Source organism: Hyaena hyaena, unplaced genomic scaffold (genome assembly GCF_003009895.1).
Source record: "Hyaena hyaena isolate Hyena2069 unplaced genomic scaffold, ASM300989v1 scaffold_381, whole genome shotgun sequence".
Taxonomy (NCBI): Eukaryota; Metazoa; Chordata; class Mammalia; order Carnivora; family Hyaenidae; genus Hyaena; species Hyaena hyaena.
The window spans coordinates 1,344,122-1,416,210 of record NW_024081012.1 but is presented as its reverse complement, the minus strand read 5'-3'; the positions used below and the strand labels follow the sequence as shown (position 1 = coordinate 1,416,210).

Genomic DNA, 72,089 nt, shown 5'->3' with positions numbered 1-72,089 from the left:
TGAAAACAACCCTTTTTGTGATAGGCATACTAAATTTAGTGAAGGCCAGTTGTATAGGTGGGAGGGATATATGAGGATGTGAAAAGGCAGGGCCTAGAACACCTCTTGGCCTTACTTTTCTTATTACTGCAAAGTATCATGGTCTTTTTATTTGATGAAAGAAAGCTTCATCTTTCTTTCATAAGGTTTTGATAAAAACCCTCATTTTATCCAGGATGAAATAGAGAACTAGAAGAGATATATCAGTTTTCTATGATCACAAAATTAGTGACAGACCTAGAACAAAATCACACATTTCCTGGTTTGGTCCTGTGAGCTTCCCTGTGTAACACACCATCAGTTCTTATTTGTCTGACTTTTGTTACTGCATAATTTATCCTAAGGGAAACCAGTAATTGTGCTGTCACTGAATTCTATCTATTCATTTTAGCTGCTCTCCACATTGAGAATCCTATCTTCTCCAAGTGGAATTCTCCAAGTTATTATGTCTAAGACTTCCTGACATCTAGTTATAGAAATATAATATAGAAACATGATGTAAGCTAATGAAGTTTCAATAAGTGTTAGACCTAATTCATACACTTTTGCTGAGATTAATGAGATATTTGGACTTCCTATGATTTCAGATTGCATTTATGATTTCTATTTACCATCTTTCACTTTGTAATTTTTCTCCTGTTCCTATTTAGATTTCTTACATTCCCCCTTTATTGTTATTATATGGGAATCATATTTTCTATTTCTATTTTTCAACTTTTTTTAACAAGCACACTTGACATATTTAATTTCTAATCCCTACACTCTTCTACCATATATATATGTAATACATATATATATATATAATTTCACTTCTTCTTTGTTTTGTCTCCTAAACTAAGTTATTATATTTTTACTACAATATGTATTTAGATTTACCCATATATTTACTAAATTATTTGATTCATATCTCTCCTGTCTTTTGGTTCAATGTTCTTCTTACTGTAGTACATCCTTTAGTGGTTCTTTCGGTAAGGAATCTGGGAAAGGTCAACTCTATCAGTTTCTACTCAAAACTCTATCTTATTCTTTCCCTCTAATTATAATTGATTTGAGTATAAAATTTTAAATTGACTGTTTTTTCCCATAGCACTCTTGAGTATATCCTTCCATTTTCTGCTGGTTCTATTATTATTGATGAAAAGTCTGCTTCAGCCTAATTGTTCTTTAGTTAGAGTTTTCTTTCCAGTTGCTTTTAATATATATGCATTTTTAGGTTTAGCATTATTTATTTCTATTATGTTGTATCTAGATACCCATTTGTTTTTATTTATTTCATTCCTTTATAATTCATTTTTTATGTCTATTTATTTATTTTAAGTGAGAGACAGAGACAGAGTAAGTGAGTGGGGTAGGGACAGAGAGAGGGAGAGAGAGAATCTCAGACAGGCTCCACACTGTCAATGGAAAGCCTGACTCCAGGCTTAAACCCACACACCATGAGATAATGACCTGAGCCAAAACCAAGAGTCAGACACTTAAATGACTGAGCCATCCAGGTGCCCCCTTCTGTAATTCTTATTAGATATATGTTTGACTATCTCATTCTTTCCTTCCTGTCTTTTAGCAATTAAAAAATTGCATTTGATCTCCTTTCTTCTGTACTAATTAGAGATAATTTCCTGAGACATGACTTCCACTTTAGCCAATAGGTCCTTAGCCACTGAGCAGCTTCCATTGAGGATTTTCATTTTAATGAACAGATTTCTCATCTCTTAAAGTTTTATTTGCTTATTTTTCAAGTTTGCCTTTCCTTTTTTTAAATCATATTTTGTTCTTTCATTTTCATAGCTATGCCTTCTTTACTTTATCATTCTAAACATACTATTTTGTAGATTATTGCTGATTACTTTATTACATTAAGGAAATAAGGGTCCTAGACTTTCTGTTGTGTCTCCTGATTCTCCTTTTCAGAAATGTGTTTCCTTGTGTGGCTTGTCATTTTAGTATTGTGGGTTTTTCTTCAGCTCTCAGAGTCTTAAAAACCCAGGCTGTGTCAGTGTCCTTACACCTAGGTTCAGGATTCGGTTTTGTCAGGTTCAATGTTTTTTTCTGTACCTTATATTCTTGAGATTTTCAAATAACTCTATGAAGGGACACTTGCATAAGTGTCATCTTTGGGGTTTAATATTTGCTGAGAATTTATTTCTTCCCCTGTAGCAAGCAGAAGCAAATATCCCTGTTGCTTACCTAAACCAGTTTCTTCCACAGTGATTGTGGTGTCAGATTTGTGCTTACCACTCTGACCACGAATTTCATCTTTATTTTTGAAACAATTTCATTTTTCGTTCAAATTTCACAATGCATTATGTGTTTTTGTTGTATTGTATCCAGCACCCCCTCTAGTTAGGAGAGACTTATTTGTGTTACTTCAGCTTGTCATGTTGCTAAAAACAAAAATCCTGTTATTATTATTATTATTATTATATGATTATGAATGCATTTTATTAAAACACTGTCAAAAGGCTACTACCCTTCTCACTGTTCTTGCCATTTCTATATCATTTTAAGAACAGAATCATATGGCTGCTAGAATCAAATCCTCAACTGAGTTGCAACTTTTTCATATTGTTTTTACAGACCTGATTTCCATATTTTAGATTATGCTTATGGCATAGAGATAGAATGAAATAATTTGTATAGATTTATAGCAGTCACATACTATTTCCAATTCCTTTAGGCAGAGTAATATCAGAATTTTATCCATAGAGTTCTTTTTTTTTTCATAAAGAAATTGATGTCACTTCTTTAATGTTTTATTTATTTCTGAGAGAGAGAGAGAGAGAGACAGCATTAGCAGGGGATGGTCAGAGAGAGAGGGAGATACAGAATCCAAAGCAGGCTCCAGGCGCTGAGCCAGCTGTTAGTACAGAGCCCGACACGGGGCTCAAACCCATGAACCGTGAGATCATGACCTGAGCTGAAGTTGGACACTTAACCCACTGAGCCACCCAGGTGCCCCCATAGAGTTCTTAAACATTATTTTTTTCTCCATTCCTCTGAGATCCCCACTTTAACAACTTCCTCCCTTCCCCACTCTCGTTGTAACTCTCAAAGGGGGAAAAACGAGAGGAGGATACCGAAAGAATTTGTGAGAAATAACAAAAAGAACAATGATTATGTAATAAATTGGCAGAAGGAGAGAAGGAAATGAAAAAGATCAAAGAGCAAATTTTTAGGAGTGGAGAAAACAAGACAAAAATGAATAAGGAGGGTCTGGACAAAGGAAAAGAGAAAGAAGGTAGGGCGTGGGGATGGAGAAGGTATAAAGTATGGTGGGTGGTAAGAAGAGGAAAACCACACACATCCTTTATGCCTCTTGTGTGCTCTACAGAGTATTGGGCACTTTTTATATCTCGTGTAGCACCACCAGATGTGTGAACTATGAGTGCTTATGATATTTCATTTGGTAGATCAGTTCAGTCAGTGAAAGTAAATAACTCATCCAGGATCTGAAGGGTTAGTAAAACCCAGAGCCAATTCAAGCCCAAATCTGTGTTTTCACCAAAAACCAGGGCAGGATTGGAAAGGTCCCTCTTCACCCTCTGTGTGGAACCCAGGACAGATGCTCCTGTTCTTTTCTTTGCTAGTTAATTACATCTCTGATTAGTATAGGACAAAGGAAAACACACAGAAGAGAAGCCTGACAGGGTGAGAAGGAAATGGCTGGGAGAAAGGAAGATGATTCATTTATAAGCTCTTTGTCCCCTAGGCACGTAATAGGCCTCCTAGGAGGAGACCTTCAGTGTCTGTAGGACAGCTTGAGCGCTGAAGAAAGCGTTAACCCAGAGGTGAATGGGAACCGAAGTGCTTAAGCATTTTCAGAATTCCCTACTTCAGCAAGCCACAAAAAAAAAAGTCATAAAAGGGCTTCAACTCCTTCCTGCTCTCCACTCACACTATTATATACTGGCCTGTCCAATATTGCCCTTTAAAACCAAGCCTCCTTAGAGAGCAGTGAATTCTCCAGCTGGCATTTCTTCAGCATCAGTACAGTGCATAGGATTCCGTGTCATTCTTGCAATACGACTTAAATAGGGTTCGCTGCATTATTAGCCAACCCCCTCACCTCCAGAAACTCCAAAAGCAGTACTACACAGCAGTTTAAAAACTAAACAAATATTATATTCCCACCGATGATGCTATATATCTTGTCTCCGTGTTGCTGGGAGTGGAAGTCATGTTAGACACACGGTAAGGTACACTCACCTTATCATTAAAGTTAAAAAAAAATCAGAAGTCCCTTCCTTTTAACAAAAGAAAATTTTTAAAAAATGCTTGCTCATTTTTATCATTGTTTTCGTTGTGTGATTATTTCCAGAAATGGAAATAAAGTCATTTTTAATCCCCAAATTCTAGTTTAGTGTTATCTCACATCATCTCTTGATAAACCCATCATTTAATGTGGTCTATTCTAATTAGAGACAAGTTTGGAGTTTTCTGTCAAGAATGAGTGTTTCTTCGGGCTCTTTCTTAGGTGTGGGAGAGTCTGCTAAGTATTTCAGAAGCAGATGGACTTCCCTCTACAGATCTTGAATTGCCCATGCTTTTGAACTCCTTTTCTCTTTTAAAGCTACCTAGGTTAAAAATTAAGCCCCCACAGTGAAGGGCACCTGTATTTGCTACTCCTATTATGCAGCTATCCTGAAATGCTTTACAGCTGTCTAAATTAGCATAATTAAATCCACATCAATTAAAAACCTCAATCACCTCTCTCCCCTTCACATGTAGATGGTGACATTTGTCTAAGGTGGGAAATAACAAAGGAACTTTTTAACAGTTGAAGATCTGGCTGAAAAGGAGGGTAATAGGATTGGTCCATTGTCCCGGGTTCACCTTAAGACTGGGAAGCAGTGGTCAATGAGAGCTGTTTGGCCAAAGTAGGATGCAGTTTGCATTTCAATGCTGCTGGCACCCGGGCGGCCATCAGAGATGTGCATTTTACAACAGGCCTTTCCTTCTATTGCTCTTTATCCACCAGTAATGAGGGTAAACAAAGCCTCATTATGACTCTGGGGATGGTGGTTGTTTTTAAGCTGGGGAAGCCGGGTGACCTCAGGATAGTGACACGACTACACCGTGTGGTGCTGGCAAAGAAAATTCCTGGAGATGAAAACTGACGTAGGGTCCAGGGGTTAATTTCTGGAACAGACAAATTTGCATACAAATGAAAAATGATGGGCTTTCCGTTCTTCTAAATTTTCAATGTCATCAGCATCAAACAGCAGCCTGTGCTCCCTTGCCGTTTGAAGAATATTCACTACTTGAGAAGAAGGGGCACCTTGTTTGGTGTTCAACTCCATGCAGGTCAATGACTTCATTTGTGAAACTTCATCTGGAGGGTGTTTCTGTTGCATTTTTGTAATTCTTCCAAATATGGCTTAAATGATATTTATTTTGATAATCGTAATTTTTCCTGAAAATACATTGAGTGCCATGTGGTTGACTACATGGAGCATTTGCCTTTTTCACCTTCATGAGCTATTTAAGCACATTTAGCCGACCTTTCCTGTTACAGTATTGAAGAAGATACTTGGTGTAGGTTTACTTATTGGATACAAGAGACAGGCCAGGCCAGTACTTAGAAATTTCTCTAAAGCACGTCATACTTGGTCATTCTTATTCTGACTTTTAGTTGTTTTTGAAATAGACTCTAGTTTTTTAGAGTAGTTTTAGGTTCTCAGCAAAATTGACAGGAAGATACCAAGAGTTCCCCTAATACCCTACCCCCCCACCCCCATGGACAGCTTCACCCAATGTCAACATCCCAGATATGCACCAGGGTGTCCCCTTGTGACAACTGATGAACATACACTGACACATCATAGTCACCCAAAGTGCATAGTTTACTTTAGGGTTCACTTTTGGTGTTGTACATTCTATGGGTTCGGACAGATTTATAATGACATATGCATTATTATAGTGTCACACATCATTATAGTATTGTATAGTATTAAATAGTTTCACTGCTCTAACTATCCTCTGCTCTCTGCTTATTCATCCCCCTCTCTCTTAATCCCTGGCAACTGCCGACTTTTAGTCTCTATTTTTGCCTTTCCTAGGAAATAGTTGGAATCATACAACATGTAGCCCTTTCAGACAGGTTTCTTTTCCTTAGTAATCTGCACAGAAGTGTCCTTTATGTTTTTTCGTGGCTTGACCGCTTGCTTGTTTTTAGCCCCAAATAATGCCACAGTTCATCCAATCCCTTACTGGAGGACACCTTGGTTGTTTCTTATGAGCTTTTTTTGATGGCATAGTTCAACTCTACTCATGTTTATTATGTTAGAAAAATATAAATATGCAGAAAGAAAAAATCAGAGTTCCAGGTCCCTAGATGACTGGCAGTTACTATTTTAGTGTAGGCCCTTCCTCACCCCCCTTTACCATGCTCTATGACTTAGAGCCCATTGAACGTTCAGCCCATTGAAGGCAAGGATGCTACCTGGCTCCTGTGGCAGAGCTGGCCCTTCCTTGTTAGCTAAGCCTGCCGTCAAGGAAATCCTCTAGTGGCTCCTTCTTATGAGCCCAAATCTCTCTCTCTTTCTACTGCACCACGAGTGTTCCAGAAGACCCAAACTTCCTGAAATCACTCAGTCTTTCCTTTTCTACCATAAAGATTGCTCTAGATGCTGCCGTAAATTAATGACTGTTAAAGTGCATCAAAATTCTTTTTTAAAAAAATTTTTTTAATGTTTTATTTATTTCTAGGAGAGAGAGAGAGACAGCGTGAGCAGGGAAGGGTCAGAGAGAGAGGGAGTCACAGACTGAAACAGGCTCCAGGCTCCGAGCTGGCAGTCAGCACAGAGCCCGACGCGGGGCTCGAACCCACGATCCGCGAGATCATGACCTAAGCGAAAGTCAGACGCTTAACCGACTAAGTCACCCAGGCGCCCCAAAGTGCATAAAAATTCTTATTTAAAGTTTGGGGTAATATTGAAATGGTTACATTTGTGTAATAAAACAAAAATATTTCCCTCAGTTCCTTAGCTCTTCAAAACTGCAGGATGCCTTGGTGGCCATGCCTGACTCTCCAGACCCCTCCAGTTTGCTAGCATTTCCTGTGGGGAATAGTTAGTGATACTTTTTATTGAGTCATTGAATGCTTTTCAACACTTTCCTTCTCTTTAGTGGGTGAGGTGACTTCTTGGCAGTTTATTGTTGTTGTTTTTCTCTCTATATTAATAAGAAAGAAAAGAATCATGCGTAACCTTTAGATATTTTATAAAAGAGGAAGCTCTCCTTTTAGGATAAAAAATGATTAAGAAATCCCTTATAGACATAGCATTAAGGCAGCTGAATTACTGCAATATACAATAAAAAGCAGTATATACAGAAAAGCAATATGATAACATGCACGGGGATAAAATGTATCTGCTTTACTCTGGAATTTCACATGCATGTAATATAATCTGATCATACAAAATCTCTGGTATAATAAGTACCTTTAACATACGTTAATCGATCTGAACTATCTTTAAGGTTTTCATCAAGTTATTTTTATTGCAATTATGACTTCCCAAAGGAATTTTGAAGTGATAAACGAACTGTCTCAAAGTGTACATGTCCTGTTTAGACAAGGAGTTTTAGATCAATTCTAGTCTGCTTTTGCCTAGCCTCATGTAGCAAATATCACAAAGACGTAATTAGAAAATTTGGTACAATATTTAGCCCTGGTCGCTGTGTGGTGGAATTGTTTGACTGCTGAGTAACTGAAGCTTGTTTGCATCCCAGTGTGTCGTGAAAGGCAAACTTCAAAGAAAATATTATATCTCCCAACTCCAGCTCCTGAGTGTCTTGGAAGTATAATACAGCAAGGCTTAAAACTCCCTGCTGTGGAAAGGGCAATTTGACACTGAATCTACTGTTAAATCACTATTGAAACACTGGTTTGCAAAAGAGTTCTTATTAGATAAATATAGTTAAAGCCTTAAAAGGCAGGAGGAAAATACACCCAAGTCATAGGGAAAAAAATGGGGGAGAAAAAGTCTTTAAAGTTGGACAGTATGTGTTGACAAAATTTGGAGATTTTTAAACATGTATCTACACATTTATTTTATAAATTGTACATAAGACTGGCTCCTTTTCCAGTGCAAAATCAAATATTTAGATTTGCAAAAACCTATGGAAGCCAGATTTTAGACAAAAAGGGATTTTTTTTGTCAGACTGTCAGTCTCTGAATTTCATCACAATCTGTTCAGCTGTTTTGGTTGCAGGCAGGCGTAAACCGTACTGGGTAAGTGTGTGTTTGTATTTATTATTAAAATGGGGATGCTAAATCCTGCTTTCTAACAGTCTTCACCTTCTTTAAGGCTGTGTTGGTCACAGAGAAGCAGACTCAAGAAGTACAATATGAGAGTCATGTGGGCAGGGGGAGAGAGAGAGGACCCAATGGCAAATGCCATTGACTAGCACCTCTTTGCAAAACAGGACTTGGAGCTTTTTACCAAAAACGACCCTGGCATTCTGCCTCATAACTTTCCCGTCACCTGTGTATACTGACTCTTGCCTCGAAGAGGGATGGGGAAATGATCCGTTGGTGGCAGATTGAAATGGTTTATTTAATTGTCATGATTCCCTTATATTTATTTATCTTATGCACTAATTTAAAAATAATAAGCTGGGTTGACACTTTCAACATCTTTTAACATACATGTATGCTTAGATGTGAAGATTGCCTGGGAGAATATCACAACTAGAACCTGCACCTCCGGAAGGTGGGACATTATATTAAAGAACAAGCAAATAAACAACCTTAAATAATTGCATGTCTGTGGAGTGCATTCTCCTGCCAGCCAGGACTTTCTGATACATGGCTCATGATACACAGAGTCATATGTAGAAAAAGTGAGACTTAAGATGACAGTATCCAGGGGGAGAAGAAGGGGGGAAATGGTGGCGGAAAGGGAGAGAGGCAAACCATGAGAGACTCTTAAATGCTGGGAACAAACTGAGGACTGATGGGTGTGGGGGGGAGAGGGGAGATGGGCATGGAAGGGGGCACTTTTGGGGATGAGCACTGGGTGTTATATGGAAAACAACTTGACAACAAATTATTTGTAAAAAGAATAAATAAAAGAAAAATATAATACAATGGAGAGCAGTAAAAAAAAAAAAAAAAAAAAAAAAGATGACACTATCCATCAGAAGTAAAGCTCTTTACCAAAGGGTGATAATTCAGTTGTGCCTAATCACAATGGACTATGACAGAGTAAACATTTGAGGTCTATTTTACTATTTTAAAGATGTATAAAACTTCTACTTTTAATTGAGTATCTTACTCTGTTCAGGCTGCCATAACAAAATACCACAGACTGAGTGGCTTAAACAATAGAAATGTATTGTCTTACAGTTTTGGAGGTCCAAAGGCCAAGATCAAGAGGCCAGTAGGGTTGGTTTCTGGTGAAACCTTTCTCCCTGCCTTGCAGACAACACCTTCTTGCTGTGTTATCACATGGACTTTCTTGTGTGTGGATGCAGAGAGATCACTGGTGTCTTCTCCTCTTATAAGAACACCAGTCTTGCTGGATTAGGGCATACTTTCAGGTCATCGCTTAACCTTAATGACCTCCTTAAAGGCCTTATCTCTAAATATAGTCACATTGGGTGTTAGAGCTTCAACATATGATTTTGGGGAAGGACACAGCTTAGTTCATAACTCTAAGATAATGCAAAAGCTCACTGAAACTCCAGGTTTCTCTGGTATCTGGCTGGCTTTTTATATCAGTTCAGTGTCAGACAAGTCTCCACATTCTGCTCAGAACTTCTGATTTGCAGCTGTATCTATTTCTGATTAGTAACACATGGTATAAATGAATGCTGCTGCTCCATAAATGTGGTTTGGTAGACAAATTATTTCTAAACATAAGGTCTTTGTAGAAAAATAATTGAAGGTATTCTTGGTGATTAAGAAAAGTTGAGCGCACTTTGAGAGAATATCACCTGCCCGAGTAGGTGAACTCAACTAAGAAAACTCTTGAGATCACTTCCAGTTTTCAGATCTAAGAATCTATGAATTCAGCCATATTCATAATACAATTTTATTCCCACAAATGAAGAATTGTATGGCATAAAGAACCCAGTAAAATATAGTAAAATAACCTTCCCTCCAAAATTTTTTTAAATTATATTTTAGGGAGAGAGAGTGTGAGCAGAGGAGAAGGGCAAAGGGAGAGAGAGAGAAAGAGAGAGAGAATCTTACACAGCTTCCATGTTCGATGCAGAGCTAGACATGGGGCTCTATCCCACGATTCTGGGAATATAAACTGAACCAAAATCAAGAGTCAGATGATCACAACCAACTGAGCCATTCTGGCACTCCTTCCCTCCAAATTTTCAAATAAGAGTATTGCCGCTAGATTTGCAAAGAATAATAAAACTCCTAGCCTGGTTGAGTACCTGTGGCAGAGACGGCCTGCCTGGATGCTCACCAATCCCATTTCCTCTCTCTGGGCACACAAGGAGACTCCAATTCCCAGCTTCCTTTGGGTTTGGCCATGAGATTAGGTCTGAGCCATTCAGATGTGGACGGAAGTGAGTTACGGCCCTTCCAGAACTGTCTAGCAAACCATCTCTGTGATCTTTCATGATTTCACCTCTCTTTTGGAAGTAACAATGGAGGTCATGCGTTGAAGTCACATGATAACACAGAGTCTGGATACGATAGTCCCCACTTGAAAGAGGCACCCAGGAAAACCCTCTGATATTTTTGACAACAAGAAATGCATTTTATTGTGTTAATCCACGAGATTTGGGCGTTGTTTGTTACAGCAGCTAGCATTAGGTGTCCTTACTAATGTAATATCAAGTACGTTTAAACAATTTGGGGACAGCAGACTATGTTTTATCTATTTATTGAAATATATGTACTATTGAAGATATGCTGGACAAAAATTACAGATTTCTAATTGTTTGAAGAAATCAAATGGATGTAGTTTCTATTCTGGTAATATTTCCATTACCAGCAAGGTTCTGACTAGAATCTTTCTGAATCAATTATTTATTATTTTCCACTGGGTACATCCACAAACTGCAATAGGGCTTTAGGCTTCCATCTGTTCACATCTTTGATACTATTGAACATTGGGGAGCACTTTTATTTATTTCTTTTTAGGTTTATTTATTTTTGAGGGAGAGCATGTACATGATGGTGTGGGGGAGGGGCAGAAGGGAGGGGTTCAGAGGCTCTGCGACAGGCTCTTCCCTGACAGCAGATAGCCCGATACAGGGCTTGAAATCACAAACCATGAGATCATGAACTGAGCAAAAGTTTAGTCTGTTCCTTCCCCACTTGCACCCTGTCTCTCTCAAAATAAATAAATAAGCTTTAAATAGAAAGGAAATTTTAAATGGCAGGGGGGGCGTGAAGGAAGATCTTATTGAGAAGGTAAAGTGTGAGAAAAACCAGAAGGAGTTATGGAAGTGAGCAACATGATGATCTGGAGAAAGATCGGAAGATGCAAAGGTCTGAGGTGGGATTGTGCCCTGGGTCTTCAAGGAATGTGAATGGAGCAGAGGGAATGAGAGAGAGGATGGTAGGAGGTGAGGTCAGAGTGGTCTGGGGGCTGGGGGCAGATCACCTAGGGACTCCGTGGTCAAGAGAAAAGATGTTGGCTTTGACTCAGAGTGAAATGGAGCCATTGAACAGTTTAGGTAGGAGAGGGATATTACTGGACCTGTTTAAATATCATCTATTTGGGGGCACTTGGGTGGCTCAGTAGGTCAGTTTGAGCCCCATGTCGGGCTCTGGGCTGACAGCTCAGAGCCTGGAGCCTGCCTCAGATTCTGTGTGTGTCTCTCTCTCTCTCTGCCCCTCACCTGCTCATGCTCTTTCTCTCAAAAATGAATAAATATTAAAATATAAATAAATATCATCTATTTGTTTATTAGGTTGGAAATTGCCTGAAGAAGGAAAAGGCAGAAACCCAGGACTAGTTAATTAGGAGGTTCCTGAATTCATCCAGGTGAGGAATGATGGTGGCTTGAAAGAAGATGTAGACCTTGAGGTGATGAGAAACCATGGGATTCTAGAAATATTCTGCTGTTCAGCTTTTTCTTTGATTCTATGAGTGACTCTATATCCCTTCAATAAATTATTTTTCTCTCTAAAGTTAGACATTTTAGATGTTTATTCTTGCAATCCAAGAACTCTAACAGATTCAGAATGTCCATAAATAATAAGAAAAATAATAATCTTTTACTAACACTGTGATCTTGAGTAAATTAACCTATTTGCACCTGATTTCTTCATCTAATATAGTGAAGTAATATATTACACCTAATATAGTGATGTAATGCCACGTTGAACCATGAACTGTCATTTTTGTAGGTCAAAAATGGCCCAATACTGACATGTTTATTTGGCTTACCTCTAGAACCCACTTTGTTGGTTGTTGTGAGAATTAAATGAGCTAATATATATAAAACACTTAGGATAAGGCCTAGAACCTTGTAAGAACAAACTGTTAGCAATGATCATTCTTATTATCTATGTTTTACGTTTGCAACATTTTTTCACAGTTTTCTGTGATAGCCTCTGGGGATAGGCCGGACAAGCCACATCACCCACATGTTTGAAAGAGCTTCTGCTGCACGTTAAAAGGTCTTTGTTCACACATCGTGCCATTTGATTCTCAAAACAATCCAATGTGGTATGGAGCACATGTTTTCAAGCCTGTGTTGCTTATTTAAAGTAACTAGTAGAATGAATGAGTAATTTGTACACGTTTGATATTTTCCCTCAATGGACAGAGGTAAAATCATGGTGTGTTATCCTGATACAGACATCTTAACTGATGAGATGTACAGAAGCAACGTCTGGAGCTCTTGGTCTTTAGGATGCAGTTCAATGATCAGGTCCTTCTCGAGAAATCCTATGATTCCTGGGCCTGTTGTGCTGCTCTCTCCTCCAGGCTGCAGAGCCCTTTGCTCGTATCTGTTAGCAAAGAGATGTTTTGTGAACAGTACATGTAGTATTGCCATCATCCTGTGTATGTGTCTTCTCTCCTCTGCTTTGATTACTTTTTTACCTCTGATTTCTCTACATCTAGCACAGTATCAGGCACAAAATGGCTGCCATGTAAATGGTTAAAAAATTAACAACGAACTAAGTGAACAAACGCCTTAATGATTATCCTCTCTGTTTTATTCAAACAGAGAGAATAATCTCTGTTTGAATAAACACTACCAAAACCCTATAGTGAGGTAGATTGCCCAATTTCACACAACTACCAAATGAATAAGCTAGGAGTCAAGCCCAGGTTGCACAAAACCATGTCCAAAATGCCATCAAATGTGGCATATAGCCTCACACCCAAACGAAACGGTGGTGTGCTCAGCCTTGAATGTGCCTACGAGACGAAAACTTACCCCAGATGGCATATCCAATTTAATCAACATCACCTGTGAGCCAAACTGAACAGTAAATGTTAAGACAGGATCACTAATAATGGGGACCTGGAATGAAGCCAGAATTAAAACAATGATCTGCTTAACAATCCCTCTGGGCTGGGTGCATGTGGAGAACGGATAAATGCTGGATATCGAAACAGCTGTTCTATGGCAAACTGAAATGGGGCAATCATAGATAGCAAAGGGAGAAGAAACACTTGAAAGTTGTCTTAAGTAAAGGAGTGCCTCAAATAGTGTGTGACCTGGCTGTGGCCTCTTGAGATAAAACCAAGGAAGGCATACAAACCACCCTGGCATGCATCTCTAGAGAACGAGGTAGCTTTTGGTGAGCAAAGATTATGGGATCATAAGAGGCAATGACAACTGGTACCCATCAGTTCCCACTATGCATGGGCCATATTTGTCCAAACATCACCCTGGGACATGAAGACCAGTGCTGCAAATGAAGATTCCAGATGGCACCACCTCCACTACTTTGCCTCCTAAACATGACCATTTTCCACAAACTCCTTATAAGCATTGGCTAAACTACCCTATTTTTCACATACTGCTTATTGCTTCATTATTTTAAGATTATAATTACATGGTGTCTTCTCAATATAGTCACAAATTGCCTTAGACCAGAAACCAAAGTCGATGCTAATACTTAACAACCAGACACAGGCATAGAGTAACGAGAATGCTGGCCTGATACCGTTTCGGCTTGCTCAAGTTATTGTGCTCATTCTTTTGGGTTGGTGACTACGTGAAGAAGTGGCATAGGACTGCATACATAGTGTTCTTGGAAAGGACTTCTTGATTGATTGACTCCCCAAGTTCACTTTTATACTTGTCTGTCCTTTGAGGAAATCCCATATCCGTGTGTTCCTTTATCATCCGTATAACTGTTTGAAAATAAGCATGTCAATTACAGACTTAGGTCTAAAAATAAGAGGACAACCAAGTTCAGAAATCAGTTGTTCAAAAAAAATTCATGTATGCAACAGTCATTTTAAAATACATACAGCACATCACTGTGCTGATATTTGGGAATGTAGAGATAAAAAGAGCTGTACTTACTTTCCAGGAGCATATAGGTTAGAAGAAATACAAATCTTACCACTGTTACCGCCAACTATAACATGACCAAATGTTTTAAGAATCAGCTCCGTACAATCATTATAACAGCTATAAGATCTCTCTAGGGTTGGTAGGTGCAGTTGAATTTCATATATAAACATTGGATCATCTCATCCAAACTTCTCAGTATGGGAATTCTGATCACAGCTTTCCCGAGAGGTGGCTAGCAGTTTTGTTGGATCACTTACAGTACTGGGGAGAGAGGCCATTGTCTTTTGAGAGAAGCTACATATTTTTAAAAGAATGAATTTTAACAAGCACTTTGCAAGATATGCTACAAATGTGGATTTTCCCACATGACCTTCTCTAAATTACTCATTAAGAATTTAGGTAGAGGCAGCTGGGTGGCTCAGTCAGTTAAGTGTCCGACTTTTGGTTTCGGCTCCGGTCATGATCTCATGGTTTGTGAGTTCGAGCCCCACGTTGGGCTCCATGCTGGCAGTCCCGATCCTGCTTGGGAGTCTCTCACTCCTAAAATAAACTTATGAAAATTAAAAAAAAAAAAAAAGAATTTAGGTAAACTTGATCTTAAGATCAAAGTGATTTTTAAACTCATAACCAAAATATCTTCTGATTTTCACCCTTGGATATAAAAGGGTAATGAGTGTAACTTTGACTAAATCTGAAGAGCACTATGAAAACATGTGATGAAAGGTATTAATGTAGTAGGGAAACTTCAGGAGAGTAAGGGACATTTTCATCCATTGTCCCTTGTCCTTATTTAGTTGGGTTATCTGATCTTAGTTGGTAAGTTGCTCACCAACCAGTTTATTTAGGTTTAACAAAAACTGTTAGCTCTTCTGAACCATTTTGGTGTGGGCAAACCTTTACTGCATATCTACTAAATTCTGGTACTCTGGTAAGACAGATACAGGACTACACAGATATTATCTCAACTCTTGAGGAGCTAGCGTCGGATCAAGAGAGGCAGGCCTCCAAGTAAACAAGAGCAACATAAGGTTATCAGCATTTGTGAGAATGTATGAGCAGGAATCAATGGGTGTGGCAAAGAAAAGGGTGGTCAGTTCTCTTTTCCGTATCGGCTGGCCTTCACCAACATAACCACGTTCCAAAGAGAGAAGAGAATACATTTTCTTTTTTCTCCAATGAGATCCCTTTCTGGGACATATCTAACCGCCACTCCTTGTATGTAAATGGTTAACTAGTATGTTCGTCTGTAGCTTTCTGACGGCTATTGTAGGATTCGTATGGATGGTTTGAATATGTTCCTGAAGAACTATATCTAATGGGTTTCTGACAGTTAATAAGGTCTTGACGGGTAAACTACTGGAAAGCACCTAAAACAGTGTAACACAATACTTTAGATATGTCATTCGGACTATTTCTGGTATATCTATATCACCTATCTATGCAGAGGCACAAATGCACTTATCTATGAGAGTGATCACAAATGCTTCCTGTCTCCACCACGTTCCAGGTTATTTGTTTTGAGTCTGCTCTCTGAGATACCTTTCAGGTTGACCGAAGTAATTCTATTGTCTCTCTGACACTATTTGGTGTTGCTACCAATTAAACTCCAGCTGTAAAACAGCTTTATAAGAGCACTGCGGTGTCACATTACAGAGAACAGATGTCAAAATAAAGGTTCACTAACTTGAAGCAACTAACATAAATAGAACATTCAGGTGTGTCTGTGACCACAAGGGGAGAAGGAGAAATCGTATTTTGTGCAGTTGAACGGTATCAAGGACAGGCTCTTTCCTTGAGATGCCAACAGAGGAATTTCGTTAGCAGTGTTCTGTGAACAAAACACTTAAGAGAATGTATGTATACAATAGCTTAAAAAAAAAGGGTTACTGACACAGATGCCAATTTGGTGGGGCATATGGAACATTTACACTTGCCTTTTTCTTTCTTTCTTGCTACAGCTGGTGCTGATTTAGTATGTGAAATTTTACTAGCAGGAGTGCTAATCAAGACCGAGATTCTGTAAGGATTTAGTCATTTATGTAGGGGAAACTACGGGTATCATTAAAAAGTAGAAGATCATCTTATGGAAAAGCATTATCGTTATCAACCTCATTTTTAAACTAAACAGACACAATGGTACTGTAAGTATCACTTTAGCAGCCGAAAAAGTCAGAATGTGTTCCGGATAATGTTCACAGAGGATTGCACTCACGGTTTCAACTTTGGTGGTGTCAGGGTGCTGCAGAAGGGCGAGCAGTTTAACCGTTAGCTGCGTCACTTTGCTGTGGAGTGGTTCAGCACAACTGCCTCTGGAACCATTCGATTTTTGAGGAAAGAAACAGAACTGTAATGCTCTAGAAGGTGAAAGAGTTTTCCTGAACCATTTGGGGGACGTCCCCGGGGGAGGGGAGAGGCGGGGGTGGGGGGGAGGCTTTGGTTTCTCCCTTCTGGTTTTGAACACAAAGCTTTGCAAGAGGAGGCCGAATTTCATATTATCATCCCACTGATCGTACAGGGGCTGAGAGAAAAGTTAAATAAAAAAAAAAAATCTTTCCCAAGCGGCCACAAAAGCATTGCCGGTGCATTAAATATGTGGTACAGGTGGCTCGGCAGAGCTGGAGACCTGCGCAGCGGCTCCAAGACATCTGCTGCCTGAGGAAACTCGCAATGTGGTGCAGGGGGGTTTGTGGCTCCCCGTGGAAGGGCGCCAGCTGCCCAGGGCTCCGCCGCCGCAGATGAACCGACAGTCGTCCTGGGGCCTCAGATGACGCAGGGCGTCCTTCCCGGCCTCCTCTCGATGACAGGTTAGAGGACAAGGAGGGCCCGCCGCGACAACCCGGCGAGATGGCTTCGGGCGAGTTGTGGGCCCTTTTAGAAATGTTTTCCAAGGGCTTTGTCCCTTGGTGTGACGGCCAGCGCGAGCCCCCAGTCGCACCGGTTTTGTTTTCTCTTGGTGTTCCATTTCTGCGACTCGCTGCGAGTTATTTTTTGTTTTCCTGATTCGTGCCTTCAGTGTCCCCAGAAGAGATCTTTGAGAGGTGGCGTTTCTTAAGATGTAAGCAACCGAATATTTTATCGTAAAACAATTACTGGTTATATGGTGTAGACGTCGGTTTAATTGTTTTAGAATATTTTGACATAAGCATGGCACTTTTTGAAGCAGAGTACATATTATGACTTATAAATAACTGTTATAACCAACTAATTAAAATTCATTTATTGAGTATTACGACGTACCAAAAACTATGTTAAAAACAGAAGGGACAACGATTGTATGACACAGTCTATAGCCCCTGTGCAGAATCTAGAATATTTTAAAAATTAATTAGTAAATCTCTTAATTAGTCTGTTTATTCCGGCTTTAATAACATTTTTACTATGAGCCTGACCATCTGGGCTATCTGCTTAAAATTGGAAAAGTTGAAGACCCATCCGTAAGTCCGCGGAGGGGAAAGGGTGAGTAGCTTGGCACCGAAGTGTCAAATTCTAAAACAGCTCCCGCGGACCGCTTTGTCCTTTCCCTTCCATCAGAACTCCCTTCCAGCAATAATGGTGCCTGAGAAATGAAGTTTCAAGAAGCAAAAGAAAGGGCAGCTAGTTAATGGGATTTAAACACACGAGAGGGTGATAAACTTCTTTTCCAAAAAGGCAAAAATTGGGATTAAAAACTGAATGCGTCCTTGCAGCGATTTATTTACAGGCATACAATTTCAACTGTAGTGATTTCTAAGCACCAAGAAATTCCCTTTAAAAATGCTGTTAGGTGATGTTGAAGGACATCCTTTTTATTTCTGGAATTGTACCTGAGGAATATTGTTGGAGAATCTTGTCAGTGAGGCAGGCGTTCAGGTGGAAACATTTGTGATCGGGTCTAGGGTGCAAAAAAACATTCCTTCCCCTTCAAACTATCTTAAAGTTATCCTTAATCATTGATTATGTTGTCATACTTATGAATAATAAGGAAAAACAAAATGCCTTATTTGAAAAAGAAACAGGTATTCCCTCTCTTTAAAATATATCAGGTTAGCCCGCTGAAGCATAAATTAGGATGGTCTACAAACTGTTAATGGTGACAGCAAGCATATGGCAAATTTGAACTGTCTGCAGGTCAACTTTTACTTTTGCTTTCCAAATGTCTGTCAGTCATTGTTAGGATCTAAATCCATGTGTTAATGGGTGAAATTCAACAATATGAAATCACTCAGTCAATTCTTGGAACAAGCAATTTTTTTTGTCTTTGTCTGTCATATACAACCTTCCCTGATTGTGCTCTGACAAAACTTTGCCCAGAAAGAACAAACCCTTTGAAAACTACTGCTGCCTTTGCTGTGTTCAGTTAAGAAAATGATATATAATCATATGAAGCCTGTGCGTATGTATGTGTGCATGGGTGTGCAAGTGTGTAAGTCTTTGGACATGCGCCTGAACTGGTTTCTCAAAGAACCAGTAAGGTGCTCAGATTAGTACATTTACCAGTGTTAGGACTGTCCCTGACGCTGTGATTATACGTTTCACTGTGGCTATAGAAAGCCATCTTTTAATTTCCCCCCTTCCATCAGAGTATCCTTGCTTTCTAAAGCAGGTATTGTTTGTGGCTCCGAAGACCAATGACAGCGTGACCATAATGTACTATTCTGCCAGAAACAGAGGAGCAAGCAAGTGTAGCTGGCGTGAAAAATGAAGTGGAGTTCCTAGGACAGATAGGGAGTGGGCTGTGGACAAAGGCGTGAGAAAAAGAAAGGGAGGAACAGAAGGGAAGATTTGAAACATGAGAGTCTTAAAACTGGTAAACCAACAAACATCCAAAGAGAGGAAGACACTGCACTCATCGGCCTTTCCTGAATGGACATGAGAAGAAGTACCACGAGCAGCGCGTGCTGCCTTAATTTTGAAACGCTTTCTTCAGAACAACTCTAGTTCTGGCTCTGAAAACATTATAAAATCAGACGTTGGAAGAGAGAAATGCTGCTTGTTTCTCCAGGCCAGAAGAATTCTGATCACATGAAAACATCACTTGTTAAAATAAAAGCCCAAAGTTGTTCCAACTTACTTGAAACACCACAAGAAAAAGTGGTCTTGACTTCATTGAAAAGTAGAGTCACCCTCTCATCTTTAAGGGGTCTGCTCCTTGCTCCTTCAGCCATTTGAAACAGGACTGTTACCTTTACTATTGATTTTCTTAGTAACAATTCATTCGTTTGTAGTAAGCTTTGGGCATTTCAAAAGTACGTATCTCATAAATGGGATTCAATTTTTTTTAATCCTCATTTTATAAATTTGAAAGGGAAAAATCTTTAGAACGTTATTAAAGTCTCAAAGATGTGAAAATAACTTGAGGTGATTCAACCAAAGTTTCAAGATACCATCCTCTTGTTTTCCGAAGATTGAACTTCCATCGCATTTCTTTGTGGACTGAGAATGTATCTTAGTGACAACGGTGGTGTCCGCACATGGTTGTCACTCAGTAAATGTGTGTTGAACGAAACCTAATAATTCCTGTTACAATGAAGTACATAGATAACAAGTTTTAATTCTAAAACTATTACTTAACTGCTCTTTCTTAGCTTGTTTTCCCCATATTTAAAATCAAGAATAAAGATTCTTATCTTGCACTACTTCTATGTATACTGGTAAGTATCCAACAACTTGAAATCCTTTCCCAATAGATGATAGATAGATAGATAGATAGATAGATAGATAAAGGACCTGGTGTATAGTATCTGCCTGTTTCCATGGTGTAAATATTCCCACCATAGACAATTTTGAGCTACCAAAATGACATCTCTGAATGCTGAATTGAAAAGAGCTGTGTATAATCTACTCTTGTGGTTTGATAGATGCCAGCTCCCAGCACACCACTGGATGGCTTTAAGTCTATGGTTTGATTTTATGCAATTGCTCTTCTGTGCTACTGTAATTTGGAACACTAAGAATATCTTAAGAAATAGTAGTTTAGTGGATGCTGTTGTGTCTCTTGCATGCTGTGATGTATCCATTTCCTAGCTGCTGTAGTGTACGCTGATTACCATCCACAGCTGTCCCCTTCTCTGCAGAATTACCCTTGACCAGGAGGGGCCTCACCCAGGAAAGCTACACACCCAGCTCCAACACTGCCCCCTGTGATGGGCTGTAGATATTGACAGTCTGACACAAGGGAAGAAAACTGTTAACCTTTTGCCTCAAGCTGTGACCAGCTCTGCAGTACAATTTCTGCTCCAGGGCTTCTTATGGGAACAGAATGAAGCCAAGACCACATCCTCTCTTGGTTCTTCCTGCTGCCCTGCCCTGCCTTTCTCGATGAATAACCTGAATAAGAATCCCTCTCTTAGGTTGTTTCTAGGCCACAAACTCTAAGATAGTCGAAAGGAAGAAACTATAAGGATAGAATTCTGAAGTTTGGATTCCTTGTTGGCTAGATGGCAGCCAATCACTGATGGTAGAAGGAATATTGATCATCCCAGGTATGGTGTGGAAGTGCCATTGCTAAGACTTTCATCTGTGGTGAATGGGGATGGAGTAGAGGTGAAGGAAACGTAATACTTGGTGCAATGTCTCAGGTATTTGAGAAATGTGGGGGAAATAGTATCTGTAAAGACTATGGAACTGGGTGGCTATTGCTAAGTGCTGTTGATTCAACGAAGAGAAATAATGACCCGCTTACGTCTACTAACTACCAATATAAAGCAAAGTGTTAGTCAGAAGGCCATCTGTGAGCACTTGAAGCTCTCATCTTCTGTAGTTGAAGGATAGACACAGCCAACAATTAGACAACTCTTAGTCATTCTATACTTATTTGTAAAAGGGGGCTGCATTTTAGAGAAGGCTAAATTCTTAGAGTAGACAAGTCTTCTGTGTAAAACTTAGGCCCTGATAAGAAGCAAATGAGACCCTGAGGCTTTGAATCTGCCAATTCCCTTGAGACCTCTCGATCTACAGAAGACTAACACCTTGTTGGAAAATAAAAATCCTCTACTTGGTCAAAAGCTATGAAGAGGCTCCAAATGAGATAGACTTCTTAGAAGACAATGGTTTTGTTTCTCTGATCTTCCCTCATCTCTTCTTTGGGCCCCATATCTGTGACAATGGCTAAATCTCGGTACAGACTGACTGGAAAAAGAATAGAAATTTGAGAGGCTTTGTTAGCATGCTCTAAAAAGAGCTGGGAGAGTATGCTTGGGAATGGCCCATTAGAGTGTTGGATTGAGTGGGAAACAAGGGAGAAAAAGCCAGTCAAGGGAGAATTTGTTGATATGGGGCATTCTCCCATGATGCAGTGCAAGGGTCTGAAGGGCAGTTCTAGTATACTGCTGGGATAGTTTAGGAAGCTGGGTAAGACTCTACAATAAATGAACCTCTACAAAGTTCAATGGAAGAAGTTGTGGAGGAAAGGATCCCAAGGCTCAGAGGAGAAGGCATGCTACAATGAATCTAGCACAGAAGGCTGAAAAACATATTGACTGGCCAAGTTCTTCACAAGGGCCAGAGGATATTCAGTTTATCAAGAAAATGAGGGATGTCTTGGTGGTGGTCATGGGGACAGCAGGGTCTTTAGGAAGCCAGGTGGTAGGTGGTGCCTGGTGGTAGCCAGGTGCTTCGGTGACTTAGTCATTAAGTGTCTGACTCTTGATTTAGGCTCAGGTCATGATCTCACAATTTGTGATATAGAGCCCTGGTGTCTGGCTCTATGCTGACAATGGAAAACATGCTTGGGACTCTCTCTCCCTCTCTCTCTCTCTCTACCTCTTCCTCTCTCCCTCTCTCTCTCTCTGCCTCTTCTTCCCTCTCTCTCTCAAGAGAAATAAATAAGCATTTAATAAAAAGCAGCCCAATGGTAGAGTGTCCTCTGTAGGCTGGGAATAATTGTAGGGGAATGCTGTAAAAGAACTGATCTTGGTAACAGTGGGAACGATAGGATTCCTGAGGAGTAGAAGCCAGGTAGCAACACTCAAATGTCAGAAACAAGGTGGTACAATTACCATGGTGAGTAAAGGTCATAATGGCAGGCAGAAGAGACTGACCCTTAGGAACCTATGTGAATGCTTCCTTGAACATGGTGTTTTTAGAGGCAAGATAGATGGGTATCCAACAATATCTTGCATTTCTTACCGCTAAGAAAGAAGCACATTTGGTAGGCATCTTCGGGTTTGGAGACAGCATAGCCTGCTCTTGGAAATACTGTAACTCATTTCTTGGATGACAGAGAAGGATTCTAGCTTTGAGTAGGTCTTAGACTCTGGTGCAAGCAGGCCTGTTCCTTGGCCAATGACATGGCAGATTCCAAGGTACTAGCCATATGTGTCAAAGAGAAAGACATCATATGGAGCTTCTGGTACAGACCCATATGTGAGTCACAGAGAAGCCCCTTGGGATTTGGAGCAAGAACAGATCATCTGCAACAGAGAACTGTATGCCATTTGAAAAGCAACTCCTGATTTATACTGGACCCTGGTGGAAATTGAGCTTCTAAACTTAGGATATTCAATGATCATGTAGCCAGAATTTTCCATCATAGCTGAGTATTGTCGACCTTGAAGACACCAACAAGCTACTTGCTGCAATTGACTACATCAGATTCTTTGTACTATAGAAAGTACAGTTTTTCATCTTAACTGAGATCCACTCATAGCCCAGGTTTGAGTTTGGTTTTTCTGCTTGCTGGTTGTTGGTCAACACCACTCTCCGAGGGTTCACTGAGTGTCTGACTTATTGACAGGCAATCTTGCATAACATTACCTTGGCACAAGGGGCCACTTTATGACAAATGAAGTGTGGCAGTTGGCATTTGACTGTGGCATCTACTGCATGGCTTTTTGAAGGCAGTAGTAAAGCTGAGGGGCTGGTTTAGAGACGATGCAATAAAAGTATAGGGTCCTATTCTTTAGGATATGCTATACAACAGCAACAAAAACCATTATATAGTACTGTGGACTCAATAGGTAAAATACATGGGTCTGGAAGTTTAGGGATGGAAATAGAAGTGGTCCTCTTTCTCATCACCCTAGCAACCCGAGGTCCTTGTTCTCAGATAAAGATGGTTTCATCATGGTCATAGAACTCAAAGCCCTGGCAGGCACCATGTCACTTATTATAGCAGGTCAGCAAGCAAGGAGAGTTACCGTACTGGCAGGAGTAATTGACCATGATTATCAGCAGGTACACCTGCTGCTTTATAAAGGGACCTTTATAAAGCACCTTGCCTGCCTCTTGTAAAAAGCAAGTACAGTAACTGCAGCTTGAGAAGGACACAGAAACACATTTCAGAGATGAGGACTTAGGTCAAACCACCAAGCAAGCCACCCGGACCAGCCAGAGTAATAGCTAAAGGTGGGAGAGAAGGTCATAACGAAAGAGGGTGAATATCAGTTACTGGCTTGGAGTCAACTGAGGCAGTGGGGATTGTAATTTGTCCCACTAATTTTTGTCTTGTTAGTTTTCCCAGAAGTGCTGTCCAACCAGAATCTTGAAGAAGCTGTGCCTAGATGGAAATACTTATTCATCCATGGAAATTACATTACCTGATATAAGGGATTTCACAAAGTCCCCTCTATGCTGTGGTCTATGCTTCTTGATGGACCTTTGACAAATTACTTAGCCCAAACATGTGTGAGCAAAGGTGCTAGTGCTTGCATGTGTGAGTCTGTATGTTTTGGACATGATAGTGTTTGCAATCTTGGTAACTGCTCAGTGATAGTCAAGGTTGCTGGACCAGGTCATGAATCATGCCAGGTCATTCTCCTACAGGTTCATGCCTTCCAACTTCAATTGAGCCTTCAATGCTGTTCAGCATTTTGTCTCTTTTTCCCCCCTATTATATTTCCCATAGCTGCTGTGCTAAAGCCTTCCATTCTCAAGTCCAGAAAATCATTCCTGTATATTTCATACTAGCAGATGACCTCAGAACATACTTTACAGTGATTGAAGCTAACTAATGTAAACTCTAACTTCTTACTCCTCACCTGGGTTTGGGGACATTGTTCTCTTTTGGGTCTACCTTTCCACTGCTTACCCCTATTCTACCCCCCACCTTTCAAATAGATCTTCCCTGTATACAGGCCTCTTTGGTCATATCACCATCTTAAAAATAAGCACAGGCGCAAATAAGCCAGGCACAAAACACATCAGTATCTTCTTATCTGTTCTGTCAATTGTATGTTCACAAGGTTTCTCTCTTAATTACTTTTTATTTATTTTTACAAGGTTTCTCTTTTAAATCTGTACTTGATTGGCATTGCTGAGGTTAGAACATAATTTTCTTCCTCCAAGATAGTAGTAGCCTTTCGTATTTCTTTTCCTCATGTCCACTAGAATTCTTTCTAAAACATGGACTAGACCTATTTTTTCATACACAGACTTTCTTTTTGTTTTTACTTTTTATTGTAAATAAAGTATTTTGTATTTTGTTGTGAATACAATGCTTTAGATATTGTGAAATATAGCATACTAGAAAAATGTATATAAGTAGCACTTAAAAAATAATAAAATGAGCACTGCTCGTCAGTCGGATTAAGAAGTAAGATACTACCTTTTTTTTAAGTTTATTTATTTATTTTGAGAGAAACAGAGACAGTGTGACTAGGGGAGGAGCAGAGAAAGAGGGAGGGAGAGAATCCCAAGCAGGCTCCACATTACTGGTGCAGAGTCCAACCCAGGGCTTGAACTCATGAAACTGAGCTGACCTGAGCTGAAACCAAGAGTCAGATGCTCAACTGACTGAGCCACCGAGGCGCTCCAATAAGATTCTACCTTTAATTTTGAAAACCTACATTTTTTGAGTTCTTGCCCAATTGCATCCCCCTTTCTCTGCCCCAAAGGTACCCACTATCCTGAAATCACATTAGTTATTCCTTCGTTTTCCTCAGTTTACCATCTTGGTATATATTAACCTATATGAAGATTATATATGTTTATATTTATATTAACTACATCTCTGTGTTGTTTCATTTTACTTGTTTTTGAACTTTATATAAAGGGAATTATAATGTGTTATTCTATATTCTATAACTTGGTATTTTCATTCACATTATGTTTTCGAGATACATTTATGTTGATAAATATATCTGTAATTTGTGTTTCACTGTTGCATAGTACTCCATTTCAAAAATACATTCCAATGTTTTTTTAGTCTATTCTACTGTTGATGGGTATTTGTACTGATTTATTGTTGCAAAAAGGTTTTAGTATAATTGTTTTTGTTTAAGTTTCCTCGTGTTCATATATTTAAGAATTTCTTTAAGGGTGACTTGGTGGCTCAGTCAGTTGAACGTCTGGCTCTTGATTTTGGTTCAGGCCATGATCCCAGGGTCATGAGATCAAGCCCCATGTTGGGCTCTGCATTGAGTGTGAAGCTTGTTTAAGATTTTTTCTCTCTCTCTCTCTCTCCTCCTTATGCTGTCTCAAAATTATAAAAAAAAAACACACAAAAGAAAGAATTTCTTGAGAACATATATCTAAAAGCGATATTGTTGGATATGCACAAACTCACCTATACTGTCCAATTCCAAATGGTTTTCTAAAGTAGTTTTAACCACTTTGTTCTACATTAGTAGTATATGGGAAGTATCTTTAGTCCACATATCAACAATACCTAGCATTTTCAGATTTTTAACTTTTAACTGGTCTGTTTGGACATGACATTGTATTTCATGATAGTTTTAATACACATTGCCTTGATTACCATTGACATGGGGACATTTTTCTTATGCTTACTCTCCATTCATCTTCTGTGAAAAACTATTCATTATATCTTTTTCCAATTCCTATGGGTTGTTTGGCATTTTCATTTTAATTCATAGGCTTTCAAAATTTATTCTGGACAGCAGCAATCCTTTATCACTCTTCCTTTTTGGTTTATGTTTTTGTTTACTTTGAAAATTATTTATTACCCTGAAGTGTTAAGTGCATTTTCCTATATACTTTTTTAGAGGTTTCAAGTCTTGCTTTTCCCATGTAAGTTTGTGAGTCATCCTTTTTTTTCCTTAATGTTTTATTTATTTCAGAGAGAGAGAGAGAGAGACAGCATGAGCAAGGGAGGGTCAGAGAGAGAGGGAGACACAGAATCAGAAGCAGGCTCCAGGCTCTGAGCTGGCTGTCAGCACAGAGCCCGACACAGGGCTCGAATCTGTGAACCGTGAGATCATGACCTGAGCCGAAGTTGGATGTTTAACCGACTGAGCCACCCAGACGCAACCTTGTGAGCCATCTGAATTGAGTGTTCATATGACACTACCCCACGTTGTTTTTTCCCCATGTGGACCATCAGTTGTCCTTGCAGAGGTCAATGATAAATTCATCCTTTTGCCACTGATTTGCAATACTAGTTCGTCCTTATATTAAGTTTCCATTTAGGTGTATAGATCAGATTCTGAAATCTCTTTCTTGTTTCAGTGGTCTATCGGGTTATCTCCACATACACCTAATCTCAGGCTGTCTTATTTACTATAGATTTGTAATAAGTCTTGCTATCTGATAGGTCAGGTCCCTCTCTTGGTTATTATTCTTTAGATAAAAATTTCTTCAGACTATTCTTCAGTTGTAGAGGAAAACTTTGATCCTTTATAGCTCCATCTCCCATCCTTTAACCTAGTTTTAAAGTTATTTATAATTATTCTTTTTTTTTTTTTTTTTTGCATTTGTCTTCTAAATAATATAGGGAAGGTGCATCTGCATGGCTCAGTTGGTTAAGCATCTGACTTTGGCTCAAGTCATGATCTCGCGGTTCATGAGTTCACGCCTCACATTGGGCTCTGTGCTCACAGTTCAGAGCCTGGAGACTGTTTCAGATTCTGTGTCTCCATCTGTCTCTGCGGCTTCTCTATTCGAACTCTCTCTCTCTCTCTCTCTCTCAAAAATAAATAACTTTAAAACAGTAACTCTTGGGGTGCCTGGGTGGCTCAGTCAGTTAAGCATCTGGCTTGGGCTCAGGTCATGATCTCACAGCTCATGAGTCCGAGCCCCATATCAGGCTCTGGGCTGACAGCTTGGAGCCTGGAGCCTGCTTCAGAGTCTGCGTCTCCATCTCTCTGCTCCTCTCCTGCTCTCTCTCTCTCTCTCTCAAAAATAAACAAACATTAAAATTTTCTAATAGTTAAAAAATAATTTTTTCAAAAAAGTAAATAATGTAGGAAATAAAGGAGAAATAAATAGGAGTTACAAGAAAAATATGCATTTCAAGTTACTCTGTGGATGGGCTCTGTGCTGGGACACTCGTTCAGTGCTTAGCTAGTCTATTTAAAACTGCCTTAGTCGGTACTTCCCATCACATGGAGACTGCAGGCCGGCCGGCAGTGGAAGTTTAGGTCTCCCAAGGTCTCTTCTAACATACCTCCCAAGCTGGCCATGCCTGTGCCATTCTTCCTTCTCTCGTATACATGGGAACTGCTCAAATCCCTATTCCTGTATTTATCTCCTTTTCCATGCTCTGCCTTTCCAGCTTCTCAGTCTATCCATGGCTTTGTTCCCAGTATTTTCCCTTGCCCAGGCCAGTACCTATGTCTTTAAATGTTTTTGCAAAACTCCCTGGGAAGCCACCCCAGCCCTGGGAATGCTCCCAATTCAGTGAAACAAAAGGAAGCTTTTACACTGGTCATTAAGGAAACTCCACGGGAGACCCCAAAGCACAGCTCTTTGAGCATAAGGTCAGTATTGGTCCCTCCAGCAACGTGCATGAAGACTTGTGTACTCTACAGTCTTCACACTACAGATCCGAGTGTGTGGGGGGTGGACAATGCCACAGCGCTCTCTCACTACAAAGCAGCAGTTTCTTTCTTCACCAAAATCATCCTCTGGTTGTAAGTTCTTGATTGGATTCCAGGATTCTTCAAGAGTTCATTCTGAGGGGTTTCGCCAGCTCATTAGCTGATTGTGAAAAGGGATGGAGCCTTGTAGTTCCTACTTTGCCATTTATGTTGATGTCCCTGGTCTATTAATCTACTCTTGGCTTTTTGCTTTCCTATATCCGTTGTAGAGTCAGTTTGTTAAGTCCCATGTAAAATTTGTTTTTTCACCCCAATTAAACTTTTTTCCCCAGATAATTATAGATTTAAAGGCAGAAATGATACAGAGATTCCATTTATTCTTAATCAGTTTTCCTCAATGGTAACACTTTGCAAAAATATAGTACGGTGTCACAAATGGAATATTGGCATTAATGCTGTCAAGATACGTGATATTCCTGTTATCACAAGGGCCCCTCATGTTGTTTCTTTAGAGCTACATTCAACTTTCCTCTCCTCTTCACCTCCTTCAAAACCCTTGCTAACCACTCGTCTAATCTCCATTTCTATAATTTTGTCATTTTAAAAGTATTGTATAAATGAAATTAAACAGGCTATTCCCACCCCCTTGTCTTACTGTAAGAACCTCCCACACAATGCTGAACAGAATTAGTGGTAAAGTACAATACTGTCACATTTCTAGTTTAAGTCAAAGAAGATCTCTTGTATTCCTAGTTTGCCAGGAATTTTATTTTGAACAGTGGCTGCATTATATTGAATGCTTTTGCTGTACCTATTAGGGTGATTTTGATTTTTTCCTTTATCTTTTAGTATAATGAAGTAATACCCTAGTTTTCTAACGTTAAATCAACTTTGATTTGTGAAATAATCACAACTTGGTAATAATGTATTCCCTTTTTCATATATTCCCTGGATTTAGTTTGTTAATATCCTTTTTCATGTGAGATTGGCTCATAATTTTCTGTTTCAAACTAACTCCGCATGGTTTTGGCGTAAGAGATATGCTAGTCTCACCAAATATGTTAGATAGTATTTCTTCTTCTTTTCATCTCTAAAAAAGTGGAATAATCTGCTTCTTGACAGCTTGGTAGAATGCATTAGAAGGAGTATTTCAAGGAAGAGTTTTCCATTGCGGGAAATTCTAAATGACTATCAGTTTACTGAGAGGATTCTAAGGTGATTCAGATTTTTCTAGGTCTTTGTGAGTATGTTTGTTTATGAATTTTTCTACAATTTGTTTTTCTATTTCATGGAATCATTCAAGTTTACTGCAATAAAGTTGATATAATATTCTATAATCTTTCTAGTATGTGCTGCATCACAAATTAAGTCCCCTTTCATTCCTCATAGTGTATATTTTGTATTCTTTTTGTTTCATGACTATTTTTGTGAGAGATTTGTTCCTTATTAGTCTCATGATGGGTAGTCTCCTGTGTGTGTGTGTGTGTGTGTGTGTGTGTGTGTGTATTGATGCTCCATGTTACATTTTGACTTTCATGTAGTTATTTTCTATTTTTTATTGCTTCCTTCTATTTGCTTTGTTGTGTTCATGCCCCATTTCTACCTTGGCCTCAGATTTGTGTCGTGTCACTAAAGCATGAGTCTTTGAAATTTAGGTTCTAGGCCACCAGGAATTAGTGGTGCCTCAGGCTAAAAGTTCATCCAAACTTCTTTAGCGCCTTGTTTTTTTGTTTTATTCTGTTTTGTTTTGTTTTTTAGTTAGTTAGTTTGTTTTTTGTAATTGGTTCCTGGCTAGTCTTCTGTTGTTACAACAGCGCATTCAGGCATTACAAAAGTACCTTTTATTTTTTGTCCATGTTTTAAGGTGTGCCTCCCAGAAGAGTTTTCTCAGAAATTACTCTGCTTTATAGCCCTCAGACAGCCTCCATGGCTTCTACTGTCAGGAAACAGTGCCCAAATTCCTTAGCATAATTTTCTGAGGGATATGACCTCTGTCTTTGATAACTTTATCTCCCACCACATGATTATCTTTTCTATATGGAAACTATTTTTTAATTATTCTAGGCTAGGTCAGTGTCATTTATTGGGGATAATTTCCTAATTTCCCAGTCCTTTGAACACGTAAGCCACTGTGTTCTGAAATATTACTAACGGGTTGTACTGAGAGCTTTACAGCACTCTTCAGGGTTTGACAAAAGAATGAATTTATGCCCACCTCTCAGCTGGATTTTGATTTCATTGAGGGCAAGGACTGTATCTAACAGAGAGTAGCCATTCAGTGGAAAGAATGAGTATAATTTTGAATCACTGAATTCACTTAACATGTATTTTCTCCCTAGTTACACCTTTGATGATAGAAATAGTTACCAGTAAAGTAACAAGCCCCGATAGGCACTAGAATTTTTCTTTTCTACAGACTCAAACACCTGTTGGCCAGCTCTTCAGTGGTATTAACCAAATTACACCAAGCATTTTGGTTGTACCTTTGGGTTCCGGAGTCTAATTGCTTGTAATGAAACACTGGAGTCATAATTTGATGGTCTGTAGGTTTCTCAGCTGTTTCTGTCTATGACAAAATATATAATGGGATATTTTACACGTGACTGTCTACATTTTATATGCAACACATCAGTGTTGTGTAAATTTTGTGAACAACTTCTATTATCTTTGAAACCACAGAAGCAACAAACAGTTATAATTATAGTTTGAAGAAGCTATAGTGTTTCAAATATGCCTACAGTAGTGGTATTACAATGAGAATGCTCTGTTTGCCTGCAGCTTTCACTGTGCTCAGTGACATCACAATTATACTAAATTTTAACAGAAACTTCTGTCCTTAAACAGAAACAGCTTGTTTGAAAATCTAAAGAGTTTTCTTTCTTCTGAATTCTTTGATTCTTCACTGAATAAAAGTGGGAGAAACAGTAAATATCGTGGCATAACTCCATTCTTTGTTACTTCCCGGCTGGTTTTTACTATCACGGGGTAAGAGGTATTCTACGTGGCTCCACATGGGGAATGAATGCACGTTATTTAAAACTTCTTTCTGCGCATCTGCTACTTGTCAACTCATGATCTTCTGATCCTTGAAGATTTGACAACCCTGTGATTTGCTGTAATGGAATTACTGAAAAGTTATCAACAAAGACGTTGCAATGTAAGAATGCAAAGTAAGCCCTTAGATGTTTAGAGGGATAGGAACTTCAAAAGGAGAGTAGTGGCCGCAAAGAAATACCTGAATCATGCCATTTTTGGTGGGGTCCTGCATGTCTTTAATGTTGTCATCTGGGAGAGAGGGTGTTGGGGTTGCCTTCCCTTTTCTTCGGCTGTGACTTATTTTTTCGGTAGTGTATTCATCAACACCTCATATGGTACTGAATAGACCTTGGACTGGGAACGTTGAATGAAAGGAAACCCTACCTGGGATTAGAAACGCTGCATCCCAGTTCTGCCTCTTCCTGCCATTTTTGCCACTGACTGTGGCAGAATCATTCAACCAGTCTTTCAGGTTTTCTGGCCTCTTATGTCTTTATCTGTAAAATTTAAATGTGGGTTCAATCAGTGATCCTCAAAGTGTGGTCCCTGGACCAGTCACATTAACATGATCTGGGAATGCCTTAAAGAAGCAAATTCTTGGGCTTTACCCCAGGTCCACTGATTCAGAGACTCTGAGGGTGGCACCCAGCCGTCTGTGTTTCAAGAAGCCCTTTGATGCACATTAAACTTTGAAAGCCACTGGGTTAGATAAACTTTAAAAAGCTTCCAACCCTAAACTTCCATGCATCTCTATAAATTTAAGGGTAATGTAGGCCTAAGTGGATGTTAAGTAGGCATATTCTTCTGCTTGTAATTAAATTTAAAATTTGGATTCCAAACACAGATTTAGAAGCATATGTAAGAAAAAAAAAAAAAGAATGCTGAAAGTGTTGTCCAAAAAAACGTAATTACTCTGAAAATGTTTTTGAATATAAGCATTTGTAGAATTTGCCTCCACTTGACACTGCAGAATGAACTTGGTATTTCTGTCATACATGTATCTTGATGAAAATTTCCACTGAATGATCATCACTGCTTAATGGCTGTGATTTCAGAAAAATAATCTAAAATTATTCAGATTTATTGTAATTCATTTCTTATATTTACGAAGGATAACCGTTAATAATCTGTTCTACATAAGTGCACATATGGCTAAAATTTTTGTTATTGAATATTTGGGCCTTTGGTCTCCTATAGAGGAAAATGTCCTTGTGTTTAACCACTTCTGTGCTTTATTAGCATATGCTTTACCTAACAGTCTGTCTGGCTCCATTTTTTATTAGTGTTGAAGAGTTTTGGGTAGTGATTTTGATTTTCTAGGACTGGTATAATTATATTAACCAAAGCTTTATGCTTTCCAAGGTCACTGAAGGAAAGAGCTGGAGAATCTTTTATTCTTAGTCTAAATAAGTTAATAAATATAAATATGCAACAGAGAATGCAGAAAATCAGTTTTTTAAATAAAAATAGAGTATTGTAGTAAAATTAGAAAATCAAATGAGAACTGGAAAAAAGGATTGGGTGAATTATTTTTGTTATTCTATGTTGATGAACAACATAGAATCTGAAGACCTGGTCTCAATAAAGACTGACTGGATCTCTGCTTTCTATAAGAGAATCCAAAGTCAAGCCAACGACTGAACGAGGTCACATTTCAGGTAGCTGTTTCCACGACCTATTTCTAGGTGAAAAATTATCTAAAACATTAATTGGCTTTATTTTTTTCTTTGCAACCAGAAGGAACTCAAAGAAGCACACTGAAAGCATTAAAAAATAAGTTTCTGTTACAAAACCAAGAGAAGGGTACAGATTTTTTGAAACTGATTCCTTTAACAAATATTTATGGAACATGTACTCTGTTCTAGGCAGTGTGCTTGAAACTGAAGCTAGACTAATGAAGAAGATATTTATGCACCTTGTCTATCAGATTAAGATGTAGTGAGGGACACCAACTTAAAAAAGTGATTATGTAAAAACACAACCCAATAAACATTATGAAATAGGTATGTAATGTACATAATGCAAACATAGCCTAGTTTGGCAATCATAAAAGACTTAAAAAATGATTTTAATGTTTTATATTTATTTTTTAGAGAGAGAGAGAGAGAGAGTAAGTGGAGGAGAGTCAGGGAGAGATGGAGACACAGAATCCAAAGCAGGCTCCAGCTCTGAGCTGTCAGCATAGAGCCTGACACGGAGCTCAGACTCATGAGCTATGAGATCATGACCTGGTCCCAAGTCTGATGTTTAACTGAATGAGTCACCTAGGTGGCCCCAGAAAAGACTTTAATACACATTATAATGATGGTCTCTCTGATATTTGGGGACTGGAGGGTTGGAGGCAAGAGTAATGTAAAAAGCCAGCTAAAAGGCCATCACAGTAATCCAGGTATGTTTCCTGCTATCGCAGAACTTATGTTGTAAAGGTTGTACATAAAATACCAAAAATGAATAAGAAAAACTTGAATAACTTTTTTTCTGGTTTTCTGCCATTACATAACAAACCATCTCAAAATTTAGTGGCTACAGACACCAATTTATTATATAATGTGTCATAGTTCTATGAATTATCTGGGCTCAGCTAGTTATTCTTGTTTTTAACATTTATTTATTTATTTTGAGAAAGAGAGAATGAGTGGGGGAGGGGCAGAGAGAGAGGGGACAGAAGATCTGAATCAGGCTCTGTGCTGACAGCAGAGAGACGATGCAGGGTTTGAACTCATGAACTGTGAGATAATAACTTGAACTGAATTTGGATGCTTAACGTACAACAACTGAGCCACCCAGACGTTCCTCAACTGGTGATTCTTAATCAGAGTTTCTCATGAAGTTGCAGGTACTGGAGTCCTCTGAAAAATCAACCAGATGGCCTTTTTTGCACACATGCCTGATATCTCAACACATCTGCCTGTAGCCATCCTGTTAGCAACATAACCTGAACTTCTTTCTTAATGGCTCAGGACACCAAATAGCAGGAAATCAAAACTGCTAGTCTTTTAAGAAGACTCTTAACTTGGAACCTGCATTGCCTCACTTCCACTGTATTCAGTTGGTCAGAACAATCATAGGTCGGTCCAGATTCTAACTGGTCAAAGAACAACTCCACATCTTGATGGAGGGTTTCAAGAGCAATGGCAAGATAACCAAGATACCTCCGATGATCTTTCCTTTTATTGTCATGCCCTTGTAGAGTCCTCTTGCATACTGGGCAAGGCTGATCCTGTACAGCCAATATGATACAGTGGAAATGATGGTCTGTGACTTCCCAGCCTAGGTCATAAAAGTCTTGGCTCCTAAATTCTTCTTTATTATCACTGTCTTTGGGGAGGGCTAGTTCCCATATTGAGCCACCTTCTAGAGAGGCCACATAGAGAGAAATTGAGACCTTTTATCAACAGCTAGTACAACTTGTCAGCCATGGAGTGAGCCACCTTGGAAGTGGACCATTCAAACTCAGTCAAGCCTTCAGGTGACTGCAACTCAAGTCATTATTTTGAGTACGACATCATAAGAGACCTCAGCCACTCTATGAGGTTCCTGGGTCTTGACCCACAAAACCTTTGTGATGTGATAAACATTTACCATTGCTTGAAGTTACTGAGTTTGGGGGCAATTTGTCATACAGCAGTAAATAAATAACACAGAGGTAATTTTTGGAGATAACCTGAGGGCACTGTTTTTTTCCACTAGGGAATCTCATGCCGCATGGTACCTGACTCAGTGTAACAGCACCATGAAAGAAAGAAGGTCACGGTGTTGCATTCACTGAACAGCTTTCCTACTATTTAGCTTCTTGGAATGGGAGGAAGACAAACATATTGAGTAAAAGGACATTGTACAGCAGAAGTGAGATTCTATGTGCAGAAGAGACATGATCTTCACACAGAGATAGGCCACTCAGGAGAACGTAAGTGGTCACTTTTTGGTGGGCAATATGGGATTGTTGACATCCCTGACTAGCACTGCAGAAGTCAGAGACCGAAAGCTTCCCAAAGACCAGAAAGATTATATCAAAGAATTCTTGTTTGTGCATGTGTCCTTTTCTTCTGTTGTAGAAAGTGATTAAACTGCTCTGTAGAAAAACTGATTTGTTCTTTAAAGAAGCTGCTGGTTGCTGCTTAGTGACTTGTGTTCCACTACCCATGGGTTCTGGGTTCAATGTTCTCATAACTTCTCAGTACATTTATTCTTTCCTTATATCAAAGATAAGCCTACGCTTTTTTTTCTCCACGTATTTTAAGGAAACACTGATTGGAAGTCAGAAAAGAGCAACAATGCTAAATGTGCATCCATGTAACAAATTCTTTTTTAAAATTTCTTTTGAGAGAGAGAGAGAGGAGAATGAGTGAGGGACAGAGAGAGAGAGAGAGGGAAGAGAGAGAGAATCCCAAGCAGGCTCCGTGTGGTTGGTGCAAGGCCTGATGTGGGGCTTGATACCACAAACCATGAGATCATGACCTGAGCCAAGATCAAGAGTTGGTCACTCAACTGACTGAACCACCCAGGTGTCCAGGCAAATTCTTAAAACTTCAGAGCAGTCATACAACTAAAATCACTATCCCTGTGTTTTACAGTTCACAACATTTTCCTGTATCTTGGAAGCTTTAAAGATGTCCAGGAGAATAAACCTTCTCATATTTTATTACTATAATTTTGGCATAAGGCTTCTGTATATCAATATTTTTCCAATATGCAGTTGAGGAATGAAACATAATAAGAAAAATTACAGAGTTGAACTGGTTTTCAGTTGGAACACTTTGGAAGAGTCCTCTGGGATCTGAAGCAGTAGTGTAAGTAAGATATCTATCTATCATCTCATATGTATTATTTTTAGAGGGGCTGTGTTTAAAAAGAAAAATAGAGGCAGGGCTTGAGTAAGAAGGACAGGATAAGAATGAGTATTCCAGGAGGGAGAAGTTATATAAGGTGTTTGAAAAGGGAGGCAGACGGAAGGAGACCATACAAAGGTCAGCAAGTTCAACTCTGACTGGAGCAATCCCCTCTTGTCCATCTGCCTTCTCACCCTACGACTTGTCATATCAGATTCCCTCCCTGCAATCAGAGGATATACATTCTCTTCCATGTCTGCTCGGTTCCTGGAAGGAGGCAATAAGAGCAGTCCACTCTCCCTCAAAATATGCTGCTTCCATTCCTTAAATAAAACACCTTGTACTGATGCTGAGAGATGGGCTCAGAAAAGGGAAGTGTGAATGGAAATGAGTTTACTCCACACACAGAGAGAGCTGCTGTCAATCTCTGGGGCACAGAGAGGTACACCTGGAAATGGCACTGCTTTCTCAGCGTGGATGGAGACAGTCAGAGAAAGGAAGATTTGGGGCCAGGGTGGAGTCACAGAAATGATACATGTAGTCCACACAAAGTTTCTGTATTTTCAAATCTTTTTTTTTAATGTTTATTTCATTTTTGAAAAAGAGAGAGAGAGAGAAAGAGAGAGAGAGAGAGAGAGAGAAGGCAGAGAGAGAGGGAGACACAGAATCTGAAGCCGGCTCCAGGCTCTGGGCTGTCAGCACAGAGCCTGATGCAGGGCTTGAAACCACGAACCACACCATGAGATCATGACCCGAGCTGAAGTTGAATGCCTAACCCGCAGAGCCGCTCAGGCTCCCCAAGTTTCTGTATTTGCAAATCAAAAGACTAATTTTCAATGTTTGGAAGAGTGAAAACCATGATTGTTGCGCATGGTTCTTGTCGGATGTATTATTTGGTTCAGTATCTCCCGATAAGGACAACTACATAGCAGAGTTAAATAGACATCCTTTTTTATTGTAAAAATAAAAATGTATTTGCTTTGAAGAAAATTTGGAAATGCAGAGAAGTACAGAGAAGAAAGAAGAAGAATAGGAAAAAACTACTGCTTTGAAAAACTACACTATGAAAAATTATAACTGAAATATTAGGTATATTTTCTTCCTCCATCCCACTTCCCCCCTTTTTTTCTATGCATGGTGCTTCACACCCACACGCACCCATGATGTTGTATTTGTTCTTATTCATTTAATTTTATAAATAATTTTAATTAATTTTTTTTGGTACATGGCTATGCCATCTTTCATGTGTGAAAATGTAGCCATTGGTTTCTTAAGCATCCCTCTCTCTTTGGATATTTAGGTTGGTTTGCTATTCACTGTTATAAATGATGTTACGATAAACTTCTTTGTGTACTAAGTTATTTCTGGATTTAGAAATTTCTTAAAAGATAGATTTCTGGAAATTTGATTACTTTATCAAAGGATAATAATAGCATACATGTTACTCTTATGATTACATGAAAAGTGGCTTGATTTTTTGGTGAAACATATTTCCTCCTTACAACTAATGAATTCTAATCCAGATCCAAGTGTGTCCCTTCAGACTGGGGCTTTTCTTTAGACTTCAGGATTTGGTGTCACCACTGTGATTGTTCTCCTGTGTCTTGAATGCCACTGTGATGGTGCATGGTTGCAAGCATTGGATTGTAAGCAAATACACACAATTCTTCCCTGAATGAGTGAATTCTCATGGAAGAGCTGGGGGTGGGGGCAGGGAGAAGAAAACAACTTTAAAAACAGTACCCAAGACTATCAAATAAACATCCTTTGACAAATAGTTTAAAAATTTGAGAAGGTACAATAATACTTAAAACAGAGGCTCCCCTTTCTGTTTTTTCACTGTTTTAAAAATACAAATGTTTTGGAATATGCCCTTCTGATAAAGCTCCACAGAAACTGCGCCTATGTAGAATGTTTGCATACACTACAGAAACCTTTAGGAACAAAGAAATGTTGTTGACGTGATATTGCTCACTTATTTGCTCCTTTAGAGACTCACCTCTTGCAAATAAAATAAAAGTTTATATTTTTATCCAGTATGCCGTTTTAGATGTTTGCTTTCCACTAAGCTTTTATTACCATGTAAATATTTTTATATGTTGCTATGAGTGCATCCTCCTATTAGTTTCAAATTCCATAGTGTCATAATCTCACAAAAGGCTGAAGTACTGATTATGCCTCAGATAATGTAGTTGTTAATGATCAACTTAATGTTAAAAGCCATTACTGCTCATTGACATAATTCTGAGAACATTATACTGTAGAAGTGCACCTTTTGTGTGGAAACAGAATGACAAAATTGAAATGTTAAAAGTTGAGTGTCTGAATAATAGCCTGTGAAATCATTTAGACAAGACCATTGTTGCCTCTATTGTTCAAAGACTAGAGAGTGACAGGATGAGACAAAAAAGGAGAAACACCACAACGGCTCCACTTGCAAGTTTGAAGGGAGATGGAAAGCGAAGAGGATCCCTGTTTGTCTGTTTCCCTCTCTTCCCGGAGGGTCTTCCCCTAACAACAGAGCACCCTCCTCTGGCCACTTGCCAAAAGGGGATGCCTGCCTCATCTTTGATTGGCAGGATCAGAGCCAGGCAGGGAGTAGTTGTAAGTATCCTGCAAGGAATTTTTCCAATCAAGTGTTGCCTCAGAATGACCCAAACCTGTCACCCATGAACTCTTCCATGCTGCTGACCCAAGGGTTTCTGCTCATGAAGTATTTGAAAGCTGGATAGAAACTTTAGAAAGACAGGTAGTATACAGTCACCTTTCCAAACAACCTGTCAGCTCACTCTGGTACTTTACATCTTGGTCTATTTTTGCCTCTGAAGATGGAGGCAAGTCAATAGAGAGAAAAAAGATGGCATGTGTATGTGGTGGTGTGGCAGAGGGGTATGGGCGGACGCCCAAGGTGGCTTGATGGAGCCAGTGGGACCTAAAACAGAGGTGTAATTTCCTGATGGATCATCTAACTTCACTCTTCCATGTTCAAAGACTTAATTTCTTACCTTGACAGACCATTGACTAATGTTGATATTTGGTCACCACAGCAACCAAGTGAGCAAAATACGGATGGATTACAACTAGTTCATCACTGAACTAGAAAAATCCAAAGCTTACAGTGAGTAAATGACAATTGTCTTCATATAATAGTAATGTTACTGTAAAATTTCTATGTTCCAGGCACCATTCTTTTTTTTATCTTATTTATTTATTTTGAGAGAGAGAGAGAGAACAAGGGGAGGGGGGTCAGAGAGAAGGAGAAACAGAATCCCAAGGATGCTCTGCACCATCAGCACAGAGCCCGATGTGGTCTCGAACTCACAACCATGAGATCATGACCTGAGCCGAGATCAAGAGTCAGATGCTTAACTGATTAAGACACCGAGGTGCCCCCACACACCATTCTAACTTCTTTATATATATTAATAATAAGAGTACTTTGCTAAAACATGCAGTAGAAATGCACACTGACTTCAGACTACCAGGAAGAAATAATAATTGTATTATAATAAGGGATAAAAACCAATATTCATAATGTACTCTAATTTTAAATAAAAGATTAAATTATGCTTGAAACTGCTGTTTTAAAAAGTAGAGAAATTTGTTCTATATGTTTAAAACATGTCTATGAAAATGAATTACTAAAAATATTTTATTTACATTGAACTTTTTACTTATTTTTACTTTTTACTTACTTACTGAGCTGTCAGCACAGACCCTGATGTGGGACTCAAACTCACAAACTGCAAGATCATGACCTAAGCTGAAGTTGGACACTTATCCAACTCAGCCACCAAGGCGCCCCATATTTACATTGAACTTTAAAATTTTTTTAATGTTTCATTTATTCCTGGGAGAGAGAGAGAGAGAGAGGGAGACCGCGTGAGCAGGGGAGCGTCAGAGAGAGAGGGAGATACAGAATCTGAAGCAGGCTCCAGGCTCTGAGCTAGCTGTCAGCACACAGCCCGATGCGGGACTCACAGCCACAAACTGTGAGATCATGACCTGAGCCGAAGTTGGACGCTTAACTGACTGAGCCACCCGGGCGCCCTACATTGAACTTTTTAAAGCACACTTTATTTTAGGGATTGTTTTAGATTTACAAAGAATCTACAATGATAATACTTTCTGGTTCTCATATATCCCACACCCATTTCCCCTATTATTAACATTTTACACTAGGATGGTGTATTTGTTATAGTTAATGAGATAATACTTACACGGTTGACCCTTGAACAATGAATGCAGGGGTTAAGGACACTAACACCCTGCACCATAAAAAATCCACATCTAATTTTTGACTCCTCCAAAATGTAACTACTAATAGCCTGCTGTTATCCAGAAGCCTTACTGATATCATAGTCAATTGGCACATATTTTTGTATGTTATATGAAATGAAGAATATTATATTCCTACAATAAGGTAAGCTAGAGAAAAGAAATGTTATTAAGAAGAATCATAAGGAAAATATATTTACAATACTGTACTGTGTTTATTGAAAAACAAAATCTGTGTAGGAGTGGACCCATGTAGTTCAGACCTATGTTGTTCAAGAGTCAACCGTACATTACTGTTAATTAAAGTCCATAGCTTATTCAGATTTCTTCACTTTTTTCCTAATGTGCTTTTTCTCTGAATCCCATCTAAGATCCCACATTATATTAGTTATTATGTCTTCTTTGTTTCCTCTTGACTGTTACAGTTTTTCAGATTTTTCCTCTTGGCTCTTAGACTTTCTCAGACCTCTTTATTTTTGATGACCTTGATGTTTTAAAAAGTATTGGTTAAGTATTTTGTAGAATGTCCCTCAGTGGGGATTTGTTGGATGATTTTCTCATGGATGGACTGAGATTACGGGGATAATTTATAATATAAATAAAATGGCTTCCAGTTTTCTGGCATTTTTGTTTTGGGGAATAGCTCATAACCTATAATTAATGGAAGAAATACCATGTATTTAGGGTTAGGATATATTGAAGATTGGACTGATACATGGATATATCACAATGAGTTCACAGGTATATAAAAGACAACAATTTCACAAGTCATTCTGAAAATATTTACCTTCTTTTATTCAACAGATCTTTACAGAACACCTACCGCTTGAGTCACTAATCTGAGCACAGGGGAAAGAAATCTGAACTAGTGACAGAAAGTTAATTTCTCAAATTGCCATGGAAGAAAGGTTTCCTGTTAAAGTTCTGAAAAGAAAGGAATGCCATAACTTCCTTCCAAACCTGTTACAATGTCTGTATTTTTCTTTTTCTCTCACTAGAGATGGAAATTTGCAATAAATATTTATTAATGCCATTCTATAACACAAGTTCAGCTTCTCCTAATATCAAATTCACTAGACTTTAAAATTCTTGACTACATGTATTCTTTTTTCATGTACCTTCTCAATCATCACTTTTTTGCTCAAAACATTTCTGCAAGATCACCTGCATTAGACATTATACTCTTTATCAAATCATTTTATTTAGAAATAATTTAAGACTTACAAAAAAGTTGCAAAAAACATTTAGATAACCATAACTATGGTACAGTTATCAAAACCAGAAAGTTCACACTGGTATAGTGTCTTTTTCTTTTTTTTTAAATTTTTTTGAGAGAGATATATATTTAGAGAGAGAGACAGAGACAGAGCATGAGCAGGGGAGGGGCACAGAGAGAGGGAGACATAGAATCCGAAGCAGGCTCCAGGCTCTGAGCTGTCAGCATAGAGCTCAACATGGGGCTTGAACTCATGAATGGTGAGATCATGACCTGAGCCAAAGTCGGCTGCTTACCCAACCGAGCCACCCAACCGTCCTGGTATAGTGTCTTTTTATAAACTTACAGTCCATATTTAACTATCACCAATTTTTTCATAATCCAATCCAGGATCCCATATTGTATATAATTGCTCTGTCAGGTTTGCTTTTTTTTTTTTTTTCTTCCAGTCTGTGACAATTTCTCAGTCTATTTTTGTGTTCTGTGATGTTGACATCTTTAAATAACATTTTGATGGGCTGCTATATTGTAGAATGCCTCTCAATTTGGAATTGACTGATGTTTTGCAATGGTGAAAGTGAAGTTCTGCATTTTTGGTAAGAATACTATGGACGTGAGGGGTGCCTGAGTGGCTCATTTGAGTATCTGACCTCCGCTCAGGTCATGATCTTGTGGTTTGTGATTTGAGCCTTGCATCTGGCTCTCTGCTGTCAGCATAGAGCCTGCTTTGGAGCCTCTGTCCCTACCCCTCTGTCTTCCCTTCCCCTGCTCGTGATCGCTCTCTAATGTTTTAATGAAGCATTAAAACATTAAAAAAAGAATGCTACCGAAGTGATATTGTGTCCTCAGTCATCCCCTCGAGAGGTACTAACATTGACATGACTCATAACTGGTAATATTAACCTTGATCACTTAGTTAGGGTAATATTTTTGTGATGTTCTCCTCTGTACCCTTACTATTTTTTTCCCACTGTAATCAATAATACTTTGAGACTGTGTAAATACCCTTTTTCATTATTCTTTTGAGTGTCCCCTTCTCTCATCATTTGAAGGGTACAGATCAATGTCAAAAATGGGTCCTATAATTAAGTAATTCCTTTAAAAATAGACTGAAATCTGAGATTTTCTCCAACAGGCATTGGTCTGTTGTTATTTAATACACTTATGAAATGTAATAAATTAAGTCAAACCATGTGGAAAACAAATAGGTTGGCAATGCGAACAGGAGGGTCCATGAATCGTACTTGAAATAAGTAGTAACAGAGAAGCCAGAGTCCAGCAGATCCATTGTGCAGCTGGGCCTGCATCTGACACACGCGGGTACAGGTACCTACCAATTTCAGGGAATTTACACTCACCAACATTTAGCTCTTTGGGTTTTCAGTAGATTTTTAGTCCACTTTCTTCTTTAGAATATCCTATTCTGTCCCAACAATTCTACTCTAATGCTACAGGGAAGAGCTACTTTAAAATCAGGCCCATTTACTACTAATGAATTAGGATGCATTAGCAGTAACTGCATGGGATCCTAATTAGAAAGGGACAAACTGCTTTGGGAAAAAGTAGGTCTAAATCTTTCTTCTGTGATGCAATTATATTCTTTTCAAAGTTAATATTTTTATACTTCTATTTGAATTCTCCATCTCCTTTTGATACTCCGGATATTTACTCCAACTCTCACTTTCTCTGCTACCTTATCTACATTTACAACATGACTTGGGTCAGCTTTTGCCATATGTCATCCTTCTCCCCCAAAGACTTCTGGCCTTTTAGCCTCAATGTTTCCTTTATTGCTTACAATTAACTTTATCTTTTGAATGTACTTTTTAAAAATTTTATTAATTTATTTATATTCAGATGCTACCTCCAGGGTATTTGTTAATGTATTTACATTATGTCATTACACTCAACTTATACCCCAAAACCATTCAATTTATCATGCGTTTGCTTCACTCTATGTCAATGTAAAACAGGGGCTGGATGAGGCGGGAAATGCAAAGACAAAGAAGTCAGATTCCTGTTTTCAAAAAACTTATCCCAGCAGAGAACGCTTTCAAGGTAGCATCTTTTCTGACTCTGGGCTGGCGTTTGAACGAGACCTCAGATTATCGAGAAGCATCTTATGTGTCTCAGAATCCATGAAATCAACCCCAAGAGGATTCAAAAGGTTGCACTGTAGTGGAAAAGGAAATTATCAAGTTTTATTTGTCATTATTCAACTTGGTAGAATCTAAAGGTAAGTGTGAGTGAGGAAACACAGGGAAAGAGAAAGGGGAGGAGGCAGGAAGGGAGAGAGTGCAGGGGGCGTGGGGCTGCAGTGTTGGCTGGAAGAAAATCCAAGTTGTTCAGCAGCAGAAAGAATTTAAGAAGGTAACGAAGAGTTCTGTGGACGGACACAAAGGAGAAGCAAATGAAATTCACTTGCTCCCTTTGACGAAGTGGAAAGAAATGGCCTCAGCTTATTTGTGTGCTTCTGAACCCTGGTTCACCCACCACTAATTCAGAGGCTGTGGGAAATCCAGATGCAGTGGCTGTTCTCTTTGAGCTACATTAGGAACCGATCCAGCCCCTGCTAGCATATCAGGAGGCCGCATTGGCAGCAAACAGATCCACTCCTAATGTAACTTGAGGGGAAAGCTTAATGCCTTTGCTCTGCCATTTGAATGTTTTGTTTGAAAGAGCATATAGATTATTTATAGTCCACCAAATAAACCTGAGGGTCTTTTAATAAACTCATAGATTATGTTGCTCAAAGGAGTTTATTGAAATAATATCTGAATTCGCCCGTGACAATGACATTCCATAAGAGTTTATGACTCTATCCCGTGTGGAATAGGATTTCCCACCTTACCCCAGGGTATCTGCGTATCATTTCAACAAAAGGAAGATGAAAGAGTGACTTTAGGTCACTAGACCAGCCTTCCCTCTTTTTTTTTTTTTCTTAAAAACAAAAACACAGACCCAAGCAGGTAGAGGATAACTGATTAAACTGGGAAGGACCCAACCAACTGCCTTCTAAAGGAGGTAAATGTAAATCCTTTGATTAACATTTCTGAGGGAAAGTGTGAGTTTTTCTGGTCAGCGTATTAGGGGTTTAGGGAGTTTGGCTTGGATCTGATTCAAGAAAGAGGAACAAGAATGTAAAAATCCATGTCATTATAGCCAGGAGCTTTGATTCCAGCTACATTTATTTATTCTCGGATGCGTCTGAAGAGCTCACGGTTGTCTGAATGTGTGGGGTTATCATTCACACCACTCACATCACCACCGGAGCTTACCCCCACATCCCTTTGGGAACTGTTTCGCCATCTCTTTCTGAATTATGGTTGTTTTTCTTTCCTTAAAATTAAACCACTCCATTACATTGCATTGCTTGAAGTCCAAAATTTTAAACAGTTCCCCAATTTTTTGTCCATTTTACCTTTACATTTTCCCCTCTCAGTACTTTGACCCCAAATTCTCCTCATCCCTGTCAGAGGACCTTCTTTGCTCCAACTGTCTCTTCAAATCTCATGTCTCACTTGAAATTTCATTTAAAATTTCTAGCCTCTCCCTGTATTCCTTACTCATTTCTCCCTTGGCTGCCATTTATTTAACTTTATAGTGACATTTTCTAACTCCATAAAGCCTTCTGAGGTAACAATTTTTATGAAACACACATGATTCTATTGTATTTTTTTTCCAAAAGAGAATGTAGCCAGAAAAGAACAATGGAGAATTGTTTTCTTCCAAATAGGACAAATTAAATAACAAAATCAGAGAGAACTTAGAGTGAGAAGGAATTTTTTAACAAATCATCTTGTCAAAGCCCCTCATTTTATAGTGAGTAAATTGAGTTCCAGTAAGGTGGGGTCATTTTCCTGAAGTGACATGGCTCATGCAGCCACGGATGGAGCTGGGTTCTCTCTCTCTGATTCCAGTTTTCTTTCCATTCCACCATAATTCCCTTCTTAGATGTTTGCTTTAAGCCAGAAGTGATGCAATCATAGCAGTTGACTTGGAGCATTGATTTTCAGAATGGTGTCATTCATTCAATCAATATTACTGAGGACCAACTGTGAGCACTAGTTAGGCACAAGGGATACCCGATGAATAGGTCCAAGTGCCTCCCCATGGAATTTACATTTAAGTGAAGGAAATCAGGGACAAATAAACATGAGACTGTGTAATGCCTGGTAGTGATATCAGCTGTGAAGACAAGTAAAGCAGTTGAAGAGAATAGAAAGTGAACAAAGGAATGTGTGTAGGTGTGAGGTAGAATGGCCTGGGTGACCTTCTCTGAGGAGGTGACATGTAAGCAGAAGTCTGAAAGAAGTAGACATGATCCATGAGATCATTCAGGAAAGAACATTCTAGGCAAAGTGATGAGAAAGTGCCAAGGCTCTGGAGTCCAAAAGGCCAGTGAAAGCTGTATTACAGATACAAATGAGTTTCCTTCTGAGGATACCAGCATAGTTTTCAGATTAAGTTGTGGCGCTTTTAGTACGTATCAGTTGACTGAAATGAAGAGCATTTGAATTCTAACAGACAGTATTTTTTAGGACTGAATTGCACCAGATTCACTAGTTGTCCATTGCACTTGGTCTTTCACTCTCTTTAATTGTAGGAAATTAGAAAATGGGGCATATCTTTTCCTGCTACAAAGACACATACCTAAACAGAACCATCCTCACATGTAGGTTTAGCTTTTAGTTGAGAGACAGATTATATAACTGGCAGGATCCACCGCTTCTTTGGATTTGAGTACTGGCTTTCCACATTGCCCCCCAAAGAGAGTGCTACAGGAGGCTCATGTGGCCAGCAAACTGCCTCCTAGAAAGAGAGTCTTCACAGGGGCAGTTAGAGGAGCTTGGGGCATGAGCGGCTCCTGTTTTTGTAAACCTGTGCCCTGGGATCCCCAATCTCCTAATAAGGAAAAGGCTCTCCCATTTTGACCTTTATGGCCTGTTCCAAAGTCATTGCTGAGCTATTATTTGAGTAGCTTGAGGTAGAATAATGTTCAACTCAGCTTCCTGGAGCTGCATTTGAAATGCAATTAATTGACTGCTGTTAGTTGTCAATTAACATTTATTATCAATTAGTTCATCAAATTGATTAGTTGGCAGGACCTTAAAGTCTAAATGCACTCCTTTCCATTATAAATATGTCTATAAGAGTAAAAGCTACTCACTAATTGATGTCAAACTGGAATTGCTTATGTCGGACTTGACTCTTGTCCATATTGCATTTTAAAATCTATATCAAATGAACTTGGATAATACATGTAAGGTTCATACTTTCAAAATGTGCGTGTTGTAGTTATGTTTTGGGGGGCAATGAGTAAATATGCCAAGGGGAAACTCTTTTCTGATGTTAAAAGGGGCTTGTTATTTAATATTCACATGTTCAGAATGACTTTACTTTAGAAATAAGCATTGTGTGTCTCAGTGTTGCTGGGATTTTTGTACATATTTAAACACTGTCAACGTCAGTTACAGTGTTTTATGACTCAACTAATAGGATGTGAGCATTCAGTAACTATCTAGAAGAAAGTGAAACATAAATATGTATAATTTGCAACTCCTCCTATTTGAGACAGGCATATATATATATATATATATATATATATATATATATATATATATATATCAACCCTCTCCCCCATAAAGTTTTCTAGAATGTACCAGCATTCGAGAATATTCTGCATTCTATTCATTATCTAAATACTAATTAACAGATTTTGAATTCCCCTTTCCGTCCCTTCCCTTAGTGAAATATATCAACCAAAACAAAACAAAAACAGATAGACCATCACTCACGAACACCATTTTTTTTTTATGAGAAAAGAAGACATACAAATGTTTAGCCTTCAGCATATGATATTTTGCTTTATCTTTTGCATACCTTGGGATGAAGCATGGAATAAAACTGCAAATCTATCTCTATTTAACAAAACATAAGGTACCTACAAGGGAGTATTCATTTTTATTGCCTTTGTGCAAAACAGATAATTCCTGCCTCCTCCCATCCCAAATTGTGACCTAAATATGGCTGAAAGACACAACATGTGACCTGCTTAGCACTGCCTGCCATGGCCTCGAGCCACAGCAGGAACTCTATTAGAGGGAACAGCACAGATGCTACCAGATGGCCAACATATTGTCCAGAGATGACCCATGTATAATTGCAGAAAGTTCAATACGTTCAGGTTTTGAATTTAATTGCATTGACCACCTTACCTACTGCTGCTGCTGCTTTAATTTAAGGTGGAAACATAGTTTAAGTGAGAGCGAGGGAACCCCTTACAGAGTTGTCTTTCTGCCTTTTGCTAAGCACCAAATTGCCTCAAGATGTGATTCCAGGTGTTCCCTGCTACCTGAACTATGGGCCATTTGTGACATATTTGTTTGGTCTTTGTTATTTGGATTGAGAGTTTTGCTTTTCAATCAACTTAGTGGCAGATAACATTGCCCAAGTGTACATGTGTGTATTTTCATGTATTTTCAAGATTGTTTTTGGTGGGGGGAGATGATGATGGGGTGAGATTGTACATGCATTGCCACGTCAGCCTTCACCATGTGGCTCATGCAAAAAGTTGGCTCAATTTCAGTTACTTTGCCTCACACCCCCCCCCCCCCAACCTCACTTCAGCTCTACCAGTGGGTGATCTAGCCCCCATGAATTTATATGTCTAGTAATATAATATTATCTGGGGGGGGGTGGATATTAAATTTATTTTGAGGTACACACCAATATACTGTCGCATAAAAATAAAAATCTAGACTTTAGTTACTATGGACCTTGAACCTTTTCTGTCCGAAGAAAAATGGCAGTTATATGTCATATAAAGATAGAGAACTATTGTTTCAGTTTCCTCTTGCAGGCTGTTATTTCTTAAAATGTTTCTGCTAAGCAAATGTAATCACGATGGCATGCGTTATTAATTCAAAATAGCTTCTCAAATGGCTCAAGCCCTGGGATGGCAGCATGTGTGTGCGATGTCATTTGTCATAATTCTTTGCTCTTACATAGTGCCTTTTCTCCAAGCCACTCACATACTACATTTGCTTTGTGTCTATATTCAAGACAAAAGATAAATCCTCATTGTGTTAGAACTTTCCAATCTACTGCATCTTTTCATATTTACACTGTAGACCATCTACTGATAGATCTGATTGGTTTCCCTGATATGTCCTAGAAAGAGAATTCATGAAATAGTCGAGGAAAATTATATTCCCCTGTCATAATCTGATTTGAGAATGAATTTTATGGTGGAAGCCATTTTATAATACATTCAATGATGTTTTTCTGACACTTGTCATTATTAATTATGCCTTACAAAGCACTATTTCTTGTTTAAAATCTGAATCCAAATCATTTATGCCAAAAGAAGTACACTGTGAGTGCTTCAAATAATTTTTATAAGAATATATCCTCATGAACATGGCTAAATGTAAAATATTATGTTAAAAACAGTGATTATAGAATTAAAAAAGATGTCCTAAGTTATCATTTACGATTTGGGCTTGCTCATAAGTATTTCAGGATATCACAAGCCTGACTGGGTAGTGTCCCTTTAAAAGGAGAATTTCAGCTGCTGTCAAAATGGAATGCACCCCCAAAACTTGCTGTTTATTCATATCCCAGTTAAAGCTGAAACAAACAACTGAAACTAATCACGCTTGAAGTTGGGTATCGCCTTTGTGAGCTTTATGAGCCTATTTTTCTGAAATTAGAAATTGCCTGAGTAAAATGTTTCTAGCTAAACTGCTTTCTACTGAAGTCATGATTTTTACAGTCAGATAAATGCCCCTTAAGCTCCATTTATGTAAGCGTCAGTGACATCCAGTGGCTAACAGGCTGATCACAAGTGTGTCTCCCCGCAGTTTGAGGGGCCCATGGTAGGAAGATGGCTTTGGAATCCACTGCGCTTTCTCACAATGCTGTGTCTCCTCAAGAAGGTTGGTTTTATCACATGTGGTCCTATGATCAGGATGACTGAATATTCCACCGAGCTTTGAAATAGCCATGATAGAAATGAGACTTGAAAATTGGAAATCAAAATGCACATACGGGCTACACGGGAAAAAAAACCAAACAAACATAGCTTGGAAAACATAATTAGCCACCACACTAAACCCGAAGCTTGAAACTCTGCAGGTGTTATTTAGAAATGGTTATTGGGGAGCGTGTGCAGCTTTCTGTTACACAAAGAGGACTTGCAAATTATGGTGAGGCTAGTTCATTATGCAGAGTTGGTGGAGGTTACCATTAATGTTTCAAACACATAGGCTTCATGAAATAGTCCACCTTAATCTGAAAAAGGTATTACTTGCAATAATGTCAGCTACATAAATTTATTTGCAGACAGTCAATTCATATTGATCATAACTCGACCTTACGATGACCTTGTGGAAAGGTAGTCTGCGACGGGTATAGATATTGGGATCAATACCAGAGTGCAATCGACTACACCTAGTTACTGATAAATGAAGTAAAAAGGTACACTATTGTCAGAAACAAAGATAATAACAGCTCATTTAGTCAACTATTTGTAAAGGTTTAATATTGATACACGTAGTTTTAATGACCTCCTCGGGCATTCTCAAATGGCAGAAAACAATCGGGTGCAGAGTCGCTGAGCACATTAGGTAGAAGGAATCATTATTTTCCAACTCCAAATAATAAATTCCATGATATTTATGTCAACATTGCCGAGAACTAGGGCACTCTCTGAGCCACACAGAGATAGCCCATGATTCCAACTGCATGGGGCTGTTTTCCTTCAGTTTTCTTCTCAACGTGCCAGGTCTTGTGAAACGAAGCACCCTATTATGTGGGAACAAAGCCTCCAGGACCACACATTGTACGTCAGTACTACCCTCTCTTGCACATTTGCAGCAGAATTAGCTTGCCTATCCACAGGTATAACCAACTGTAATCATGAGGAAGGGAGCATTTGGTCTCAGCACATCTGCTCCACGTTGATGCATTCCCCTCTGCTATGGAAAGTTAAAAGAAAGGATGTTAACAAAAATTTCCCCCAATCGTTCCTTTCTCTTTGCTGGGAATTCCACAGAGCGAGCACTTGGCAAGTTGTGCAGAACCTAAGTAAATAGAGTCCATTGGCAAAATGGTAACAGGTTGTGCAGCTTAATTGGAGGAGAGAAGTTCAGGAGCCAGCCCGGTGTCTGTTGCACCCAGTTGGTAAATTGTGCCTGTGGTGAGAACAGAGTGATTTTGCAGTAAGCTCATTTTGGGTAACTAGTCAGCCTGCTACTGTGAGCCAAGAAATATGAGGATTTGGTTTCAGTGTGGGGTGTTTTTTTTTTTTTTCAGCGTAAAATATCTTTCTATATCTTGAGCTTTGTTTATCTTTTTGCCAGTATAATTTTAAGAAATCAACGCCAGCAGTCTGATATTGTCTTCCTAAGGGAGGGAAATGCTAAGAGACATTTGTGGCTATTAAAACCTGCAAACAGAAGGAAAAGGCTCTGTTAGCATAGACTCCACTTGAATGTTTTCCCCGAATGCTTAAGTTTCTAAGCTGATCCGTGTAGTTAATCTCCTGGTCACATTTCTCAAGCCACCCGCTTTTTTCACACGGTCTTCCTGTTTTCCGTGCCGTGGGATCACTTGCTCTCTCCATTTGCCTCTTAGACGCTCATGAAACTATTTATTACTAAACCTGTGTTTTCAATACAGCGCTACATCAATAAACCTCCGAGTGGTTCCGTTAGTCAGCATTCTGGGAAATCCTATGCTGTATTGAAGAACTGTAAATCTCCATTATTGCTTCCCATAGCACAAATAAAGAATACCCTCTTACCTCCGTGACATTCCCCGCTAATTTTTAAGGGCGAAGGCATATGCTCACATAGTCACTCCGAGGTGCTGAACTTTGTGTTTCTCAGGAAGGAGGGCATCATGGCCACCGGAAAACACCCTGAAACACCTATAATCAAAAGACATGCTAATGTAAGGTATTAACAACCCGATTACTTCGGTTCTCTTTAGTCTTCCCTTTTCCTGAAACCTTTAAGTAATCGGGTAGGACAGGCGAATTCTGGACTTCAGAATCTTCTGCTCAGCAGCTGTGTTATTTAATTTGCAGTGTGTTATTAACGGACGCAAAGAAAATATCAGTAATTAGAAAGATAAGAATAGACTTTTATATACCTTTTTGGTATCAGACAGAAGGAGTAGAACAATCTTTGTTTTTACCAACTGAAAAACTTCTGGTATTTACTACCTAAGACAAGGGTGATAATTATATGTCTGCACGACCGTAAGAAAGAGTTTGGCCGCTGAAAGGTGTGGCTTCTTTCTATTTTTATGATTTCTCCAAGAGAAAGCACAGCGGCAGTTAGAAGAAGGGAGAGCTTGTACAGTGAGGGATGGCAGCTTGGAAGAGCCGTCCGAAACTGGCTGTGACAATGAGGCTGGATTTCCGCTAAGGGTCCCTCTGAGAGGTACAAGTGCTATATATTTGATAAGAGAAAACCAATTTTTAATATCGCTAACGATGCTTTGAGTTAAGCAGATTTAGTCATATTCCCGAAATCCTTGGTCCCTCTGGGACGCTGGTCTCTTTGTATTTGGCATCTTCAGTGTACCTAGCAACAGGCTCCCTCCTTTGGGGATGCCATGGACACCTCAACTATGAGTTTAAAGTTGTCCTGGCCTCTCCGGACCTGCTCCTTTGGCTCTAGACTCTGACAATATACTAAGGCGCTAGGGTCACAGGCCTATATCCGCTTCCGGATCAGTTTTGCTGCTGACTTTCTACTTTGTATTCTAATTTCATTTTTTTTCATTAGCGTATCCACTGAGATCAGGGAGCTCTTAGCTATTGCCAGGGCTCTGGAAGTTTCCTAGCACCCATCTGCTCTCTGCTGACTCCACCTGGGCTAAGCCACCCTAGTTCCTCACTGGCCTGCTAATTGGCTGATCTTGCACTGTCCTTGGCCAAAATTTTGTCTTCAAGATTCCATTTCAGTTCTGTGTGCTCCTTTGACTCTTCTCAGGATGTTTTCTGGTCCCTAGGACTCTAGGGCCTACCCGAGTGGCGTTCCATAGTGGCTGCCTATTGGGCTGCCTCCCTTGCTCCAGACAGTGTCTCACAACCCACCTCTTCATTAATATTCTAATATTTTATTTAGTCAGAGTGATTCTATATGTTGGGTTGCTTAATGATAAATTCATGGTGGGTAAATGGATTATTCTGTCGGGTCTAAGTGACATTAACATTTTAACAGGGATGATGAGAAGCCTCAAAGATTTTCTCAGCACCGAGGGGATGGAGAGAGGACATTGGTGTCTTTTAGTAGCAGTCCTTGAATGACACCCTGGTCCAGACATGTGTAAGGTCAGCCATCTGTAGCATCAGGTCCAAATAGGTCTACGCATGCCCTCATCATTATTTTCAGAACAGCAGTGACAACAGAAGGCAGCTGAGTGCATTTTAACTGAAGGCCACAGACAGGCATTCCAGACACGTGCCATTTGATTTAGACCCTGAACCTCACCAGATTCCCACTAATACCTACGTTCAACAATCTCAGCTTGCTAGAAGTATGTCCTGAATTGTACCTTCTGGTAATTCAATATCATTATAAGTAAATGGAGTTCCTTTGCTGGGAGCCCTTCACTCTGACAGGGACAAATCATCTTTGGTGAGAGACAGAAGATATTGAAGAGAGATAGACTCTCAATTATGCTGCTCACCCTAGCCATGCCAAGCAAGTGGGAACACCCAGCAGACATGATCATTTTTCTAGGACTCAAAACTTTAGTCTTTTGGTAACCCTGAATTCTGGGGCTGGAATCACAAACATTTTAAGACACAAAGAATTTTTTTTAAGACAGATTTTCCATTTATCATTAAATGAAGCTGTCTTCCAAAGAAGAAAACCTTAGGTAGATTTTCTGTTAGGTTCTACCTGCTGAAAAAAAATACCTTAGATTCGTTTAAAAGGATTGCAAGACCAATAAAATTTTACCATATTAATTAATTTTGAATTACAGCCGAACTCTTATAGAGTGCATATGATATTCATGGTAAGGCCAAATTAATTCTTTATGATCAGCGCTATTGTAATCAATACTAAATGAATTCATAATGATAAGATACTTAAAATAAAGAGTTACCACAAAAACAATAAAAAGACCATCATCATCCAAGCTATAGCACACTAATAAAGTATTAGCTCAATAAGCTGGTGCTATCCATGACAATCAATGGCAGATACTTAATTTATTTCTGCTTGCCCACGTGTTACTTTTCCTGTAAGGGCTGTGTAAAAGCATAGTCCTTTGATTCTACTGTAAATTGCACTGCGTGGAAGAAATCCAGTACTCTTATTATTAAATAATTTTGCTGTAGCATTTACTTTACATGTCACCTCTCTGGCAAAGAACTCAAGGCATATTATACAGCAATTTACATTCCAAATGAATTCCTTTTGCCTCTATTTCCTCCCCATGAGAGTCATCTAATCTTTTTTCTTAACCTTTTTTCTCTTTTCTTCATCTTTTTTTTCTCTCTCTCTTTCATAGATGGAGGTATTTGCAGTGTGAATTTGGCAAAACTTGAAGGTGGCTATACTGGTCTCTACACTTTTATTTTTTTATTTTAGCACTGTGAAAAGACATTGTAAGGGTGGAAAATTGTGGCTATATCATATTTGTTCTTTACCATCCATCAAAGAATCAGTCAATCATAAAATTAAGAAATAATAAAGATCGTCTGTACTTTCTCCCTTCCTCCCTCTCTACTTCCTCTTTCCCTCCCCCTTTGCCTTCCTTCCATGTATCATAGGAACTATTTTGAGTATCTTCCATATGTCAGGTATAAGCTGAGTCCTGGAAACAGAAACAGAAAAAAAAAAAACCCCACATAATCTTTATTTTCTAGCTTTGACAGAGTCATGGAAAGAGTACTGGGTTGTTATCAGATTATGGCCAAATCTTAGCTCTTTCATTTTATTTCTGTTTGATCTTAGACACTATGATAGAGACAAATTCAATATCAGATTTTTCTTTCTCGGGAACATGGAAAACTATAAGTTCCAGCAACCTTGTGTTTAAATAGGATTGTGTGACTAGTTCTGGCCAATGAATTATATACAGAGATTATGTGTGTCACCTCTGGGTTAAGTCAATGAAACACTCCTACGTAACTCTCCAATTCTTTCTTTCCCAACTTACAGAGAGCTGTGGTGGCAGAGCCACTAAATGGAAATCATGTGTTTCGCTAAACCATGGTAAAGAGGACAGCTGCCATGAAGAGGTACCTAGCCTGTGTGACTTTGTATAATGAAGAAACAAACATGGTTTGTTTCTTTTGGGATTAGTTGTTACGGTAGCATAATCCTAACCTATTCTAACTAAAATAGGTATATAACCTCCCTGAACATCTGTTTCTTCACCACAAAACAGGGACAATATATTTTTTACCTACATAATAAAGTTACTGAGAAAATCCAATAAGATAGCCAACATACAACACAAAAACTATTTAAGTCCAAATTATGCAATGGTTGGCTTAGTCTACTCTGGATCCCAGAATTAAAACTCTTAACAATTTTCTAAGATTCATTTGGCCCTGGTCTCTGTCTATCACAATACCAGGAGATGTTTTTAACTAAAGGTTTTTAAAAAAGCAAAGTGATATGTGGAAGATAATTAAAATGCAATCTCTGTAAAGGAAGTTGTAAGTAAATCCCCACCTCCATGGGCTCTGATATTTGCCTCCCATTACTCTGAATGGATGTTATGTTACTCCCATTAGGCTGAATGGTTCTGTTCCATGCTTCTCTGGTCTGGAGCTTTATGAGTGAGTTCTACATTCTCTGTCCCACAGTCTGTACCAAGATATCTGATCTATACTTTAAAGTTTTTGTTGCTAAGCTTGGAGTTCATTAGTGCACTTAGGAAACTATAGACTTTAATCCCAAGATTTTATAGATCTATTTTAATGGGAAGTTTTGCTTCCTTCCAATAGTCTCCATAAATTTAAGTTCTGGTTATGTTGTCTGCCCATCTACCTTGAGAGCTTGGTCATGTTTTCTCTGTTGGCTTTCTCTTCTGTATGAGAACCAAAATTCCAATCAGATACAGAATGGGACTTTACAACTCCCCTGATGGAAGCATTTCTTTGGTTTGTGTTTAAAACTTAAAACTGAACCACAGCCCCACCTCCTACCCTACAACACCTTTTGAAAATGGCATCTTGAATTGTTACTGTTGAAAACAGTTTAGTTAGGGGTCCTATATAAATGCAAATTTAAATAAGTATTATTACATTAAATCGGTATTAGTGTGGAATTAACCTAGGATGTGTGAATGCATCCAGTCATACAATCATTCATTCATTTAATAGTTATTTATTGAATACCTACTATATGCCAGGCATTATTCTAGGCACTGGAGATGCAGTGATGAAGACATCTGTATCTCTGATGTCATTAAGCTTACATTCAAGCAATAGGAAACAGGTGGTAAACTGTAAACACAGGGTACCTTCAGGTGATAAAAAGAACAATGAATGGTAGAAAGTCACTGAACATGAAGTGGGTGGATATTTTGGAAGGGGTAGTGTAGAAAACACCTCTTTTGTTTGTAAGAAATGCTATTTGGCCTGAATGTAAATGGTAAGAGCAGAATTATTTCATCTATTGGTTAACGTAGGCATTATGTCTATGTCTAGGAGTTAAGAGTTTATGAAAGTATTTCAAACCTGGAAAAACATTATTGTCAATAATTTATGAAAAGAATACTGCAAAGAGGCACCTGGATGGCTCAATCCGTAGAACATGCAACTCTTGGCCTGAGGGTCATGAGTTCAAGTCCCATGCTGGGCGTAGAGTCTACTTAAAAAGAAAAAAAAAAAAGGAGTGGCTGGGCAGCTCAGTTGGTTAAGCATCTGACTGGCTCTGGTCATGATCTCACAGTTCATGGGTTTGAGCCCAGCATCAGACTCTGCTGACAGCTCAAAGCCTGCAGCCTGTTTCAGGTTCTGTGTCTCTCGCTCTCTCTACTCCTCTCCAACTCGTGCTCTGTCTCTCTCTGTCTCTCAAGGACAAATAAATGTTTAAAAAATTTTAAAAAGAATAAGAAAGAAATGAATACTGCAGAATTTAAATCAACAATATTTATTTGAATATATACGAAGTGTCAATTGTTACTAATCAACTGAAACTCAACTGTTCTCATTTTATATAAATTCTATTTAAGATGACTGCATTTTAATATATTTGGCCTGATGTGTTTAGAACCCACAAAAATAGGGGCACCTAAGTGGCTCAGTCGGTTGAGCGGCCGACTTCGGCTCAGGTCCTGATCTCATGGTTAGTGGGTTCAAGCCCCGCGTCGGGCTCTGTGCTGACAGCTAGCTCAAAGCCTGGAGCCTGTTTTGGATTCTGTGTCTCCCTCTCTCTCTGACCCTCCCCTGATCACACTATCTCTATCTCTCAGAAATTAAAAAAAAACAAAAACAAATTAGAACCCATAAAAATATACTTGGATGAGAAAGAGCTAGTTGTATGAGGATCTTAGGGAAGGATATTATAGGGAAAATGTCAGACATTTGATGTGATTGAGGAAAAGAAAGAAAGATGTAGTTAGAGAATAGTGAATGGAGAAGGCTGGTAGGAAACAAGGTTGGAATCAGACAGTGTCTAGATTTTGAAACATTTTAGCAGGGTGAGGAAAATGGAGGACAATTCTTCTTAACACACCTCTTCTTCTGAGTCAGGCATGTACGTGCGAACATGAGTGTGTGAGTCCTTCTTTCTTTTTGTCAAATGCATTTACTTCTGAGAAGTTGGTTAAAGTATTAGATGTCTTCCTATGTACTCTGGCTCTTCTTTTGCATAGATTATTGCCTTGATGTTTCCATTGATATTCTTAAATCCAAATACTTTATAGCATTTCCATGTATTTGCCATTCATGGACCCAACAAGAGCCTTCTATAGACTAACTGGTTTCATGATGGTAGCTTCTTGACTTTCAGACTGACATCCAATTATATGTGAGTTGTTTTGTGTCATCTCACTTCAACATGGCGGGTTCCCAGACTTAAGGGAGAATTTCAGTCTTAGGGAACGCATAAGAATTTGGACAGCCGTTGAATGCTAGAGCCAGCCATCTCTTCTTGCCTTATCATGGGACCCATGTTTTGTTCCAGAGCTTCAGCTCAGTGCGGTTGCTCCAAGAACTGTGTTATTCACACTTGTTTTATGATGCTGTCCAGTTACCCCTGAATAAGAAAAATATCTTAAAATAATTGCTTTATCAGGTATGGCCCAAACTTTCTTTTATGCCTCTTGGGGAAGGAGGTGGGGACAGTTTAGTGCTTTGCCTGCAAAGCCACAGAACATCTTTGCTGCTTTCTTTTTCCCTTCAATTGTCATTGAAAATAACTAGTCATAATGCCTTTGTAAGCCCCGCCTGGCCTCAGCTATGTGTAAATCATGCTCCCAGACAGGGCCCCTTGGTTTAGAGGTCCCATTGTGGGAGTGATTTAGGTAGAGGCGGGATCATGAATAAAGAACACTCACCCTCTTCTTCAGAGGCAGGGGCGAGAGAGCCCGGGAGAGCCCTTCCCAAACATCTCTTTTCAGCACCAGTATTTGGCTAAGAGCTTTAATTTCATTAGACAAATGGGGGCTGGGTTTTTCCATGCATCTCAGCCTCCTTTTAATGTGTAAATTACATAGGATTTGCCACTCATTACAATGGTGATATGATTATTGGCCTCAAACAGACCACACTGCACAGGCCCCCAGTGATAGGCCAGCTAAGAAGTGGCATGTGTGGGAAAAATTGGATAGCACACGTTTTCTGATCACAGCCCTCAAAAGAATTAAATTCAAACCAAGTGAGGCTCCCACTTGGTTTCTTCAGAGAGCCTCTCAGGCAAAATTGATTCCTGGGTGGATGTGACATCATGGTAGGTCATGATGTAGTGATGGGGTGAGAGCTGTCCAGGGGCCAGATGCAGTGGCCCAGGAGAAAGCTTTTTGGATTTGGGGGCGGAAGGCATCATTTGGCTGTTTGGCTGAAGACACATCACCCAACTCTTGTGAAGCTCAGTTTCTCCATTCACAAAATGAGGATGATAATGTTTGCCTAATACCTGCAGGCTATTAGGAACATGATTTTTGAAGCACTGCTCTATATGACTATTCTGGGGAATACCACTCATGTTTTCTCATGTCTTCCTTTACAATAATTCCTCAAGATAGCTCTAGCCAAGCACAGTAAGGAAAGTTCAAGAAGCCAGCACAGCATTTCTCCCCAAATGTTCCATGAACATAAAGTTCTGTGGAAAATTTACAGCTTAAAAACTGCTTTATAGTATGTCCACTCCTTCTCAACTTGTTTGTAGGAAACTGCGGTGTTCATTAGTGTACTAAAGGCTCTGAGAAACTCATTCAAACATTTTTAAAAATTTTAACTATAATTTTTTTGTGAGACCATCTTTCTTCCTCTCCCACCTCCAACAAATGTATACGCCCAACTTCTCAGAGCCTAAGTCTTCTAAAGGGGCAATGGTACAAGTTTGGTTATTCATTTGGGAATGGAGAGGCAGTAGAAAGTCCCTGTGAGGACTATATTCTTTGCTGGGAAGGGGCCAGCAAGAAAAAGACACTTTCTAGAGCAAATACCCTGTGGGTTTATAATTGTGATGGTTGGATCATTCTGGTAGAACTATGCCACCATTTGGGCATAGTGTGAAAACAATTTATTGTCACCTTCAAAGGAAAATATGTTCTTCAGGGATGGAATATGTGATGATGTTTCTACTCTCTCTCTCATTGACTTATTAATTCATTCACTTTGTATATTTTTTATGAACCCTAAATATATGCTCGTTCTGTGGCCTATGTTGTGCCAGAAATTTAGACCTTTAGATATACAAGATATTTGTTGTGTTGGTAGATCTATACTGATCCATACTTAAGCATCACTATTCCATTAACGGCTTCCAACACCACCATCTTACTCATTTTCACCAGCACAAATTGGTTATAATAATAATATTTTACATTTGTTTAATGTTTTGTGTTACAACTTGCATGCATTTCTCAGAAATTTTCAGAGTCTTCTCCTTAGAACACTAGATCAGAAAGAAGACTGTAAATGTTTCTGAAAGAAAAAACTATATATAAGTATATTTGTTAAAGTGGTAGGGAGGTAGTTTCATTGAAAATTCTGGGCTAATAAGCAATTGAAAATGGTTTCTTTAATACAGGATATCTCAGAGCTTTGAATTTTTTTTAATGTTTACTTATCTTTGAGAGAGAGAGAGAGAGAGAGTGCACACGCAAACAAAGGGAGGTTGCAGGGTGAGAGGGAGACACAGAATTGAAAGCAGGCTCAGAGCCTGACATGGGGCTCATACTCATGTACCCTGGACAATGACCTGAGCTGAAGCCGACCACTTAACTGACTTAGCCACCCAGGTGCCCCAAGGACATCTCAGAGCTTTGGATGTGCACCATGATTCTTTAAGAGTATGATAATGGTAGGGTAAGCGGTGATAACATGCAACATCTTCCAGGCGATATATGTAGCCAGAAAGCTCTTTGTTCATGAGCATTTTTTTGATAGCAATGGCTACCTCTGAGGGTTTCTGTAAGAAATGAAGGAGATGTATGTTGGTGATACTGCCTAGCACTGACCGGTACACACACAGAATTTCAGTAGATGACATCCTCTAACAGCTGTGGGAATCAGGGAGGCCTTAGCCTAACCACCAATTCCCCTGCAGGTGTGACTCATTTTCTAATCTAGCTGTGATGGGTTGATTCCTGGGTCTTGGGTCTCTTACTCATTTCCCTCTGGGACTAGAGGCTAACTTGTCTCCCACCCAGTTGGCTGGGTCCTGTCGCCTTCTCCTTTCACTAGATCTGGCCAGCCAGTGGACAGGGACTGGATTATTTTTAGTATTTTGTCCAACCACTTCTTTGAATAACAACTGCTAGAGTCTGAGAATAACTTTCCCTCAGAAAATGTGCTGTAGTATTTCACTGTTTGATCAGAAATTTTATTTTATTCTTATTTTTTAAATATTTATTTTTGAGAGAGGGAGGCAGAGCGTGAGTGGGGGAAGGACAGAGAGAGATGGAGACAGAATCTAAATCAGGCTCCAGGCTCTGAGCTGTCAGCACAGACATGGGGCTCGAACTCAAGAGCAGAGCCATGAGATGATGATCTGAGTCGAAATCCAACTCTCAACCAACTAAGCCACCCAGGCGCCCCTGATCAGAAATTTTAGATATTCATGCTAGTTTGGACTGGCCTTGACTGAGCATAGAATGCCCCAGCCCCTATTTCATCTGTTTTGGCTCACTCTACCTTATCTACTGAGCATTCCCAGTTTGGCACAAGGTCAGGGCTTGGTAGATTTTGGTTATTTTAGAAATGTTCTAGAACTATGTGTTATATGTAAGTAAGTTTGTACCTGCTTCATACAAGTGTCAAATAGCAGGACATGGTTTGAAATCTGACCTCTAGACTACCAAGATGATTCTCTTTCTATTATACTAGTGTAGTTGATTCTCCATTATTTTATTTATTTATTTGTTTATTGGGAAAGAAAGCTAACTCATGTGTGGAAGAATGTTGCCAAAATTTTGTTTGATCATTTTATATATACTAATTGCATAAATAAGTTAGGCCATCTTCACCAACTTTCTGTAGTAGGGAGAATAAATCCTATAATACTGATTCTTTTGAGTGACTTACATTTGAAATTATGGTTCCTTCAATAAGACCTGCAGTCATTCTAGCATAGGCTCTGAATTATTGACTTACTCCCAGAAGGACTAGCTTTTGAGAAAAAGGTTTCCTATAGAAACTTTTAAGTTTGAGGATAGAGCCATGTATATGACACCTGAACTAAGAATAGATGCTGGTGATTGGATTATCCACAGAGTGGTGTTTCTTATAGATCTAACTCATGGTCAAGGCCCTGATTATGCTCTTCCACAGATATCTGGGCCAGCTGTGGTTTCTGTCTGGGTGGAGGTGGCATCTCTCACCAGCAAATGTCAAGGACAAATCATAAATATTGACTTGTGATGTTAGCTAAAGAACAAAGACATCAGAGGAACAAACCTGAGGTTGGGCACACAGCAACAAAAGCACTAGAGGTTGCTAGACAGTCAGTATATGGCATGTCAGGAAAAATGACCTGCTTAAACAGCAAGCAGGTCTTAAACAGCTCCAGTTCCAAAATATGAAGAAACTGGGTATGTGGATAAGAGGATTAAGGGATTGGGGTTTGGGTAGTTCTTTATAAAATCTGGCCAGGAGATCTTTAAATTTCATGTCTGTATCCAAATATTAAACAATGAATTAGGTTTATTTCATGCAGAAAAATGATGATGCACATAACTGGAAAGACAGAAAAAGGAGCCCCACTCCCCTCAAAAACATGAGCTCTTGATAATTTATTCATATTCTCTTAAAGTGTTTGTGATGAAGGATGTATATTTGAGAGACAGGTGGCTGTGGTTAAAAGCCATGGAACAAAATACCGCTAAATGACCTGCCCAGAGAATAAGCCTATGACCGTGGACTTAACTTCCACAGAACCATGTTAAAAGCAACAATAACAATGCAGTTTTTCCTGAGGTCTGAACATCGCAATGATTGTCATTTGCCAAGCAAAGGCTTAATTCTTTGCCCGAAACTACTGACGCCATTGTATGAATTCTTCATCAAAAGCTTTGAGGGAAGTTATATCATGCAAAATATTTTCATTTCATTGTCTTTCCTGAGATCAATGAGTTTAACTTTCAATCTTACTACATTCTGAACTGCTGCAGATGGTGTAGGTGGCAAATATTACACATTTGGTAAGAAAACATCATGGATATAAATACTCTTGTCTTTTTCCCTCAGATCAGCGGAGAGCTTTAAGAACAGGATAAATACCCATCTGCCTGGAAAATCGCCTGCAGGCAGGGTGATGGACTAGATGTCTTACTTAGATTCCTTCCAACCTTCTGATTCAGAGCTCTCCACTGCTGCCAACAGAGTTAGTTCTGGTGGGATACATTCAGGACTGCAGACCCTCCTGCCTGTGCATAATGTCTGAGATTTTTCATTGACATTCATTAGAAGAAGTTTTCTTTTCCAATTCTGTGGAAATATGTGGCTTCTGAAATGTTATCTGCTCTGCAGCCTTTACCTGAATGTGTGGGGCTCTAATAAATGATGGATGGGTAAATGTGAATGGTCTTTGGGGAGGTGGTCAGCCTTTCAGGGGACTCAGCATCTTTGTGATTTATGTCTTTGAGAGTGTGGCATGATCCCCAAATGCATCACTAAGCTCACCTGCCAGGTGATGGCAATTGGGATCATTATGGCCAACAGTGTGATACTATTGATGGTACTTCCACCCACGCAGGTGCAAGGTGGTGTTCTAGACGAAGCAGAAATCTCAGTCACTGCTAAAAAGTTGTCCTAATATTAGGTGATGACCGTATACTTTTATGCTTGTATATACCTGTACGCATTAATTTTTGTTTTTATTTAACATTTAAAGCAAGCCATACTTTCTTTAGGAAATATTTAAGAAAGCAGAAGTTTAAGACTAAAACAAAAATAATCCCCAATTCCCCAACCCAGAAGAAACAATCACTGCTGATAGGAAGGCACAGACATTCGACATTTGTGAGTGAACATACTGAGCCCTTGAAAAATTGACATATGAACTTATCCTACCGGAGCATAGAAATTTGCCCCTGAAAACAGAGTAAAATTGTAGAGGGAAATTTAATCATCCACTTCAGAGCGCTAGTGATTCTTAAATTTTTCATCCAATGAGTAAATTTTGCATTCTTTGGATACAAGCTGAAAAAGTTTCACGGGTTACTTTGTATTACTTCCAGGGCAGGGATGGGGAGGGAGGGAGCAGGAACCCATCTCCAGGCCCCAGCTTCCACAAGAACCATCATACTAGTACTGCTCTAGACTTACGTTCTTCCATTCCCATTATCAGTGCTAGCAGCTAGTTTCTATCGGAACCCATCACCATTTTTAAGCTTTTCAAAAATTTGTTAAAAGTGATGTTTTCCTTTGGATAATTTAAATCACTTTGCAGAACGTTCCTTGATTTGTAACAATGCAATCGTTTTGAGAAGTGGCTGCTAGTTAGCTGCCTAATTTGTACCCTATGTAAATCGATCTCTCCACACTGGTGCTGTACACTTGGTATTTCAAATGCATACAGCAGCAATGCAACTCATTTATATGTTTCATGGCCTTTGAGTTGCTCATGATTAGAAATATTGCATATGCATATGTTAGGATTTTACTATTTTTCTCTACGGACTTTTTCTCTCTAACTCTGTATGTGGGGTGTGTATGTGTGCGTGTGGTGTATATATAGTCCTGCATGTTAGAAATTTTCACTTAACTCTCGGTGAAACATTTGCCCAGTTTGTTACTAGTATTGGTCATTTTATTGATTGATTTGTTTATTGCACCATGGTAGTCTTACCGCCAAAAATAAACACATTATAAGAGTAGGGAACTAACTTTACTGTGTTGCTCATTGCCATATCCCCAACATCTAGCATAAGTCCTAGAACATAAAATGGTGCTCAATAAACATTAGCTTTGAATAAATCCGTGACTGAAATATTCACTGCGTATACAATTTTTAATGATTGCATAGCATTTCCTGATAAAGGCATATAACCAAAGTTTTGATAACTATCCTTCTATTGTTGGTAAGAAAGGCTGTATAATATTTTGATTATCATAACCAATGATCTGAGCAACAAAAATCTTAGTTTTGAATTTTTCCTTAAGGGTAGATTTTAGAAGTGGAATGGCTAGGTCAAAGCATAATAATTATGCAAAGTTCTTACAGTATAATATATTATGCTTATTTCCCCCCTCAGAACAGTAGTATAAATTTTACATTTACAAGGAAAGCACAAAAATGTACATTTTGCCTCATTCTTGCTTCGTGGAGTGACTTTTAAACTTTCTCAACTCCAGAATTCAAGGGAATTCCATTTCTGTAATGGACATTATAGTAGTCAAGATATTTCTAGTTAGTGTAAGACAAATTCCCAAATCTTACCACAATAAAAGTTTTGTCTTACCCCTTGTTCATGGTACAGTCTCATGTAGCTTGAGTGACTCCTCTGGGCAGCTATTCTCTAAATAGGAGGACTTGCTTCCAAGTGGGCACTTCACTTCCATGCACGTGTGTGTGTGTGTGTGTGTGTGTGAGAGAGAGAGAGAGAGAGAGAGAGACAGAGAGACAGAGAGACAGAGACAGAGACAGAGACAGAGAGAGAGGAGAGAGAGAAAGAAAGAGAGAAACAGAGACAGAGAAATCGACAAACCGACTGGTCTGTTTTATGGCCCAGCTAGAGGTCAAGTATATACTTCTGCTCACATTCCATTGGCCAGACAGAACTCAGTCACATGGTCCCATTTAGATGCAAAAGCGGGTGGAGAAATCCAGTTTTCTACTACCTGGTCAACAAATATATTGTGTCTTGAAACGGCTTCTAAAAATGGCTTTTTTCACCTTTTAGATAGCTGAAGAGGGGAGGGTGTTCGTTACTAGATCTGATGCCCTCCATTCTGCTCAGATGATCTACACACTCGATTCCATATGACAGTGGCCAGGACCTCGGACACTAGTATTCACAGAGCAAAGACAAAGAGAACAAGCACGAGTCTCGTCAGGGATGTGGTTGCTTGCACTGCAATTGAGGAGCAATGCTATTCAATTTACCTACCTTTAAAGTTCGCTTTTGGTGTCCTGGAACAATTCCAACTTGGATAATTGCATTCTGCTGATCTAAAATTCCCCTGTAGTTTCCTTCGGATGAGCTAGCCTTCATTTCCCCCTCCACACATTGTAGGGTAGTGTTACTGGCATCCAGTGATCGCTCCATTCCACAAAGAGACTGGTTTCATTTCACCACTAGGAAAGTGATCCCTGGGTGAATAGACAGAGGCTGCAGGTTTCTTTGGTTCCTTAAGTGTGGAAAACATACATTTAATGGGAGTAGTTAATTAGTGACTTGAAATGCTAAGTGGTGGAAGAAATTAGTAATCTGTTAGGTTATAAATTTAACTCTAAAAATTAAAAAAAAAATAAATGATCTTCCCAAGATACATAGTATCTTTTGATCCAACAAACAGTGCAGTATATTTTCTGTTTGCTACTTATGAGAGATTATGATATCTTGAAGAAAGCTATGGCGTGCACACTAGAGTATTCCCATAGCAATGTGTTTACCTCTGTCCTAAATAATAAACTTTTTGCTCTCATGGTTTTCAATGAAGAGAATTAACATTTAGAGAAATACTCCTTTTTTCCTCCCAGGAATATTCATTTTACTGAGTAGTATACACCATTCCCAATTAAATGCTTATGTGTGCTAAAATAGTAAGGGATGATATTAATTTTCATCCAGAAATCAGATATTATTGGTGGTGGGCGATTCCTTTAACAATTGAAGGTCAATTTGCAATTAAAAGGTCTTTTAGCAAAGTATCAGAGTAAGTACTACTTACTGGGGTGATGAAAACAAAATAAGAAAAATAAGGCTGTTGAGCCATTATTAAGGTTGAGCTTGAAACTTCTAGAGATCTTTTATTTTTGTCTAAAAATATTAAAAAGGAATCCAAGCTTATTTCTGATTTACGAATTTCAAAGCTCCCATAACCAAAGGAGGGAGATTTTCTAGCAGTAGGGGGTTATCCTATTAAAATTCATCATGATTCTCTTTACTGAAAGAAGTAAACAAGAATCAATTTTCTTTCGTAAAGAAGTTGGCTGAGTAGCAACTTGATCTAGGACAGAGTTGATGGATTCATATGAAAGTTTACAGATACTTCAGAATCACAATCTACAATTTACAGGGAATTCTTTACCCCTTCTTTTGCTTGGGCAGGGGGGGGTGGGGGAGAGGAAATCTGTATTAGGAAGAAAAAGAGAGGCCCCCTAGCACACACAAAAGGATTTTATAGCTTTTAATTCTGCTAAGCCACCACTACATGGAAGATGCACAGCACTGTAATTATCTGGCCAGATAGATGTAATTGTATCTATCAAACTAAATAGAACACTGTCAGATGACAGCCAAGATTGGATTGTCTTCAAGGGTCAGACAGAAACCTAGAGTGACCTCATTCCTCTCTTCTCACCATGGCTGTTTTCTCAGTCTTTGATGGGGACCCATTTTGCTAACCATGTAAAAACATATACAGTAACACTGTCTTTTTGCCGTATGCCAACAGCCTCCCAAGAGACCACACTCGATTTACTTGGGCCCGGGGGATTAAGCCTGCCCAGGCCTCCCTTGTATTTGAAATGTATGATATTGATATCAGTGCTTAGGGAGAATCAGGCCTCTGCAATGAACAGATCATGCCTGGCTCCATAAAGTCTACGTCGCATGGAGAGATGTATAGGCTGGGTGGAGAGGGGCCAAGTCAGGCTTTTGCTCTGGAAAGCAAGTATTAGGTCATGAATTAAAGAGTTTGTTTCCTGGCCTGGTCCTTAATATTCAGAACATTTCCACGGGCTGTATAAATAGATTTCAACTTCTGAGTAGTTTTACGTTTGGTGTGGCAGCAAATCATTGTCGTCTCATAGGTGCTAGCTGGGTATCGGCATTAATGTTTCTCTGCCATGCTGTCTTGAAAACCAGCACACCCCCACCCCCTTGCTCATTTATAAGCAGTTGGAATCCATTTTCATGGAGTTCCTCCAATCAGGATCATGTCCAAACCATTTTGGTTTTTTTGAGCTTCCATACTATATTTACTGTGTTTAGTGAAAAGCTGGATTCTCCCCCTGCTAAGTAGCAAACCCATGATGGTTGAAATATTCCACTAGTTCTGCCGCATTTATGGAAAGAGACAAAACACACAGAGGATGTGAGCGATTTCATCTCCCATCCTGGTGTGCTGTTTTGGTCACTCTTTAGTAACTTGCTGCAACTGAGTCACACAGGTCCTATTGTTTGCAGTCCGAGCTTCTGATGGGAACAAAGCTACAAAGCTTTACCGAAGGCAGGTTTGCTTTGTGCCTTTTAGCATAAAAATGCATGACACTTCCGCATATGCTGTGTGTTAAGCTTAACCAGGTTAACGCCCCTCTGCCTGGGCTTTTGGAAAAGAGTCCCAAATTGTCACATGTAAAGGGACATTTCAGTGCTGATTTTTATTTCCATGAGATTAAAAGTGAAACATGTAACCACAAAGCTGGCCTATGTCATCCGCTGTCGGAGCCAGCAGTCATGCCAAAAATTAGATATTTGATAGGTTTGTGAGAGAAACAGATGCAGAAGGATGCCATTCCCACAATTTAGACTCCTTCTTATCTTTAAGCTAGAAAGAACATTCCAGATGAAGAAAATCTATTTTATTGGCTTTAAAAAATAGCAAAGAAAATGTAGAAATAAAAAAATGCTAATTTAAAACTGATGTCATTCTTGGGGACTTAGAAACTGCAAATTGGTATTTCTAACTAAAAAAAAAAAAGTCGTTCAAGACATGCTTACTTGATGTTTTCATTTATGCTGCATTTTTACCTCAGCCCTGGTGTTATAATTGAGAGAGAGTATCTACGATGTGCATTCACATATAGTAGTATGTGAATATAGGCAAGAAAAAAGTAGACAGAAAACCATCAACCTCGAAAAGGCTAAAACATCCAGAAAGTATTCTCTCAGCTTTTTTTGGGAAGCATTTTGTGTCCCATTCTTTTTATTTAATTCTGCCAGCTGTCTGCTAAACAAATCTAGCCAGGTGGGGCTTACAACCCATGACTAAAAAACCTACTAGTGCAGCTGTCCAGCTTGCCCGAAGGAAGAATTCAGACAAATGGCAGCAACGAAGAGATTGTTTTGTTTTCAAGAAAGTAGCTACTGTACCTTCTTTCAGTTCTGTTTGCTTAAGTTAATCCATCACTTCCTAAGGTTTTAGAATATCACTCTTTAAAATTTTTGAGTTTATTTTTATTGTAATTAGTTTAAACGATTGTAATTTTCCCTCAAATAAACGCTTTATTTTATTCATAACCTGGCACTGAGTTGTCCATTTTTTTTCTTTTGAAGAGTGAGTGACTGCTAAATTTTATTCTTTTTCTTTTTTCTTTCTTTCTTTCTTTCTTTCTTTCTTCTTTCTTTCTTTCTTTCTTTTTTTTCACCCCCCTCCCCCCCCCCCGTCTTAAGGTGGGAGCAAATTATTAGTGAACTGTGACTGAACTTTATTCCTAAGTATCGCATAATTAAATGTGGAGCTATTTAAAGGTGAAGGTTGGCACGGCTTTTTCGTGAGCAGAGGAACAGAACAGGCTTCTTCGCACTGCATCACCAGTCGACCTCAACTGTGAATTTCTAGTCAGCAAATGGGCGCTTCATTTGGTGCATTTGAGCAGAGGAAGACGAGAGCTGCTCTAAAAATGATCATGTTGCCATCTGATCTACAGCTCCATTGATGACAAATCAATGCGTAAACCACTCACTTCCTTTCCCCACTTATTTGACATTTATCAATTCAGCGAATCTCAAAATTTCCGTCAAGCCTGCCGAAAATTCTTATTACCTCATGAAAAAGGCTGAGAGAGTTACAGCTGGCCCTGGTCTTTGGTCCCGGCACCTGTTCAAGAGATATGACACTCATTCAGGGTTAGGACAGGGTGTTGATTGTAGCCAGACTTTTGTAATCCTCCACGGGGAGTACCTGGGATGCCAGTGTAATGATGCCCTTCAAAGAAGAAATGGCACGTTCAGCAGTCTTTGACATGCAAAGTAAAACACTCACTATGCTCGTTAGCCGGCCATGATTTGTGCACAGATTTAGAAGAGAAGGAGGCTGAATGGGATGGTGAGAATTTTCTTAGTAAGGGCACACGTCATTCCATAAATGGGTGAGGATATTTGGCTAAATCCCCGAGAGGATTTGGCAAAGAGCTAGAACTAAGGGGTTGGCGTATTCAGTTGCCTTGTTTTTCCGTTTATAGGGACACAAGGAAACAATGCCTATAGTCTGAGTTGTGCAGGTCAGAATGGTGTCCAGAATAAACAGGCGAAGCCAGATTACTGTTCAACTTGCCTTTATTTTCTTTTGTTATGTAACAAGACATGAGTGATATTGGCCTGGGTGTTCACAAACTGAAAGGAAAGCAGGCCAGTTTTTCAGGAGGAAATTCAAGGGCTGATGCAGAACTAACCCTCACAGTTTGTTATTGTAATGGGGAACTTTTGGCAAAACTGGTATATATGCATAACAATAACACGTCGCAAAAGATGAATGACATGACTTAGCGCTCAGGGGATTTGCACATACATTTAAGCATTAGAAGTAGATACGCTATGCAGAGATGCATTGACAAACCAGGTTAACAGAAGTAAAGCATCACTTCCCTTCCTTCCTCCGTGCCACCCCTGATGCCCAAATCAGGTGCTCTTCATACAACAGCATCTACCTGTGTCCTAAAGTTATGCTTTTCCTCAGCATTTGGACTTCACTACTTTACATTTGGGCAGTGCGAGCAGCAAACATAGAGCTAGTACAGCAACTCTGTGCTTAATCAGGAACAAACTCCAAGAAAAAAACACACAGATATTACAAATACGGCATCCTTTGCTCTCAGTGCACAGTACTGATAAGAGAAAAGAATGAATATCTGTTTAAGAAAGAATACTCCAAACATCATGCATGTAAGAAGTGGTTCTTCGTAGAAAAAAATTAGAAAGGAAATCTCCTAACATTTCCTCCTTTTTCCATTCTTCCATTATGTATGCACGTGCATATGAATCTGTTTATATTTAAATTCTCTTTAAATAAATCCTTAAATGTGGGCAAGGATTGCTCTGTAATAGAGTGCAGACAGGCAAATCCATAATACATACATTTTCTATATTTTCTCCATTTTGAGAATGATGAATGGAGATCCAGAAGAATAAATAATTTATACTTGTGGAAAGAGAAACATGTACATGTGTTAGGCAAAAATCTCAGAAATCTTCATGTCTAACCATGTGGTCAGTATAAACTGATATTATAAAGATGGAAAAGTTTTCTCCGATGTCATCTCCATTAACAACAACATTTACAGTGGAACCAAAGATTTTTTTGTACAAAATAAGTTTGTAATTAAAGGACGGTTTTCTCTTACAGACTTTCAGATAGGGCATGTACGTAGCAATTTCGTGAAGCAAATGCTCATATAGTAGAGCAGATCTGAAACATGGCTGTTGGGTTTGCTGTTGTACATCTACGTGGTAACAGGGTAACCAAGTGTCTTCTTTAGTTTTATGTTCTCTTCCGAGCATCCTAGCCTGTACTTCCAAGACGCATCCCAGCCTTCATGCAAATGCTTTCTCTGGTTCTAATCCTGCATCACCAGGTCAGCGTTTTGCTGACTTTTAATCCCTGGGATCATGAACTGGATTTGAGTATTTAACCCTGAAACTATTTCTCAATGGGGAAAAAAAATTAACACTGAATTTTTATCATGTGTTCAAAATAATTTCCTCATAAAAAGAGTGGCATGTTTTTAAAATTATTCAATCAAGCTATGCAACAAACAAAATATGCAATATTTAAGAGCATATAAAGTATAAATGGACAAATTCTATAATTTAATGGTGAAGGAGCACAAGACCCAAGGTTTTCACAAGTATTCCAGCCTTGTACCCCTTTTGGCATCGTTTCCGTTACAGCCCAGCGTACTAACAGTGTGTTTGTGTTTCATGCAGGTAGAAGTGAGAATCTGAGGCTCATTTAACAGTGTGAATTTTCCCAGTGTATCACCATTACAGAAACACCTGAGCTTTCTAACTTTTTGCTGATCCGCTCCGAAAGTTCAGCATGTTTAAATCACTGTGCTGCCAGTATATTTAACTTCCATATTCGATTCTACCCTTCTCTTTTGTCTCTCCCCTCCCTGCCTCTCTTCCTCCCTTCCATTTCTCTGTTCGGTTTTGGCTTCCTTCTGTTCTATGTCTTTATTCTCTCTCCTTTTCTTCTATTTTTCTTCTTTTCTTCTCTTAAATTTCCCTTTCCTTTGTTGAATTAAAAAAAAGAAACCTGGCCTTTAAGCCAAGCTTTTTCTTAATGTCCATGGACATAAATTCTACAGTTTTTATTTACTCACAAAAATGTGAAAACATAAGGTTCCAACAATGCTGCCTATCCAGGAACAGTCAGATTATTCTCGAGAAATCGTACTTAACGATTTTATTTTCTCTCAGACGTGTGTCCTGTCTCACAATCATTAAAAAAGGCTACACAGTCATGCTATTTGGGTTTAAGCAACTAACGTAATGTTAGATTGGACTCCACGTAGCAATTGCCTATTGAGTCCGAGTGGAGAGACAGACCTTCTCAAGTGTTCTCATGCTGTACTGTTTACAGGGCGGCCCTGTAGTGCTGGTTTCCAGCACCGCTTAGATCCTGTTACAGTTAAACTTAGATCTTTCTTTTGGTATAATAGAATTTAATGAGCAGGAAAGTGTGCTTTCAGTTTGCATTTTCAGAAGGATTTATGGGTAAA

General features: G+C 39.0%; 1 long non-coding RNA gene across 1 annotated transcript; it reads left to right on the top strand.

Annotated features, from left to right (window-relative positions):
* Positions 1 to 34,857: 34,857 nt before the first annotated feature.
* Positions 34,858 to 62,637, top strand: LOC120244317. The gene is made up of 3 exons (XR_005531532.1): positions 34,858 to 35,134; positions 54,741 to 54,820; positions 62,447 to 62,637. It is a non-coding gene; the product is annotated as an uncharacterized LOC120244317 (long non-coding RNA).
* The last annotated feature ends 9,452 nt before the right edge of the window (positions 62,638 to 72,089 follow it).